At 44.2% G+C, this 71,917-nt stretch overlaps 8 pseudogenes across 1 annotated transcript; all 8 read left to right on the top strand.

Moving 5' to 3' along the window:
• The first annotated feature begins 3,718 nt into the window (after positions 1-3,718).
• LOC138833473 (pre-mRNA-processing factor 17 pseudogene) lies at positions 3,719-5,362 on the top strand (annotated as a pseudogene).
• Positions 5,363-6,265: 903 nt separating this feature from the next.
• LOC138833472 (zinc finger matrin-type protein 2 pseudogene) lies at positions 6,266-8,108 on the top strand (annotated as a pseudogene).
• A 13,304-nt stretch (positions 8,109-21,412) lies between these two features.
• On the top strand, positions 21,413-23,150 carry LOC138833471 (pre-mRNA-splicing factor SLU7 pseudogene; annotated as a pseudogene). The gene has a single exon (XR_011373932.1). The product of XR_011373932.1 is annotated as a pre-mRNA-splicing factor SLU7 pseudogene (transcript).
• Positions 23,151-23,185: 35 nt separating this feature from the next.
• Positions 23,186-24,487, top strand: LOC138833470 (WD40 repeat-containing protein SMU1 pseudogene; annotated as a pseudogene).
• Positions 24,488-25,522: 1,035 nt separating this feature from the next.
• Positions 25,523-27,890, top strand: LOC138833469 (zinc finger matrin-type protein 2 pseudogene; annotated as a pseudogene).
• Positions 27,891-29,006: 1,116 nt separating this feature from the next.
• Positions 29,007-30,661, top strand: LOC138833478 (protein Red pseudogene; annotated as a pseudogene).
• Positions 30,662-34,032: 3,371 nt separating this feature from the next.
• LOC138833468 (transcription initiation factor TFIID subunit 7-like) lies at positions 34,033-35,613 on the top strand (annotated as a pseudogene).
• A 1,229-nt stretch (positions 35,614-36,842) lies between these two features.
• On the top strand, positions 36,843-37,051 carry LOC138833477 (mediator of RNA polymerase II transcription subunit 21 pseudogene; annotated as a pseudogene).
• The last annotated feature ends 34,866 nt before the right edge of the window (positions 37,052-71,917 follow it).

The raw sequence follows: 71,917 nt of genomic DNA, 5'->3' as shown, positions 1-71,917 counted from the left end.
CTGAGATCTCAACTACCCTGTTAGTGGATGCGGTGAGCAAGGATCGGAACGGGAGGATGGAGCTTGGAGGAAGTCCAGGCGTCTCCCCTAATTCCCTCCCATCTTTCTCTTCTACCCAGTCAGTACCTCGGTGGGGTTGGGGTAGCTAATTTGCAAATGTGATTCAACTAAGTGTCATCTTTGCAAAATCATGGTTGAGACATTATAGTCACACAGGGAGCAGCAACTCAATGCTGCTAATGAAGTTAGGAAGATCTCTGTCCTCGAGTAGATTCTAATTGATTCTGGAGAGATGATTTAAAAGTCATCTGAAAATTTGTAGGCAAATAGCTTTTATCTGGGTAGATGCCAGAGAGGAAGGAGATTGATGGTTAGATGCAAAGAGATCTCTCAAGAGACATGTGGGTGGAGCTATTTAAGGAGTCACAAAAAGTCATCTGTGTGTGAGAACTCAGACATCCAAGAACAACAGACTCTTGTCCATCTACAGTCCAAATTTTCAGATACATAATGCTTCAAATGGCCCATTCATGGTGACTCAAACGCAGGCCACACAGACCCAGGAGCATGAACTTTCTCACTCAGACCTGTCCATCTATTTGGCCTTGAAAGCAGCAAGACTTGTATTTCAATAATGAACTTTATGATCATTCTTCAAGAGAATTGACAAGCTGCCTGGGGATTGAAGGGTTAAAGTCTTGAGGCAGTGACCACTTGTTGCTTGTTTAAGATCAGCAAATTCTGTCTAGCAGAGCAATGCATGGCGGTAATCCAAATACCTGGTTGGTTGTGTGCCTTTATAAGCCCTGCAAATCTTTAGCTCGGTGCTCTCCTATAAGCCCTGCAAATCTTTAGCTCTGGGCTCTCCTAGGCTCTGCTGTGTCGGAGTGTAGGATGAGGCCCGAGCTGCAGCCCATCTAAATAAAACCTTAAAACAGCTATAAAGTCTGACTCTCGGTGGTCTTCTTGGTGGGGGTCCTGCGACCTGAGAACAGGGATAAGTTGAATAGCAGATCCCTTTTTCACCCTGGAAGAACTATTTACAATTAGAAATTATTTGTGCCGAGTCCTGCCTTACTACTCTTTCTGATAACCCAGAAGATACTCTTTAGTTGAAATTAACTGTCTCAGACTAAGAAATCCATTTGATTTGTGACTCAAATGGTATGTGATCAAGGGAGCTACTGGTCCTACCAGATTACCAGAAATAGGTCAACAAGCTGGCTAGATGTTATAGTTCTCTTTAAAACAGTACCAAGAACCCAACCCTGGAAACAGTCCTGTGATATTGGCACAGTCCTTCAGAAAAAGACACGTGGCCCCCAATAGTCTAAGAAGTGCAGAGTAGCAATGACCCGAGGTTCTAGTTCCTTGAAGGAGAGGAATGTCTCTACCAGGATCTGAACTCACAGTGGGAATCAGAGGCAAAGGAAGAAGAGAGTACATTGGCAGAAATCTCTTTGCTATTCAGGTTGCCACTATATCATGGGAATAGGTCAGAAAACACACACAGGAAGCACTTGGTGATGGGTTCCTCATTTTGGACAACTGGGTAGATGATCCTCATTATCTGCTCAGTCAACTTTAGCATAGTCAGGAGCTCAATCCTGTGGCATATGCTATTAGGTTATCCCCACAGGCACCTAACCCAGACAGAACTTCAGGCAGAAGATAAAGGGAAAGGTAGCATCGGTTGAAAATGAGTATCAATTATCACAAGATAAAATTTCAACAGCAGATGTGGTCCATTCATCACAGTCAACTCTGGCAAATTTTTCATTTCCCTATTTCCATGTTCTAGACTCAAGAATTTGACAGGTCATTCCAATCTCAAACCAGAGTGATCTGGTGGTGTCAAATTTCAACTCCATCGATCTTCATGGCCACTTTTCAAAAAAAAAAAAAAAATTAAATGTCAGCTTCCTTGGTCTGTTAGGGTACAAATTGTAATATTGCAATATGTAAGAATGATTTTTTAAAAGTGAAGCACAGTTTTTGACTTGATGCTTAATCAAGTTTATATTCGAAGTGGAGACATTGAGCCCACCATAATGCTTTAGCAATGGCATTCTGATTGCTTTAGATTTTGTTTTGCTGTGTGTGCATGGGGTGCTGCTAAAGGCATGCTTTATACAACACTACTGATATTCCACCTTTTCATGAAGAGTTTTACTCTGCTCTCATCAATACAAATTTGAGATAAAACCATCACTAAGCAAGACTTGACTTTGCAGTGTTTCCTGAAGGAGCATGGAAGACTGTCATATTATAAACCTAGTAGATTCAATGAACCAAGGAGTAGTGAGTAGTCAGTAACATTCTTGCATCTTTGAATCCTTATCCATTTTAGATCATTTTTAGGCACTCAAGCTGGAGTTTCTTCAGATATCAACTTCTGTCAAAGGCAGTTATTTTCCTTAGTATGAGGTTCTATCTAGGAACTAGGAATAAATTTGAGACTGAAACACTTTAGCCGAGTTGAAGCGAATATTCCCTTCTCTTAAAAAGACTGAGTCACCCTCAACTTCCACTTCCACACCGGAACCTTAAAGAACTGGCCAGGTGCAGGCAACCCGGACACAAAGGAGACCGGTACTTCGGGTGTGTCACTTCCGCTTCCGGTTTCACCAGTATTTCCTTTGGTCGAGACCAAAGCGTTTCCAGTGAGGAGTTTGTGGCATCGGAAGAAGGTTCGACGAGATTCGAGATCCCGCCAGGATGATCGAGCTTGTTTGCAACGACCGTCTGGGGAAGAAAGTCCCCGTTAAGTGCAACACCGATGACACCATCGGGGACCTTAAGAAGTTAATCGCTGCCCAAACTGGCACCCGTTGGAACAAAATTGTCCTTAAAAAATGGTACACGATTTTCAAGGACCATGTGTCTCTGGGGGATTATGAAATCCATGATGGAATGAACCTGGAACTTTACTACCAGTAGAAAAGTCCTCCTCCTGTCCTCTCCTCATCCTCCAACCTCACCTCTCCCATTGCTATGGATGTTTTTAAAAATTCTCATTAATAAAGACTTAGATGCTAAAAAAAAAAAAAAACAAAAAACAAAAAAAACACTGAGTCAGCATCAAATAGTGTGCCAGAAAGTTTTGGTGGCCACACCAATGTTTACTCTTCCAGAATTAGTTTATCATAGGATGTCACAGAAACGAGGGTGAAGTACTTTTCCTGGCCTCTCTAGTAAGTTGATTCTGTAAGTGGGAAAAGGCCCCTCCCAGACCTAAGCTGGGTCTTTGATGAGTTTACCTCTGGGGCAGGTGGGGCAGATGGGGCCCCTCCCACTTCCTCCCCAGCACTGAATAAATACGAGTCTTCTGGAGGACTGGAGCCATTCTCCTTTTCCCTTCGTGGGAAGGTGGCCTTGTCAGCTCCGCTGGAAATAAACCTCCTTCCGGGGATGCGGTCCGAGTGGTCTTCTGGGGTAAGTTCCTTCCGGCCATCCACACGAGACTCGGCACTTTATAAGACCAAAATTTGAGACACAGCCTTAAGTTATATGCTTTGGTTTCTCTTGGATTTGTAGGTTCTAATGACCTGGTACTGGAAGAGGGTCTAGACTTCCTTCTCTTGCTTTTAATTCATGGCTACAAGTTAGACTGAAAATTGCTCATGCTTGGAGCATTAGAACCAAGGAAATAAGGTTCTCGGTTGAGCTACTGCTTGTTGCCTTTGTTTGAAGCATCATCTTGGACTTCTGTGTGAAGATGGCATCCAGCAGTGGGACAAAAAACTTGGACTTTCCAGCCAAGCCCTGGCTGGCATTGGCGGTGGTCTTAGCTCCCAAGGTGGCAGTCAAGGAAGATTTGGAGACTGGAGTTTACCTTGACCCTGCTGTGAAAGAAGTTCGGTACAATCCTACCTATGAGACTATGTTTGCTCCCGAATTTGGACCAGAGAATCCCTTTAGAACACAGCAAATGGCTGCCCCTAGAAATATGCTATCTGGATATGCTGAGCCAGCTCACATCAATCATTTCATGTTCGAACAGCAAAGAAGAACTTTTGCTACATATGGTTATGCATTAGACCCTTCACTGGCTAATCACCAAGTGTCTGCTAAGTATATTGGCTCTGTAGAGAAGGCTGAAAAAAATCAAGGTTTAACCGTATTTGAAACTGGCCAGAAGAAAACAGCAAAGAGGAAAAGGTTCAAAGAAAATGATGCATCTAATATTGATGGTTTCTCGGGACCATGGGCAAAATACGTGGATGAAAAAGATGTAGCTAAACCTTCAGACGAACAGCAACAAGAATTGGATGAAATCACAGCAAAGAGGCAGAAAAAAGGCAAGCAGGAAGAGGAGAAACCTGGGGAAGAGAAAACAATCCTCCATGTTAAAAATATGTACGACTATCAAGGGAGGTCCTACCTTCACATACCTCAAGATGTTGGTGTTAATCTGAGGTCATCTGTACTGCCTGAAAAGTGTTACCTTCCCAAAAAACAAATTCATGTGTGGTCTGCACACACAAAGGGAGTCAGTGCAGTCAGATTGTTTCCTCTCTCTGGCCATTTATTGCTGTCTTGTTCCATGGATTGTAAAATTAAGCTCTGGGAAGTTTATGGAGACGAGCGTTGTCTGCGAACAGCTATTGGTCACAGCAAAGCTGTGAGAGACATCTGCTTCAACACTGCAGGAACACAGTTTCTTAGTGCAGCCTATGACAGATATCTTAAACTCTGGGACACGGAGACAGGACAATGTCTATCAAGGTTTACAAACCAGAAAGTGCCCTACTGTGTCAAATTCAATCCTGATGAAGATAAGCAAAATCTCTTTGTGGCTGGGATGTCTGATAAAAAGATTGTACAGTGGGACATTCGAAGTGGACAAATTGTCCAAGAATATGACCGGCACTTGGGAGATGTCAATGCTATTGTCTTTGTGGATGAGAGTAGGAGATTTGTGAGCACATCTGATGATAAGAGCCTTAGGGTTTGGGAGTGGGGTATCCCTGTAGATTTCAAGTACATAGCAGAGCCCAGCATGCATTCCATGCCTGCAGTAACTTTGTCTCCAAATGGAAAATGGTTAGCATGCCAGTCAATGGACAACCAAATCTTAATTTTTGGAGCACAGAACAGATTCAGGTTAAATAAGAAAAAAGTTTTTAAGGGCCACATGGTTGCAGGCTATGCTTGTCAGATAGACTTTTCACCAGACATGAGCTATGTAATTTCAGGAGATGGAAATGGAAAGTTAAACATCTGGGACTGGAAGACTACAAAACTGTACAGTCGGTTTAAAGCCCATGATGAGGTGTGCATCGGTGCAGTGTGGCTTCCTCATGAAACTTCCAAAGTTATCACATGTGGGTGGGATGGTCTCATCAAATTGTGGGATTAATGGGAATAGCCCTTCAATTACCTAGGATCGTTGTTGATACAAAGTCATGTTTAACTATATTATTAAATGTTAGATGACAACTTGATGTATCATGTATCCCTTGTATGGCCTTATGTAATAGAACCATTGTTCAAATAAAGTTTGTAAATTTGCTCATAGCATTTCATTGTAACTTCATTTTGTTCTTTATAGGTGTTATTTAAACAAAGAATGACCATTGACATTCTTGTTGCTGGGCAGTTTGTATTTATCCCCATATGACATTATTGAAATGATCACTTTGGTGTCAGGAAAGAATCTCTTACTGGTTTGGAACCCAGAGAAAACAATGTAATGAACGACTATATACAATATACTATGATATCATATACTTGCCAGTTCAACTAAAAGGGTGACAAAGAACAGAGATACTGTGATTTAATGTATACTCATGTAACCGCTTGTGTGGAAACCCCCTGAACTTGTGAACTTGTTTGTTTGATACTATAAAGCTGTGCTAATTTTGTGCTCGGGGCCTCTTAGTGTCACCAGTTACTGAGTGCGTGGAGGACCAAGCTCGAGCTTGCAATAAACGACTCTTTGCTGCTTACATTGATCGTGGTCTCTGGTGGTCTGTGTGAGGACATCCAAAAACTGGGCACTTCAAAGAATAAAATGTCTCCCAATTACTGTTCCCAGTATATTCAGAGGAATGAATTCTAATCTTTGGCTTCATGATTTCCACTTTTTTTTTTAACATGTTCTATATTTTTAGTTGTAAGTCAGTAAACTTGATTGTAACATCCTTGTAATTACTAAAGAATGTAAAATAAAAGTCCAAACATCTTCTCCTTGACATACTTCCTCATCAGTGTACACAGGAAGCAAAAGAATTACATTATTTCGGAAGCTGGAATCACAAGAATGAGCCATGAGTCTGAATTGGTGTTCACACGAAAGACCTGGCCACACCCTCAGAAATCACTGTTGATGTTTCATACCTACACAGCTGTTACTACAGAAATCTCCTCTCAGAAGTCAGGGCATAAAAGTGTCTTTAAAAGCACACGGATTTTGCTTGTGGATCCAAAAAACAACTTAGGATTATAAAAAAAAAATGAAACCTTTTTCCAAGTATTTGGGGGGAAAGGAAGATACCTAGAGTTCCCCAGTCTGAGAAGCAGTGACTGTATTAAAAAAATTAGTAATGACAATATAGTTTAAAAAGTGTTAGATTATGAAATCTCAACAGCCTCTGGAGTATAGTCGCTAATAGCACTTTAGTCTGATAAGCTATTTCTCCTGCTTTATAAATCTATGTTAGTTGTTTAAATGGCTTGAAGTATTTCAGAAGGACACGGACAAAAATTGGCTGATAGCTATTCCTAGTGCTGTCTTAAGAGAGCAACATCCTGTTGAGTGTTGGTAACTTAGGATCATCACCGCTGAGGCTTGTGCTGCTATCCTGGTAGCACAAGCTCCTTGCCCTTAGAGAACTTCTGTTTTTACATTGAAGGCAGCTGGCAGCCAGGCGCTGGTGGCTCAGGCCCTGTGATCCTAGCTCCTCAGGAGGCTGAGATCTGAGGATTGTGGTTCAAAGCCAGCCCAGGCAGAAAGTCCTTCAGACCCTTGTCTGCAATAAACCACTCAGAACACCGGAAGTGGCATTGTGGCTCCAGTAGTAGAGCACTGGCCTGGAGCTGAAGAGATGAGACACAGCCCCCAGGCCCAGAGTTCAAGCCCCACAACTGACCAAAGGAAAAAAGGAAAAAAAGAAACCCGGCAAATAGGACCAGGCTTGCTGTCACATAGGAATGAATTTCAAAGAAAATAGGAAAAGAATAAAAGTGCAGATGTATTTTTTGAATCATAGGCACACAATTATACTGCCTAGCTGCTGCCATTTCTGCATCTTCTGGGAAGGGCAGAATATAAGAGAAAGGAATTCAGACATTTTGGTCCAAAGCACTGGTTTTATTATTCAAATGTAGAATGCTTTTAATCCCATCACATTTCAATAGTTGCTCAGTACCAGTATTGTATATATTACAAATCATAATTTCTAAGTCTGGATTTTTTGTGTGTTTGACTGTTTCTAAGCTAGATTACCTGTCTATAAAAATTCTGTTTTTGAAAAGATCCTATTTTTAAAGCAATATATATATGTATATATATGTATGTATGTATATATATATATATATATATATATATGTATATATCTTGTATTTTCTCTGAAAGTGGGACAAAGGAATACAAGGAACTTACTGAGACTCACAGGAGAGAGTGAAAAGGATGGAAAACCAGGGCAGCCAGTCAAGAGGGAGTTTCAGTAACACAGAGACTATAAAGTGGGCTCATCTTCCCAAGATTGGATTGCAAATGTCATGACCAAGACAACCCCACCATCTGAGATGGGAGGATATTACTGCAATGTCTGACTGTGTGAGAGACTCCATCAACTTCCTGGATCATATGAATGGAAAGAATCAACGGAACCTGGGCTGACTATGCATGTGGAACGTTCTATCCTGGATCAGGTGAAGAAAGGCTTTGAGGTTGGTCAATAAGATGGAAGACCAGCTGAAGGATTATGATTTTGAGCAAAGGATGAAGAAACTCAGGAAGAAAAGGCTAAAGCATACAAGAAAGAAAAGGAGAAGAACAGGAGAGTGGAGGAGGACTTGACATTTGAGGAGGAGGAGATGGCGGCTGTGATGGGCTTCTTGGCTGTGGTTCCACCAAGAAGAGTTTCCGAGCCTTTCTGTGATGGGCCTAATTTTGGCCTATGTTGGCCTTACTTTGTGGTGTGCGTATTTGTTAGGGGGGTGGAGTCATTCCTCTTGGATACTGGAGAAAGACCTTCAGAGGGTTAATGGCCAGACTAGAGGGTGGGCATTTGTGGCTCAGAGGATGTTCAGATTCATATGACATTACCTAATCATATTTCACCTTTTCATGCCTTTGGATCATGAGTTTTACTCTGTTCTCATCAGTACAAATCCAATTAGAGACAAAACCATCAGTAGGCAAGACTTGACTTTCTAATTTTTTCTACAAAGTTTTCTGTTTATAATATGAACAAGAGTCATATTATTTCTGTTTATGACTCTTGGTCATATTATAAACCTAGAAGATTAAATGAACCAAGGACAAATTCACCGTTGTGAGTCAGTAACATTCTTGTATCTTTGCATCCTTATCAATTTTAAGATCATTTTTAGAAACTCTAAAGCCCGAGTTTCATCAGAAGTCAGTCTCTACCTTTGGATATCAACTTCTGTCAATACCAGTTATTTTCCTCTGTATCAGTCTCAAATTGATTCCTAGTTCTAGATAGTCCCTCATACTTATTAGCTGAGTTGAAGTGAGTATTCCCTTCTCTAAAAAGGACTCCAATTTAGTGTGAAATAATGTGCCAGGAAGTTCTGGTGGCTGCATCAATGTTTACTGTTCCAGAATCAGTTTATCCTAGGATGGCACAGAAAGTGTTAAGGACTTCTCTGGGCCGCTCTTCTAAGTAGCTATTGTAAGTCAGCAAAAGGCTGATGACAGTACCTGTGGGGCATGTGAAGCACCTCCTACTTCATTGTATAACAGTCCCCTTGAAAGAAGAGACTGGGAACATTTTCCTTTTCTCTTTGTGGCAACTTGGCCTTGTCATCTTTGAGTAGAGAGGTTTATTGCCAGCAATCTACATGACTTTGCTCATGTGGTCTTCTGGGGTAATTCACTTTCAATAGCTAATGAGTGTCACACTATTTAAAAGACACATTACCCATCAGGGTCAAGCTTTCAAGTCTGGCTTCCCTTTGAATTATGATCCATTGGTTAGACAACCTAACAAGTATTTTGAAATTGCCTGTCCATGACGGCCATTTTGGCTTTATTAAGGCACATCAACTCCATAGTAAGACTGGTATTATAATGGAGATATGCCATTTCCTCCCCAGGGCTGCTCCCAGCAGGGCCTTGGCCTTGTAACCTTTTCTCATAGCATGTTCTACATGCAATATCTGAGGATATAACTGTTGGCCACTAAGATACAAGATATTGTAGCAGGTTATTGGTAGCCATGGCTCCATCTTCCGTCTCCTCGCTTTCCTGCTCATCCTTTTGCCCATTTTTAGGAATGCAAAGTGTAGGCCATAGTGTATTGTTTTTCTAAGACATTTCAGGAGCCAAATGTTGACCACAAGAGCTAAACTCTGAGCATACTCCCACAAGTATATGCCAGCATGAGTTAAACAGGTGCTCAATTCAGCTCCTGGGATATGCCAATAGCTGCACCTCAACCTTCATAGGAAGACATGCGACATGCTTTAGCTTTCCCCAAAAGGAGGACCTCTAGACATTAGTCCCCTCAAAAAGCCTACTTTCCCCATACACTCATCTCTCACATACACTGTCCATACAGCAGGACTTCTAGACGTGAGTCTAGCAACAAGGTGATTAACAAAACACATCTTCAGGAGGTCAATGAGAAAACGTGAACAAGCCTGGAGAAGTTTATTAAGTCATTGTGTGGGCCTTATTCTCACTGCAAAGCAATGAGCAAAAGCCTATATGCCCGTAATGGACTTGAGGACGTGACCCCAGGCTAGGAGGATGGGTAGGCCCTGCAGGATGGCTGGTCCATGTCTGCATCACTGAGATGGTATTTCTGTGTAGATTCTCAGGTGGCTCCCTCCAGTAGAAATACCTGAAAAGCCATGTAGAATATCCCTGGCCTTGGGTGGATAAAGGGATCCATTATTCATGGCTTCTATCTCCCTCAATCCATCAAGTTTGTCCCTAGATGCTAACTGCCCCCCTATTTCCCATTCATTTGGCACAAAAGCTCCGTGGATTGTCCAGAGTATTGTAGGTCTCCAGAAAATCCCTAATGTTGGGTGATAATGGATACAACCAACACGGAGATGAGAGGCCACAGCAGCTCTAGGTATGAAGCACCAGCAACACAGAGGGAAAGGAGCACAGCTCAGAAAGAAGCCCAGATTCATAATATGGTACACAAATTGTACACCAAGTCAGCTTTCAGGTATTACAATGGCCATTTCCTATAGAGGCCAGCAGGTTTTAAGAGGAATCCAACGTGACCAATAGTGACTCAGTGACAAAGGAGAAATGGAAATGGGATTCCTATCTTCAAAATGTACCTGGGTAAGCCCATAAGCTTTTAGCTAGACAATGAATGGCACAGTGACTTGGGTGGGGGAATAAAACTATCATAGATGAGGTCAAATCTACGTTAAAAGGTATAAAATGGAAGTGTTAAAACTTCAGAGACAAGCTATAAAACATCTGAAAGATTCGCTAGTTTTATATGCACAGAACTTCACGCTTTATAAGGTGATGTCATTACTAACATGGAATACCAGTGTGGCTTGTGAGCCTTAGCATGTTCCTCTAGTCAGCACCACATGGCCTCCGGGGGAAAAGTTGATGACATTCGTTTTATTCTCTTCTGCAGAAATTTTTTTGCCAGGGCTAAGAGCCAAACCCTTCTCACTGGACGCTACCTCCTTGCCAATGTTGGCTCTGTTTTGTGTGGTCCATCTTGCTTTGAATTAGATTAGTTTGACCCAGTGCTAGTCAGCCTTGATGATTCTACTCCTGTTCACAATATGGCCACTAGATTGATCTCGGATGCCTTTTCAAGTTCAGTTAATCTTGACATCATATGACTTCCTGTTTGAGAAACCACTTAGCTCTGGTTCATTAGGGTTTCTAACTCTTCACTCAAGAAATTGTACCATGTGACTTTGTTTCTTTTGTATGTTCTTCCCCGTAAGGTATATCCCCTGTTGTCCCTGTACTTGATTTCAGTACCCTACACTTTGTATGTACATTCATCTAGTTTGGGGGAGAGGGAGGGGAATAATAAAATGCTGAAATAAGGACAGGATGGCCCATGGCAACAATGATACTCACAGGACACTGTGTTGAAAATGAGGAGGAGCAATGGAGATGGGGGAGGGAAGGAATTAGAAAAAAAAAAGGCAGGGGTAACAATGCTTGACAAGAAATGTCCTCATTACTCGTGTAACTAATCTCTCTGTACAGCATCTTTACAATAAAATTTAAAAAATAAAAATTGATGCTTCCATAAATCATTGTTTCCAAGTTACCCAAGAAGGTTCTTAAGAATAGTGGGCTTAGCATTATTTTAGATGCAGCAAAATAAGTGTCCAGAGGGGATATATTTCCCCAAACCAGATTCTCTATAAAAATGGCAATGTTAGGCTATAAAAAGATGGACTGTACAAAGAGTATCCATGCAGGAAATGGCATTGAGATCATTGACCTCTCCCTATAATTCCTGGAAGACTTGGATCAACTTTGTCTCATCTTAGACCTCCAAGAGCTGGAGTTGACGCAGGCTGAAACACACAATACCGCAGTCCAATAGGGGAACCTATGAACAGATCCACGAATACTTTTTAATAGGATTAGAAAGGTGACAGGATGATGTTCTCAGGACTTAACTCATTTCTGAATCTTAAGTCCCATTTTCATAGTGAAAAGTTGAATGTTTTATTCTTCTCTTCCTTCTGACCTAACTTCTTAGGCATAGTTCTTCCAAGAAACACTGACCCATTAGGGCATTACCTTCAAATGTTTGGAAAAAACAAATCAAACCATTGTTATAGGGCCCCATATTCAGATTTGATAAAAAGGGAGTTTAATAAAGTAATTTTAGTTACTAGGTTTCTACATGTGAAGACTAAAGACAGGTACCCAGTAAGACACTGATTGGTAGAGTTTGCATCATTCCTTCAGAATGATTTGACCTCAATTCTGATTTTTCAGCCCTTCAGTTTAACATTCACCTCAGCTTCAAACTAGCTAGGCTTCATTTAGAGTTTCCAGGAATGGAGGAAAATGTTCTAGAATATTCAGACTAGGATGAGTTAAAGGTTCATGGGCCTCCCCTATTTGAAGGAGTAGTAGTATTCCATCCATATCTTCTCAGACCCCTGTCATTTCAACATGACTTTAATAAAAGATTAATATACATCACCATGTTCCCTTATCCTGAAAATCAGTGCAAAACCAACCCATGAAAACTTCCAACTAAATTTCAGTAAAGTTCTTTGTCCACATAGCTACCCGTTTCTCTTAACTTTCTCTGGCCTCTCAAAAAAATGTTTCCCCATGTGGTTGTATTCTTTAATTTTCTTCTGTGGAATTAGTTTAAGCTTTTATCTTAGCTCATATATAGAAAAATTCAGTCCAGGCAGTATAGTTAGCTAAGTGTCCAGAGATGCCTAGATACCAATCTAAGGAAGCAACTATGTTTATTCAAGGGACTCCCAAGTCCATTGGGAGCTAACATCAGCCCTACATATGAACCAGTACATGAAGTCCTGGATAGGAAGAAACCAGCTCAAATCACTTAACTATTTAGCTATGGATATCAAAGGAGAATTCTAGGTGGTATGGTCAACATTTGTCCATCTGAGCTATGTGTCTGCTCATTAATAGCTCAGTTCAGCCTGGGCCATAGAATCAATCAAGTTAGCATTCTGCCTTCGGGAGAAATGTCCTATTTATAGGTGCCTAAAGAGCAATAGTGAAGTTGCCTTGTTCCCAGGCATGCTGGGACACTTGCTCCTCCTTTCTGGCTGACCTCATGAATGACAAACTCATGACATCATTCTTCCATCCACCCAACCCAATCCCGGGAGTAGTAACATTCATAAAGCCCCTGTGGGAATCAGATTAATATATTTTAATATAAATGCTACTTTCAAGTGAGCTCGGGCCAAAGAAATCAGCAACAGCCAAATCTTTTCCTGGGAATTCTACTTACAGGATTTCCATGCTGGGCTATTACTCTAAGTTCACATAAAATGACCAAGCCATAAAGAACTTAAGTACAAACCTACATACATAGAATTTACAAGCTGAGTATCTGGAGAAGTTAAACTGTTTAAGACTGACTCAGGACATCTGACCTAAAGATTTTCAGGCCTTAATTGATATGGGAGTAGAGCATGGAGAGCCACAACACATAGAAAGGAATAAGCCACCAATAGATAACATGGAGGGCTAAACAAAGCTACACAATGAAGGATGTGGCTGAAGCCTAGAGAGACACAGGCACAGGAGCTGACAAAGATTACCTGATACCTTGTGGTATCTTAGCCTGGTAATGGAGTCTATCTGCTACCCAACAGCAAGCATAAGCTTTCTCGAGCAGACCCCAGACCTGTAAAAGTATTCTACCCCAATCACCTTTGCTCATTCTGAGAGCCATTCCATTCCCAAGACAGCATTGCAGCCAGACATCGCCTTTTTTTTAATGGGTTTAATAATCCCAATCCTAGTGTAATAGGCATATTGATGTCATCTTGTTGCTATCAAGGGCATGCACATCCCCAGCACCACCTAAAAACATTCTTCTGTGCTGTAAGTCTAATAGATGATGGCATGGGTTTGCCAGTAAAGCTAGTCTTGCATCAAAATACACACTTCATAGATTTGCCTTCATTTTCAACCCCATTTCCATCTGAGAGAGGCTAAAAATGAACCATAGCAGGGTCTTATGCACCACAACCTCAACAAGCAATTACATAATTTATACCATTGAAGCTCAAAAGGGCATGTCAAGTTCCAAGTCAGATGACCTTTATATACCCTTTCTTTAAGCATAGCTTGGTAGTACCTCTTTTCTTTTTTTTGGGGGGGGGTCCGGTCGTGGGGCCTGAACTGTGGGCCTGGGTGCTGTCCCTCAGCTCTTCAGCTCAAGGTTAGCGCTCTACCACTTGAGCCACAGCGCTACTTCCGGCTTTTCTGCTTATATGGTGTGGAGGAATTGAACCCAGGGCCTCATGCATGCAAGGAAAGCACTCTACCACTGATCCACCTTCCCAGCCCCGGTAGTACCTCTTATTTTGCATAAACTAGCCCTTACCCACAGAACTTAAAACCGTTCCTTGCAGCCACACTAGTGAGAGGCTGGTCATTGCTCTTGACCACATGCCCAGGAGATTATGCCTATCCATTGATAGGCCATGAGATTATTCCTATCCATCTTTAGGTCATTTTGATCAATTCTGAAAAGTTGTTCAGGGGACACTGCCATTGTTTGTGTGCCTAGAATGAGTGTTGACACTCTTCAAACAAACTTTTCTATGAAACAAATTCCAAGATTTTAAGACCCTCTTTAAACTTTAGAAGATTCCCGAACAACTTGATTGGTTGCTACCCAGTAATAGCCACAATTCTTTACTTGATAATGCTGCTCTTGCAGTAGTCTATATAGAAAAAAGGTGGCATTTTCTTCATCAGAATCCTGCAATCTGCTGTGTATCTTACTCTCCAAGGCAGCCTCATGGCAGCTCCCATACGTTTCTGGAAAGGGATGAGGGAGGAGGGAAGGCTTCTTCACAATTTTCTGACCTTATGTGTACAAGTTATAAGCTCTTCCAGTTCCCATGACTGTTAGCTTGTTCATGTATTTGTTAATCTCTTGGGGGGAACTACATGCTATGAAAGAATTACCTACCAGGACTCCCAAATCTCCATTTGGCTAAAGAGGACTGGGGTGATTCCTCATTGTTTGGCCACCATCTGGGTTCTTCCTTGAATAATTTGATCGCTTATTAGCCTTGTACAATCATAGAATGAGTATAAAATTTACATACAAAGCAAGGATTCTTCCTCACAGTCACATATTTCCTTCCTTTGTAAATAGTGATTGATACTCCATTGAGTGTAGGTACTACATCTTGTTTATATGTTCATCCACTAACAGCATCTTTACATTTTTAAGAGTTTGTTTGGAGGTTCTAACAGGGGAGCACAGCTACTCGTATCCCTTCACCAAAGACCAGTCCTCTTATCAGGGATGGTCACCCTCCTTGCCAGAGCATGCAGCTTCGGAAAGGACACACAAGGGAGGGCGAGGTAGGAAGGGACACCACCTAGCCAGCCAGACCAGCTGAGTCAACTCTGGCAACCAATGGGGTGACAGCTGTCACAGCCAGACCGTCCTCACATCTGCATCTTTCTATCTTTAAAGGCTGTCAAGTTAACCTATAGAAAATAACCCTTCAAATCTTCAAATCTGTCTCTCCTTTAGTTTCCTATTTTTTTCCTAATACTTTTTTTTTGTGGGGGGTGGGGATGTTTCACCTAGTCTGAGAGAATTTCTCAAAGAAAGGGGTACTTTCTGGACTTATTTTAGATCAGTAGGATAAGTATACAAGTAGACACAGACGTAGTTTGTGACTCTAAGTAGCAATGGGTCAAATTCACAAATGTTAACTTGGCTATAATAATTTTTAGCCTATGTGCACCAGCTTTTGAGTTTATGTATATTCTAAGACACCCTAGAACTCCACAAACCCACAAGACCTGCTTGCCATCTGCTGGCCGTGACATGGGTAGGCCTTACTAGCCACCTACAACAGGCTATGGTACTATTCATTATCCATGTAAATTCATGGACAGCAGTAATTATGCTCCATGCTTGTCGAAGATGCCTGGAGTCCTGAGTTACCACACCTCAATCTCTTTGAGGACATGAGATTTAACAACAAAGTGTTGTGGGGGTAGATTCCTCTGAATCCATCTATGATAAGTTGGCTGAGATAACAGTAACTTGTGAACTACTAATATCAATTATAATGACTAGTATACAAAAACTTTTGCCAAGACAGGCTTCACAGTAAGAAACAGATCTCCAATTCCTCTAAGATTCTGTTCTAGGGCTCTCTGAGGTAAGAAAAATAAAATCGAATAGAAAAGATGAGTCACAAATTATTTAAGTAAACATTTAGAGTCACACTTAAAACCAGTCTGCATTCATCAAGTTAAGCCCAAGTTTTATTGCAACAAACACGTCACAAGTACTGGCAAGAGACTACTAGAACTCATCCATAGCACTGAATACAGCAATCATTTATCAATGACTGGTTTGCACAATGATGCCTGTATGTGTAAGGCATGGAAAATGCAGGAAGTGTTCAAAGTTAAATCAAGTCATCTTCACGCTGGTCCAGTAAGGATAACAAGACTGCTGCTCCTATTCTGGTGGCAGCTAATCATTGATAACATCCATTCCAGATTGACATTCTCATTTTCCCCTAGTTAATGCTGCATGCAACCACAACATCCATTCTCTCCTTGCATATGTACAAAACTAGTCCAGATTTCCTGCAGTAATCCCAAACCAGGAAACTGATATCGGGCAGACATTTGACCCACTGACCAAGCATACTGGGTAGTAGGCCAGAAACTTCACATGGAGAAGCTTATATAGGTTCACACAATTACATGTGATTTCAAACTTGTTTCACCAGTGTTGACATACATACATAGCTTAGCCCATTCCAATAATTATATAATTTCTTATCTGTAAGGCTTCTCTGGTTGATATCTCCTAGACTGATGAATTAAAACAGATGCATGAAAGGATCTGTCATGTCCAACGATATTCCCACACCCTCTGGCAGGGAACTATGCCCATTTCCTTGGCTGACCAGAAAAATACGAGGAAAACAGATCTGTAGAATCTGAACTACCACCATTGTCAAGAGGATCTCAAGCTAGTAATCCCCTTGATAGAATGAGAGGGACAAGAAGGTGCGTAGCAAGAAACAAGGGCCCTTCTAGAAGCTCTAACATTTATCTAGAAGAACTCTGTGGTCATTTCCTAGTCCCCAAGTACCTAATCAGGATGAATGTATACCCTGAGAACTTAAAGGGCAGCCCTGACCCAATGAACAAAAGTGATCAGGATAGGAATACCAAGAGGAATCCCCTTAGCATTTTTTCTTCCCAGAGCCAAGAATAAGGCCAATGATATTCACAAAAGAAAATGGCATGGTGCCCATCCTCTGAATTACTAGAATGCCTCCTTCAAAAGTGAGATGAAATCTCTTCACCATATTGTACTATCACAAACTTAAGCCAACTGAAATTCATAGCTTCTGGGCCAGCTATGATGTCTTTACTCACCATCTGAATTGGGTACTTTGAATCTATTGCCTAGGAGAATACACTCCTCGGTCCTTATCAGGGAGATTGTAATCCTTTAACCTTGGAGTCATTTCACCACCTTCAAGTTCTACAAGATTATGATGGCAGAGCCGGTAAAGCTAAGAAGACTTATGGCCTTAGGATTTGAACAACTATCACTGAAGGAAGAAGACTGAGTCTAAGCAATATGCCTTGATAAAGGACATTCTTACATCCTTTGGTTTACAAATGTGTCAAGTTCTAGAAAACTTACTTCCTTAGATAATTGGTCTTCGATTTCCCTTGTGGCCACATGGGATTTGCTTTTGCTTATATTTGACACCTGTATTAGGTATAAGTTTCCTTTGTTGGTTTTCTTTGCTGTTGCTACTTTTGTTAGGATAAATTCTATACAACTGCTGTGCTTTGGAGGCTCTATAAGCTTTGTGTTAGCTGCATTCAGAACTGCTGGTCTTTGAGACAAGAGTCCACCAGCAGTCCACCTACTCTCCAATAAAGACTTGCAATTTGGTCTTTTAAGTGCTAGCTTCTGTTTCTCACGATCGAGTTCCTGTACAGCAATGGCCTACCCCATTATCAATAGCAAAAATATTCAACCTGCTGGTGGCTTCAAAACCACAGGCATGTGAACAAGTGGTAACCTTTTATTGAAGTTGGCCACATTGCATTTATTGCAGCCATAGATTTGTGGCATGGAAAGGACTCCGACTAGTTCTTACACCTGGCACTTACACCTTGTACCTCCTATGCTTTGGCAAGTCTCTGGATTAGAGCAGGAGGTAATATACTTGCAAATGCTACTCCCCAGCTAAGTAGCAGAGCTTTCTAGTTTTGCACAAAGCCTAGTACACACGTGTTCTACGGCAGATCCAAGATCAGTATAACCCCTCTCCTATCAACAAAGGCCCGAAAACTCCCACATCCCAGTGACAAGGGTGCCTATGGTAGACCCAAGCCATAGCATTCTATAGAGAACAGAATGGCTCTGGCAGCATAGAACCAGGAAGTCAGTTAAAGTAGCAGCTCATACAGGCATCCAAGATGCCCAGAAATCTATTTCAAGAGGATCCCATTTCTCTCAGGTACGGAAGAGAAAAATATGTTAAAATGTTTTTTAAAAATGCTGCTTAATCTAAGAACTTTCTCCATATACTGGTCAGTTCCAGGAGAATGCTGGATTCAAAGTGGTTTGAATTATTTTATATAGGGAAAGGATTTGTAGAATGCAAGTAGTGAAGAAAAGGAGGATGCATCAGAGACTAGAATGGTCAGAAGCTACAGAACCAAAAGAATCAACTAACAGTCCACTTGTAGGAGGAATGTAATGTCTGAGTTGCTGAGTTGCTATTCAGTGGCATCAAGTTAGAAAAACCCCAAGCTAGCAGCCTTGCAGAAGGCTGCGGATAACCTTGAGGCTTTTTACCAGCTGCACTGAGTTGCTGCATTAGTCAGGAGCTTATAATAAATAAAAGCTCTGTAATAGTGTCAATAGCATTGACAGTTATTAATCATACTGACCAAGATTATGTTTTGCCTATGATCCTGTGACTCAAGGCTATGTTTTGCTTCTGTTAACCTTGCTTGCCTCAGTAACAGGGCCTTAAGACCACCAATTAAAGACCACCACAGAGTGGTCCCACGGTGGACAGCCTATTGACAATTATGACGTATGATATTTACCATAAAGAACAAATGAATTTAAAGGTCAGATAACTACAACCAAGTAAAATGTGCCAAACCTGCCTTGCCTGGCTTGTCTATGAAACTATGCAACTTACCCCTTAAAAGCCCCAGGTTGAGGATTGCTTGGGGTCACAGTCACAGCTCCCGAGTTTGTGCTGCATGCCTGGCAGGTCAGCTAGCCACTTGCCCAATAAATTCATCTTTTTACATGAGGCTGTCTCTGCGTGGTGGAGTCCAGTGGGATGTAATATCCCCACCGGGAGAAATGTGGAATCCCCTCCCCCTGACCCCATAACAGGAAGATGCCCCTGGACGGATAAGCAGGCCTGAAGAGACACTGATACCCATCCCATCCAGGTGCAAGATGCCACGTCAAGTTCAAGTACCCAAATAGCTTCCAACATTGCACTTTCCTAGCCAGACCCACTGCACAGTAGCTTTCAAGGGAGCCAGCAATGTAGCCCACAGGCTCTGCCCCTGTTGTAGCACAGAGCAGTGTGAAGACTGAACACAGGAAGGTCAGGATGGCCAGCTTTCTTGGAATACCCGACTTCTGACTAATGGGGACCTTTAGACAGGGAAAATAAACCTGCAGAGGATAGCTGCCCCAACTAGGGATCCAGCTGGCATGAAAGAAATTCACCAAGTGCAGGATCTGTATCCAGCTTCAGCCTGTGCCCCGCTGTAGCAGCCACAGCTCTGGACTGAGCCTGAACTGGACCCATTAACCCTTCTGCTCTAATGAGGTCAAACAAGTTCCATGGATATTCATGGTCACTTTTCCAAAAATACTTCTTTAATGTCACAGTCAGCTTCCTAGGTCTGTTAGGTTACAAATTGTAATAATGTGGTATGTAAGAATGTAAAAAAGGAAAGCATGGTTGATCTGATGCTTAATCAGGTTTATGTTCAAAGTGGAGACATAGTAGGCCCAACCCTAATGCTTTAGCTTTGGCATTCTGATTGATTTAAATTCTATTTTTCTCTGTATGCATGGGGTACTGCTCAAGGCATGCTTTCTTTATACAATACTTTCTCCTGTTGGCTTTTCCTTCAGATTGGTTTGAGTTACTGTTAATAGATGGCTCAGAGGATGTACAGATTCACAGCACATCACTTATTGATATTCCACCTTTTTGTGCCTTTGGATCATGAAGAGTTTTACTCTGCTTTCATCAATATATATCTAATTAGAATCAAAACCATCACTAGGCAAGACTTGACTTTCCAGTGTTTCCTGCAGGAGCACTGAAGACTTTGAATCTACTAGGTTTATAATATGACAATGAGCCAAGGATAAACTCACCTTTGTGAGCACAGTCAGTAACATTCTTGTGTCTTTGCATTCTTATCATTTTTAGAAACTAGTCTAAAGTCTGAGTTTTATCAGCAGTCTCTACCTTTGGAGGTCAACTTCTGTCAATACCAGTTATTTAATTGTATCAGTCTCAAATTGATACCTAGTTCTAGTTAGATTTTCATACTCAACATAATTGAAGAGAATATTCCCTTCTCTAAGAAGAACTCTGGCTTAGTGTCAAATTGTGTGCCCGAAAGTTCTGGTGGCTGCACCAATGTTTACTCTTCCAGAATCAGTTTATCCTAGGATGGGACAGAAAGTGTGAATAACTTCTCCTGGCCTCTCTTGCAAGAAGTTTTCTAAGTCAGCAAAAGGCCCCTCCCAGACCTAAGCTGGGCCCTTGATGACTTTATCTCTGGGGCAGGTGGGGCAGGTGGGGCAGGTGGGGCAGGTGGGGCAGGTGGGGCAGGTGGGGCAGGTCCCACCTCCTGCCCAGCACTGTATAAATAGGAGTCAAAGGCAAGCTGGAGCCATTCTCCTTTTCCCTTCGTGGACTTGTGGCCTTGTCAGCTCTGCTGGAGATAAACCTCTCTCCAGGGACACTGTCTGCGTGGTCTTCTGGGGGTAAGTTCCTTCCGGCCATCAACACAATACTGGGCACTTTCTAAGAGGACAATCGGTGACTTGCACTCGGCAGCAGCTAAAAAGGAAGCCAGGCCTGTTTGGGAAGGATACCTCGATGTCCATGGAAATCGAGTCTTCCGATGTGATCCGTCTGATCCTGCAGTACCTGAAGGAGAGCTGTTTACATCGGGCCTTGGCTACCTTATAAGAGGAGGCTGCCGTCTCTCTGAATACAGTGGACAGCATCAAGAGTTTCGTGGCTGACATTCATAGTGGCCGTTGGGTTTACTGGTCTGTCAGCGAGCGGTTGCGTGGGGAGCTCCTGATTGGGGTCTGTTTAAGTCAAGCAGGCCTCAAACTCATTATGTAGCCCCAGACAAGCCTAAAACTCCCCATTCTGTTCCAGCCTCCTGAGGACCAGGATTGTGTGTACCACCTACCTGACACATTCTATTGTTTTAATACTGAAGCCAGTTTACCATGTCTTCGGCAGCTGTGGATACAGTTAATGCCACGCCCCTGTCGGGGTCCAAAGAACTGAGTTTAGAGGAACCAAAGAAGATGACCCGAGAGGACTGGAGGAAGAAGAAGGAGCTAGAAGAACAGCGGAAGCTGGGTAATGCTCCTGCAGAAGTGGATGAAGAAGGAAAAGATATCAATCCACACATCCCTCAGTATATTTCTTCAGTACCATGGTACATCGATCCATCGAAAAGACCCACCTTAAAGCACCAGAGGCCACAACCTGAGAAACAGAAGCAGTTCAGTTCATCTGGAGAATGGTACAAGAGAGGTGTAAAAGAGAATTCCATAACCACCAAGTACCGCAAAGGCGCCTGTGAGAACTGCGGGGCCATGACGCACAAGAAGAAGGACTGTTTTGAGAGACCCAGACGAGTTGGGGCCAAGTTTACTGGGACTAACATAGCGCCAGATGAGCACGTCCAGCCTCAGCTCACGTTTGACTATGACGGGAAGAGAGATCGCTGGAATGGCTACAATCCAGAGGAACACATGAAAATTGTGGAAGAGTATGCCAAAGTTGACCTGGCAAAACGAATGCTGAAAGCCCAGAAATTACAAGAATTAGCCTCAGGAAAATTAGTGGAACAGGCTAATTCTCCAAAACATCAGTGGGGAGAAGAGGAACCAAATTCTCAGACGGAAAAAGATCACAACAGTGAAGATGAGGATGAAGATAAATATGCAGATGATATTGACATGCCCGGACAGAATTTTGACTCTAAGAGGCGAATTACAGTCCGGAATCTAAGGATTCGAGAAGATATTGCAAAATATTTGAGAAATTTAGATCCAAATTCTGCCTACTATGATCCCAAAACTAGAGCGATGAGAGAAAATCCCTACGCCAATGCAGGGAAGAATCCAGATGAAGTGAATTATGCAGGCGATAACTTCGTCAGATACACAGGAGATACCATTTCCATGGCTCAGACACAGTTGTTTGCCTGGGAGGCGTATGACAAGGGCTCGGAGGTGCACCTGCAGGCAGATCCCACGAAGCTGGAGCTGTTGTATAAATCCTTCAAAGTCAAGAAGGAAGACTTCAAAGAACAGCAGAAAGAAAGCAGCCTGGAAAAGTATGGCGGCCAAGAACATCTGGATGCTCCTCCCTCTGAGTTGCTCTTAGCCCAGACGGAAGACTATGTGGAGTACTCACGGCATGGGGCGGTCATCAAGGGGCAGGAGCGGGCCGTGGCCTGCTCCAAGTATGAAGAGGACGTGAAGATCCACAACCACACGCACATCTGGGGATCTTACTGGAAAGAAGGCCGATGGGGATACAAATGCTGTCACTCGTTCTTCAAGTATTCCTACTGCACTGGAGAAGCTGGGAAGGAGACTGCTAATGCCCAGGGGTGCGTGATAAGTGATGAGACTGGCGAAGAGTCGGTGAAGAAACCACAGACACTCGTGAAGATGCACCACGAAAAACTAAAGAAAAAGAAGCACCGGAAGAGCAGCTCTGACAGTGATGACGAAGAGAAGAAACAGGAGAAACTGAAGAAGGCACTGAACGCCGAGGAGGCCCGCCTGCTCCATGTCAAGGAGATCTTACAAATTGACGAGAGAAAGCGGCCATACAACAGTGTATATGAAACTCGAGAGCCCACGGAGGAGGAAATGGAGGCCTACAGAGTGAAACGTCAGAGGCCAGATGACCCCATGGCCTGTTTCCTGGGCCAGCAATAACTAGCCGGGGGAGGTAGTCCAGGGTTCAGTCCAGCATGCACCGCAACCTCATAGATAGAAAAACCGTGACCTGTCCCTTGGTGCCTGACTTCAATAAAGCTTTCAGAAGTCTCAAAAAAAAAAAAAAAGACCCAGCCGGAGCGGTACATTCATCTGGAGAACCTCTTGGCCAGGCCTTACTTTGATCCTGGTGAGGCATACCCAGAAGGAAGCAGCAAAGAGAAAAGAAGAGCAGCCATTGCCCAAGCCTTAGCTGGCGAAGTCAGTGTGGAGCCTCCATCTCGTCTCTTGGCATTGCTGGGCCAAGCTCTGAAGTGGCAGCAGCACCAAGGGTTGCTCCCGCCTGGTCCCACCATAGATCTGTTTCGAGGTAAAGCAGCTGTCAAAGATGTGGAGGAAGAAAAGTTTCCTACACAGCTGAGCAGGCATATTAAGTTTGGTCAGAAGTCACACGTGGAATGTGCTAGATTTTCTCCAGATGGTCAGTATCTGGTCACTGGGTCTGTTGATGGATTTATTGAAGTATGGAACTTTATGACTGGAAAAATCAGGAAGGATCTTAAGTACCAGGCACAGGATAACTTCATGATGATGGACCATGCTGTCCTCTGCATGTGTTTTAGCAGAGATACAGAAATGTTAGCAACTGAGGCCCAAGATGGAAAGATCAATTGTGGAAGATTCAGAGTGGACAGTGTTTAAGGAGGTTTGAAAGGGCACATAGTAAAGGTGTCACTGTCTGAGCTTTTCCAAACACAGCAGTCAGATCCTTAGTGTCTCTTTGGACTAATCAGAATTCATGGCTTAAAATCTGGGAAAACCCTAAAGGAATTTTGTGGTCATTCCTCCTTCGTTAATGAAGCAACATTTACACAAGATGGACATTATATTATCAGTGCTTCCTCTGATGGCACTGTAAAGATCTGGAATATGAAGAAAATTGAATGCTCAAATACCTTGAAATACTTGGGCAGGACTTCGGGGACAGACATTACTGTCAACAATGTGATCCTGCTTCCTAAAAACCCAGAACACTTTGTGGTATGCAACCGATCAAACACTGTGGTCATCATGAACATGCAAGGCCAGATTGTCAGAAGCTTCAGCTCTGGTAAGAGAGAAGGTGGTGACTTTGCTGTGCTCTCTCTCCTCCTGGTGAATGGATCTATTGTGTGGGGGAAGACTTTGTGCTCTACTGCTTTAACACAGTCACTGGCAAACTGGAGAGAACTTTGACAGTTCACGAGAAGGATGTGATTGGGATTGCACATCATCCTCATCAGAATTTGATTGTTACCTACAGTGAAGATGGACTTCTAAAGCTCTGGAAATCCTAATTCACATTTTAAAAATCTAGTTTGAAGCATGTACTTAAATGAAGACATACTCATGTGTTTGTTTTTTCAGATCAGCTTTCTAAGGAAAAAAATTATCCCATTTCCCCAAGGATAATTATAGTCTTAAAAAGTTTCTCTTTTAAAAATGTATTTTTAAGATTTTAGTTTTTCTGCTTATAACCATGGTAGACATATTACTGACATTTCTAGAAAAAAGATGTTCTTTGATTATCTGAAATCCTTATTGCAGTTTACTTCCCATCATAAAACTTGTGAATAACCCTGTATTCAGTAGCTGTTTTTTTAAAGATGTTAATACACTACACATTTCTGGATGCTTTGTAAATAAATGTTCACCCCCCCCAAAAAAAAAAGATGAAAATTTGAGACACGAACCTTCAAGCTATATGCTTCGATTTCTCTCTTGGAAGATTTGTAGGTACTGATGACCCAGTACTTGGAGAAGGTCTAGACTTCTGTTGCTTTTCGTTCATGGTTACAAGTCAAACTAAAAATTGCTCATGCTTGGAATATTAGAACCAAGGAAATAAGGTTCCCTGTTGAGATACTACATATTGCCTGTGTTTAAAGCATCATCTTGGACTTCTGTGTGAAGATGGTGTCCGGCAGTGGATAAAAAACTTGGACTTTCTGACCAGGCCCTGGCTGGCAGTGGACTTAACTCTGGAGGTGGCAGTTAAAGATTTGGAGACTGGAGTTCACCTTGTGAAAGGTCATCACTTGCACTTGGAATGGTCTCAAATTGTGGGATTAATGGGAATAGCCTTTCAGTTACCTAGGATCGTGGTTGATATGAAGTCATGTTTAACTGTATTTACTGTTAGTTGACAACTTGATGTACCATGTTTCCCTTGTATGGTCTTACGTAATCAAATCATTGTTCAAATAAAGTTTGTAAGTTTGCCTCATAGCATTTCATTGGTAACTTCATTTTGTTCTTTATAGGTGTTAAAGAATGATCATTGACTTTCTACTTGACATTCTTGTTGCTGGGCAGTTTATATTTATCCCCATATGACGTTATTGAAACTGGGCAGTTTGTATTTATCCCCATATGACATTATTGAAACGATCTCTTTGGTGTCAAGAAAGAATTTCTTACTGGGTTTGGAGCCCAGAGAAAACAAAGTAATGAATAAGAAAGATACCATATACTTGCCAGTTCAACTAAAAGGGTGACAAAGAACAAGGATACTGTGATTTAATGTATACTCAAAGAATAAAATGTCTCCCAATTACTGTGCCCAGCACTTTCAGAGGAATGCATTCTAATCTTTGCTTCATGAATTCCACTTTTTTTTAATGTTCTATATTTTTAGTTGTAAGCAGTAAACTTGATTGTAACATCCTTGTAATTACTAAACAATGTAAAATAAAAGTCCAAACATCTTCTCCTTGACATACTTCCTCATCAGTATAGACAGAAAAGAATTACAAAAGAATTACATTATTTCTGAAGCTGGAATCAAGAATGAGCCATGGGTCTGAATTGATGTTCACACAAAGGACCTGGCCACACCCGCAGAAATCACTGTTGATATTTCATACATACACAGATGTTACTACTGAAATCTCCTTAGAAGTCAGGGCATAAAAGTGTCTTTAAAAGATTTTGCTTGTGGATCCAAAAAAAACACAACTTAGGATTATAAAAAAAAAAATGAAACCTTTCCAAATATTTAGGGGGAAAAATGGACACTACAGGAAGATACCTAGAGTTCCCCAGTCTGAGAAGCAGTGACTGTATTAAAATATTAGTAATGACAATATAGTTTAAAAAGTGTTCGATTATGAAATCTCAACAGCCTCTGGAGTATAGTCGCTAATAGCACTTTAGTCTGATAAGCTATTTCTCCTGCTTTATAAATCTATGTTAGTTGTTTAAATGGCTTGAAGTATTTCAGAAGGACACTGACAAAAATTGGCTGATAGCTATTCCTAGTGCTGTCTTAAGAGAGCAACATCCTGTTGAGTGTTGGTAACTTAGGATCATCACCCCTGAGGCTTGTGCTGCTATCCTGGTAGCACAGGCTCCTTGCCCTTAGAGAACTTCTGTTTTTAAATTGAAGGCAGCTGGCAGCCAGGCGCTGGTGGCTGAGGCCCTGTGATCCTAGCTCCTCAGGAGGCTGAGATCTGAGGATTGTGGTTCAAAGCCAGCCCAGGCAGGAAAGTCCTTCAGACCCTTGTCTGCAATAAACCACTCAGAACACCGGAAGTGGCATTGTGGCTCCAGTAGTAGAGCACTGGCCTGGAGCTGAAGAGATGAGACACAGCCCCCAGGCCCAGAGTTCAAGCCCCACAACTGACCAAAGGGAAAAAAAGATACCCAAGCAAATAGGACCAGGCTTGCTGTCACATAAGAATCAATTTCAAAGAATAGGAAAAGAAAAAAAGTTCAGATGTTTTTTTAATCATAGGCACACAATTATACTGCCTAGCTGCTGCCATTTCTGTATCTTCTGGGAAGGGCAGAATATAAGAGAAAGGAATTCAGACATTTTAGTCCAAAGAACTGGTTTTAATAATTGTTTAAATGTGATGGGATTAAAAGCATTCTACATTTAAACTATTGCTCAGCACCAGTATTGTATATATTACAAATCATAATTTCTAAGTCTGGATTTTTTGTGTGTTTGACTGTTTCTAAGCTAAATTACCTGTCTATAAAATTTTTCTGTTCTTGAAAAGATCCTTATTTTTAAATAAAGCATTTTTCTATATTAAAAAATGTGTACTTTCTTTGAAAGTGGGATAAAGAGGAATACAAGAAACTAAGACTCACAGGAGAGAGTGAAAAGGATGGAAAACCAGGGCAGCCAATCAAGAGGGAGTTTCAGTAACAGAGACTATAAAGTGGGCTCGTCTTCCCAAGATTGGATTGCAAATGTCATGACCAAGACAACCCCACCATCTGAGATGGGAGGATATTACTGCAATGTCTGTGACTGTGGTGAGAGACTCCATCAACTTCCTGGATCATATGAATGGAAAGAATCAACGGAACCTGGGCATGACGATGCATGTGGAACGTTCTATCCCGGATCAGGTGAAGAAAGGCTTTGAGGTTGGTCAATAAGATGGAAGACCAGCTGAAGGATTATGATTTTGAGCAAAGGATGAAGAAACTCAGGAAGAAAAGGCTAAAGCATACAAGAAAGAAACAAAAGGAGAAGAACAGGAGAGTGGAGGAGGACTGACATTTGAGGAGGAGGAGATGGCGGCTGTGATGGGCTTCTTGGCTGTGATTCCACCAAGAAGAGTTACTGAGCCTTTCTGTGATGGGCCTAATTTTGGCCTATGTTGGCCTTTGTGGGTGTGTGTATTTGTTAGGGGGGTGGAGTCATTCCTTTTGGATACTGGAGAAAGACCTTCAGAGTGTTAATGGCCAGACTAGAGGGTGGGCATTTGTGGCTCAGAGGATGTTCAGATTCATATGACATTACCTACTCATATTCCACCTTTTCATGCCTTTGGATCATGAGTTTTACTCTGTTCTCATCAGTACAAATCCAATTAGAGACAAAGCCATCACTAGGCAAGATTTGACTTTCCAGTATTTCCTGCAGCAGCACTGAATACTTTTCACATTATAAAGCTAGTAGATTCAATGAGCCAAGGATAAACACCTTTGAGCAGAGTCAATAACATTCTTGCATCTTTGCATTCTTATCATTTTTACAAACTAGTCTAAAGTCTGAGTTTTATCAGCAGTCTCTACCTTTGGATGTCAACTTCTGTCAATGCCAGTTACTTAAGTGTATCAGTCTCAAATTTATACCTAGTTCTAGTTAGATTCTCATACTCAACATAATTGAAGCGAATATTCCCTTCTCTAAAAAGGACTCTGGCTTAATGTTCAATTGTGTGCCTGAAAGTTTTGGTGGCTGTATCAGTGTTTACTCTTCCAGAATCAGTTTATCCTAGGATGGGACAGAAAGAGTGTGAAGGACTTCTCCTGGCCTCTCTTGCAAGTAGCTTTCTAAGTCAACAAAAGGCCCCTCCCAGACCTAAACAGGGCCCTTGATGACTTTATGTCTGGGGCAGGTGGGGCAGGTGGGGCCCTCCCACTTCCTGCCTCATCACTATATAAATAAGAGTCTTCAAAGACACACCAAGGCATTTTCCTTTTCCCTTGGAGTAGAAAGGTCTATTACCAGCAGAGCTGACAAGGCCAAGTTCCCACAATCTACGTGACTTTGTCTGCGTGGCCCTTTGAGGTAAGATCCTTTCAGCTATAAACCCAAGACTAGGCACTTTAAAGATGACCAATGATACATGGAAATTTGAGACACTACCATAAGCTATGTTCTTTGGTTTCTTGTAACCATTAACTGAAAGCAGTAGAAGTCTAGACCTTCGCAAAGTATTGGTTCATTAGTACCGAAAAAGCGTCCAAGTCAGATTGAAAATTGCTCATACTTGGACCATTAGAACAAAGGAAAAAAGTTCCCTAATAAGCTCTTAATTGTCTTTTGTTTCAAAGCATCATCTTGGAGATTTGGTGCTTGCTTCTGTGGAAAGACTGCGGACAAAATGCCGGAGTGGGACAGTGAACCGTTCTCCAACCCTTTGGCTCCAGATGGCCATGATGTGGATGATCCTTTCCAATCAAAACTCACCAATGAAGATTTCAGGAAACTTTTCATGACCCCAAGGGCTGCACCTACCTCTGCACTACCTTCTAAGTCATGTCACCATGAGATGTCAAGAGAGTGCAATGAGGATGAAGATCCAGCTGCCCGAAGGAGAAAAAAGAAAAGTTATTATGCTAAGTTACGCCAACAAGAAATTGAGAGAGAGAGCGAGCTAGCAGAGAAGTACCGGGACCGTGCCAAGGAACGAAGAGATGGTGTGAACAAAGATTATGAGGAAACCAAGCCGATTAGCACTGCAGCCAACTATAGGGCTGTGGGCCCCACAGCAGAGGTGGACAAATCAGCTGCAGAGAAGAGAAGACAGGTGATCCAGGAGTCCAAATTTTTGGGTGGTGACATGGAGCACACCCACTTGGTGAAAGGCCTGGATTTTGCTCTTCTTCAAAAGGTACGAGCTGAGATTGCCAGCAAAGAGGAAGAGGAATTGATGGAGAAACCTCAAAAGGAAACCAAGAAAGATGAGGATCCTGAGAACAAAATTGAATTTAAAACTCGTCTTGGCCACAATGTTTATCATACGCTTTTTAAGAGCAAAGCTGATGAGCGGAATGAGCTGTTCTTGCCAGGGCGCATGGCCTATCTGGTGGACCTGGAGGATGAGTATGGGGACACAGATATTCCCAACACACTTATCCGTAGCAAGGCTGATTGCCCAACCATGGAGGCCCAGACCACGCTGACAACAAATGACACTGTCATCAGCAAACTCACTCAGATCCTTTCATACCTGAGGCTGGGTACCCGAAACAAGAAGCTCAAGAAGAAGGATAAAGGGAAGATGGAAGAGAAGAAGCCTCCTGAGGCTGACATGAACATTTTTGAGGACATTGGGGACTATGTTTTCTCCACAACCAAGACACCTCGGGACAAGCAGCAAGAGAGATATGGTGAACGAGAGCCAGACAGAGACCTGGACCAGGATTGGGAGAGAGAACGAGATCAGGAGAGGGAGCAAGAAAAGAGGCACAGCTATTTTGAGAAGCCAAAAGCGGATGTTGAGCCCATGGAAGTTGACAAAGGACCTGGGTCTGCCCAAGACTTGATCAAGTCAATCAATGAAAAGTTTGCAGGGTCTGCCAGTTGGGAAGGCATTGAGTCATTGAAGAAGCCAGAAGACAAAAAGCAGCTGGGTGATTTCTTTGGCATGTCTAACAGTTATGCAGAGTGCTATCCTGCCACGATGGATGACGTGGCAGTGGATAGTGACGAGGAGGTGGATTATAGCAAAATGGACCGGGGTAACAAGAAGGGCCCCTTAGGCCGCTGGGACTTTGATACCCAGGAGGAATACAGCACGTATATGAGCAATAAGGAAGCTTTGCCCAAGGCTGCATTCCAGTATGGTATTAAGATGTCTGAAGGACGGAAAACCAGGTGACTTAAAGAAACCAATGGCAAAGCAGAGCTTGATCGGCAGTGGAAGAAGATCAGTGTAATAATTGAGAAGAGGAAGAAGATGGAGGCTGAAGGGGTTCAAGCAAAAAGACTAAAATACTAATCTTTACTTCCAACTGAAAAAATCTCCACATGGGTATCCTCTCTACTTTCTATAATTCCTAGAAAGGTTGTAAGGTGGTATTTGTTGTTTTGTTTGCAAATGTGTATAAAGTTTTATTGCGTAAACACCTGATTGCATTAAAATTGGTAACCAGTTTTTTAAAAAAGCATCATCTTGGAGTTTTGTGTGAAGATGGCATCTATTAGCGGGGCAACAAACTTGGACTTTCACCGAAAGTGGGAAAAAGATGAATACAAGAAACTTGCTGTAAAGAGACTCCCTGGAGAGAGAAAAGGGTGGAAAACCAGTGCAGCCAGTCAAGCCAGAGCTTCATTTGTTAAGGAAATAATTGACAAGTACCCAGCTGTTGTAAAGATGGACTCTGGAGATGAGTGAAACTTGACCAGACTCATTTAGAGACTAATTCCCACACCAGGAAAAAGAATTCTAGTTTTAAATGGCAGCTACAAAGGCAATGACCCCACTCTGGAATCCATCAATGAAAAGACTTTCTTAGCTACTGTGACCATCGAAACGGGGCCTGGAAAAGGACAGAGTTGAAGGAATTCAATATGAAGACACATCTAAACTTGCCTGATTGAAAATGTGTCACCAGTACATTAAAATAACTCTAAAGCATCCAGTTGCTGTTTGTCAAAGCATTGTAAGACTCTACTGTGTTAGGGTATTTCTTTTGTGTAAAACAAATGATTTTATTTAAATATTGTATAATTGTGTAAATGTTTAGAATATGTCTCCTGAAGTACCAAAACTGTGTGCTTTAAGATCTGTGCATAAGAGGGTATGTGTGTTGTGCACCTGTGTGTATATATGTAAACATGTTGGAGATTAAAAAAACTGTCAGCATGATATAAAAAATGGATGAGATTAAGTTTAAACTCTAAGGAAGGTCAACAAGTTAGGGTGTGTTACCAAACTCTGAAAGGATTATTGTTTTAGAGAGGACCTTTAGTTAAAAGGTTTTCTAAGTCAGGCCTGTGGCTCAGGTCTGTAATCCTAGCTACTCAGGTGGCTGAGATATGAGGAGCTCAGTTCAAAGCCAGCCCGGGCAGGAAACTCCGTGAGATTCTTATCTCCAATAAAACATCAGAAAGCTGGAAGTGGCACTGTGGCTTAAGTGGTAGAGCACTCGCCTTGAGCTGAAGAGCTGAGGGCCAGTGCCCAAGTGAAAAACCTAAGCAATTCCATTTTACTTAAGACCCCATCTCGGTTCTGTGACTTAACTCATGGCCCACTTTAGCCCTAATGCTAGGGGTTTATGACAAAGCCATGCACAGTTCTTGGAGCCATAGATGGTGTTTGCTTAAGGCAGATGTTAGCCCCCAAGTGGTGTTGCCCCCCCCAGTGACCTAGGGCTAAGAGTTTCAGTTCCAAGGAAAGCCACATAATTTTCTGACCAACTGGTTCTTCAGAGCCCAGGGCGAGACATGCCATACATTCTGTTGGTCCAGGTGTGAATCATAACTGTTTTTGGTCAAGCTATGGACCAAGGATATTTTTCTGTAAAGGTCAAACAATCATATTTGCCCAGCTTAGCTTGCTTTAAATGTTAACCAATCATGTAATTTCTTATGTAAAAGTTCCTTAAAATTGTTTGTTCAATACTATAAAAAACTGTGCTGATTCTATGCTCAGGGCCTCTTAGCGTCACTGGTTGCCGAGTGCGCGGAGGACCAAGCTCGAGCTTGCAATAAACCACTCTTTGCTGTTTGCATTGATCGTGGTCTCTGGTGGTCTATGAGGGGGCATCCGAAAACAGGGTACTTCACAAGCTCAGAGTTCAAGCCCCAAGACCTACAAAAAAAGGTTTTCTACGGGTTCTTGACTTTTGCAAAGTTAATGCTTAAGGCTATTGGCACTGTAATCAAGTTATCTGGCTTAGCAGATACTTTTCCTGCACTGCTAAAACTGGGGCCTAAGTGTCAAATTTAAGTGTGAAGGTTTGTTGAGCACTGCCAAAGAAATGGCCCATTCTGGCTGTCCCAAGTGCTTGGTTTCTCAGAGATCAAAAAAGGACAGAACAAACTAAGAATGGTCTAACTTTGGGAGGGGTGTTCTGGCAAAAGGTGAGCTCAGCCAGTCCATGCACAGTGACAGGCCCTGGGGTGAGTCCATGCATGGTGGAAGAGGGTAAACTGGTACAAAGGCAGTTCATCTAACCTTAAGGTGTCCAATATATATGCCCATCTTCATCCTGTGTCTGTTCCTTGCAGATGGACGCTGGAAACCTTTATGTTAAAGTGGGTGATTGGTATTTCTAAACCTGCCCCTTGGAATGTACTTAACCCCCCTTTTAAAACTTTTCCAATTTAAGGAGGTTTATCTGCGATGTAATTTGGTTTCAATGCTATTTTACAATTGGATGCATTTTTAAAAAGGCATAAAGATGCTAAGCTTGGATTCTTGGTAGAGTGCTAGTGCTTGCGTTAGAAAACCTTTAAACTCATGACAATTTTTTAAGAGGAAAAGCTCAGACTGCCAACCAATTGGTTAGTTTTAAACTGGGAAAAGGTAATGGGAGTTACCCAGTGTTTCAGGGTCATTTAAATGCAAATTAAAGTGGCTTTGGGGGGGAAGGATTAAAAGCAGCGACCCCTGTATAAAAATTTGTGAAGTGGTTGGCTTCCTAGACAAAGTAAAATTGTCCTTAAATGTTTCAAAAGGAGGAAAAATTAGGACTACCAAAATAGTTGTGTAATTGCTATTTCAGTTTGCCCTTTCAAGGTTTTTTGCAACTGGTGGTATTGTCCCCCTGGTCCCTCAGCTCCACCCAGCCCTAGGATTCCCGCCAAACAGCTGTCCACTCCCTCTCTACATCCAGACCCACTTGGGCACACACCTACCTCAGTACCTGCCTGGAGACCCACCTGCCACTTGGATAGGGATGAATACCCAGTGCTCCCTCTCCCGGGAAATATGGCCCCTCTAATACAGCCTTATGATCTTTCTCCTGTTCCTGCTTGCCTCCACATGGTCCCTGGGATGGTTGTGAACGATTATCACTAACGTTTCCAGCAGGCCCACAGAGAAGAAGATTCTTACAAGTTTGTCAGATGTAACTTTGGTCCTCAATAAATTCCAGGTTAAGACCATGCTTGGGAGACAATTTTTCTAACTACCCCCTTGTTGCTTTTAATTGGAGTATAGTGGCCTTTTGTAAAGACTCATTGATCTAAGACTTGGAATTCATTAAAAATTAAGACAAACTGGATGCTTAGCCGCTATTCTACTTTGCTCCTGTTCTACTTGGAGTTCTTTGTAATTGAAGGTAACAGTTCATAGCACATTAGTCTTTTTAACTGTTGCAATAGCTGCAACTTTTTGCGCAATAAAGGTTAGAGTCACAGAAGATGAGTAAAATCAAAGATGATGCTCCTCATGAATGAGAAAGCCAGCTTATTTTACGCTTACCTCCAGAATATGCTGCTAATGTGAGGAGGACAGTACTATCTGGCCATGTCCACCTGAAGGACAGATTGAGTGTTGAGTTATATCCTGATGGACGTCATGAACTCAGAGTGAACCGGGTCCCTTTGACAGCAAAACTGGCTAGATCTGCCTTGTGGTATGGAAAGGTTGAAGACCATTGACAAACCTTTTGTAAGATACCTGCTATCTGTCAGATGCTTATATGCACATTTGATGGTGATCTATGGAGTTTTCAGTTGCTACTGCCGATTCCAAAGCAGGCAAGAAAAAAAAAAAGTTTGTCTGGAACCATGAAATTTCTGCCTATAAAAATGTTAGAAAAGAGAAGGTTCTGGAATGTAAGGTATATTCAGTAGGTTTTATTAGGTAGCCCATAAAGATCACACCATGTGCTATTCAGGCAAGGAAAGTTTATTTACCGAATTGCTGCCCTGCCGAGAATGGTCCAGAAGCAGGTGGAAGAAGGGGAGACGCACCCCCAGGTCAGGACAGGAAGGCAGAGGTGTGGCCACACTGGATCTGGGCCTGGGACCTTCCCCAGGTCTGATGGGAGGCGTGACAGGGAGTGGCCAAGGATGTGACCTTGGAGGAGGGAGCAAGTGACTGCTTCCAGGTGAGCCAGTTATCTAGGTAACCATACTGGGCGTAAACTTAGCCTAGAGGTAGGGAGGCATCTAGCACAGGTGTCTGCATGGCCCAGGGCAGACTTTACTTGGAAGACAGCAAGATAATGTATTGGCTTCTTTTTCCACATCTGGAGATTCAAGTGATTGCTTCGTGTATGTTGGGGAAAATAGAGAACAGAAAAGGAATAGGCCAGACTCAATGGCCAACAAGGCAAGGACTGTTTATTAAGGAGCAGTAAGGGGCATAGACCTTTCCGTGGGTTTGGAGGTTCGAGGAGTGAATTTGGGGATCAGGCTTGTGAGACAGGGTCTTGCTGGCCACTTTACCAGCAATAAACCTTTGTTCTTTGCACCTGGATGTCTATGTGGTTTTCTGGAAAAGTCGAACATACTCTAACAAAAGCTGATTCCCATCAGTACAGATGCAGAAGCTGTCAGTACTTGGTGGAAGATCAAACAAGACACAGAAAATCAAGGCCTTGGGATCTCCTCTCCAGAAATGTCTGGCCACTGGCAGGGCCTTCACTCAGAATATGATGTGCTTTTCGAGATATTCTATGACCTTAGCCACAGCAGTGAAGATGCAGACAAGACACAGCATCAAGATGAAGATGTAAACATCATGGACACAGGAAGACCTAGAGAGACAGCTACAGGATAAGCTAAATGAATCAGATGAAATGAAGGAACCAATCAACTGGTTATTGGAATTCAGAAATATGAAAGGCAAGCTCCAAGAGACTCAGGACAGCAAAACAAGAGGATCTCACCAAAGTGAGATCCTGAACAAGTTTCAGGCTGTACCGGATAAACTTAAAAGATGGAGAAAAGGAATAGTTCAGTTCTTTGCAACAAGAGCTAGAATCACTTCTATAGAAGTGAGAATGTTGCTACTTAATTTCAGGCTGGTTACCATAAACACTAAGTTTCCTCACTTGGACTGAGTATTAAGACATTGCAATAGTTCTCTAATGCTCAAAGTTTTGTTGAACCATCAATTTCAGAACCACATACTGGGTTATACATTCATTTGGCCTGTCAGAGTGCATAGGGAGAGTAATGCTTGTTTTAGTTGGAAGGTCCCTGGCCATGCAGGCTCTGGCCTCCCTACCCCCTGTGTAAGTCTCCACCCAGTACCTAAATTACCTAGGTAACTGGCATACTTGGAGACTACCTTCCTAGCCCCTCCTCCAAGGTCACAAGCTGGGCTGTCCCCAGTCAGGCCTCCCATCTGAACTAGGGAGGGTCCTGGGCCCTGAGGTCATCCGCTTCCGGTGGTGCCACACCTGGCCCCCTTCTCTACTTAAACACAGGCAGAACCTCAGATTGCCAATTCAGCCCGTGTAAACCCTTCCTGCCTGGATACTGTGTGGTGCTTTCTTCGCTGCCGGATTAATTTACCCAACAAGTATCATAGAAAATTAGTGAAATCAAAGTGACAAGGTTAGTCAAATTATAAGATTGGTGAAAGTTATAAGATGAGTGAAATAAACAGCTCAGCCTTCATCAGAGCCTCATTAAAAAAACTTTGCTGTTTCTCTGCTTTCCAGAAGCTTCTATTTTAAGGAAAAAAGTTTTTGGAGACAATATAGCTAGTTTTAAATTGTCTTTTGTCATAAATGCTATTTGCAATTCAAAGCTAATTCTCCTATGTAGAGATGTGAATAATTTTTAATAAAAGCAAATATTTTCACTTTAAAAAAAGCAGTTGGAGATGAAGTGAGGAAGTCAATTGATTTGACTTATGTAAACAGCAGTGGAGAAGGTAGTGGGGAAACTGAGTCACAGCCATCCCAGTGCCTGACCAGGTGCTGGGGGGGGTGCGGGGAGGGAGAAAGGGCTGTTGTTTCCCAGACATCCTGAAGCCTAGTCAGGAGGTGGGGGATTAATCCACCCCGCTCCAAGGTTTAAAGGTGAGATAGGTCATCCTCAGTCCTGGCTCTACCCAGGGGAATATGTGGATACAGTGTGTTTAGGTCCAGGGTAGTTCTGTTCCTTGTGCTGTGTTTATGTAGAATGCTTTGCTGAGGCTTGGTCTCCACCCAACAGGTGAGCTTTGTCTTTAAAAGGTGGGTGCATCTCCAGCTCCTGTGGTGTGTGGGAACATGGAAGACCATCTCACACAGCTCCAAGACGCGGTGAACGTGCTTGCAGATCATTTTTGTAATGCCATTGGCGTGTTGCAACAGTGTAGTCCGCCTGCTTCATTTAATAACATCCAATCCACAATGAACAAGGACCAACCAGCTAACCCCACAGAAGAATATGCTCAGCTTTTTACTACACTGATTACCCAGACAGCAAAAGACATTGATGTTTTGATAGATTCCTTACCCAGTGAAGAGTCCACAGCTGCATTACAGGATGGTATCTTATGTAAGCTAGAGGAAGAGAACGAAGAAGCTGCTACCTGTCTGGAAGGTGTTGTTTATCGAGGTGACTTGCTTCTACAAAGGATCCAGAGTGCACCTTATGACACCAATCAGTCCGAGCTGAAGAGAAAAATTGACCTCACATACAGTCTTTCCCTCCCAACTACTAGGCTCCGTCACACCCTGGACTGAGAAAAGGACTGGTCCCTGCTATTAGCATTCTGCAGCAGACATACCAACACAGCAGCACCAACTTCTCCCGTGTACTGCCATTGAGCTATGTGTGATTCTCTTCATTGTTGATAAAGAAGCTTATAAAAGCCATCTTCACGTCATTGTTTTTTTCTCCCCCTCTTGAAGATATCAAGGCAGATGTGTATTTGTGTTCATAACAGAATTAAAGTTTTTTTTTTTTAAAAAAGCTTGGTGTGAGTTCTGTTCGGGGCTGCAGATCTGTATAACTGACCACTTGCATTCTGCTAGCACTCCAAGACTTAAAAATTTGACCTGGGCTGGGAAAGTGGCTCAGGGATAGAGCGCTTGTCTTGCATGCATGAGGCCCTGGGTTTGATTCCTCAGCACCACATAAGAAAAAAAAGCTGAAGTGGTGCTGTGGCTCAAGTGGTAGAGCACTAGCCTTGAGCTGAAGAGCTGAGGGACAGTGCCCAGGCCCAGAGTTCAGGCCCCACAAAAAAAATTTTTTTGACCTCTCATAGTGTGGTCTCTTTTCTTGTGGCTGTTTTTATATCTGATTTAAGGTATAATTTACTGAACAAGTAGTAAGTGACTACCTAGTATTTTCAACTTGCTTCTAAAGTAGGATTTGCGGGTCTTAGTGTAAGAATTGTGCCTACCTTTGGTCCTTAGCTCCACCCAGAATTGAGCTCCTCTCTGCCTTTGAGTTCTCATCATAACTGCCCCTCCCTCTTTGCCCAGACCCACCTGAACTCCCATCTACCTCAGTTCCTATCCCCCAGACCCTGCTGCTACCTAGATATTGGAGGCTGTCATGTGCTCTCTCCAGGGCAAATATGGCTCCTCTAATAAGCCTTGTAATAATCTTTCTCCTGTGCCTGCCCCTGAAGGATCCTTTCATTGATCCTTTCATTTAGACTAACCCCTAGGATGGGTGCTCTCTTCAGACAAACATCAGGCTGAACTAGAGAATCCCCCAGCTGGTGTTCCATGGAGAAAATGATCTGCACACCCCCTAGTGACAGAATTACACTGAGGACAGCCACTTTTCCAGTAGCTCACTCCCAAATGCCAACCACTGTCTCTTATTCCAACACGGAAGTCTCTTCTACATTCTCTCCATTTGTATTCTGGCTCAATTCCCCAGCAGCTGTCTGGGGATGTGAAGAAATTCATTTTGGTTTGGAGATAGAACTTGCCGTATTTTACTCATCCTCCCTTCCCCCCCAAACATAAGTCCATCTCTGCCACTGATGGGGCGAGCAGAGGTGAAGACCTAGCCCCCTGTGGGGCTCACCAGTGTTGAGCTGACTACGAACACTCTTCAGGGCATCCTTCCAGTCCAGTCCCCTTATTTCCTTCCCAGAACCAGGCTAACCTCATTTAGTGTTATATTAGTATTCTGCAGCCTTTTATCAGCAGACAAGCATTTGGGCATCTTTCACCATCAGACACAGCATACCTGCAAACTTTCCTTTTACATTAGAGTAGGCATCCATACTTTCCGTAGCCCCAAGTTTCCCTATTCTATGCAATTCGAACCTTTAAACACAGGTAGGAATCAATCTTGACACCCGCCTTCCCCCCGACCACATCCCAACCAGGTTCTATCATTGACCTTGAAAACTTAATCTCACTGAAGTTTATAGGGCACATCAGTCATCTACTATCTTGAACCTGTAGGATCACGATACTTAATACACACAAAAGGTGTGTCTCTTGTGGTAGAGCACGGGGCACCCCCTTTGTGAGTTCAGAATTCCTGAGAAGGGATCTCAAGGGTTGGTACTATGGGTTGAGTGTATCCTCTTCAAGTTTGAGCTGAAAATGCAATCACCAATGCAACAAGAGGTGCATGCAGCCCTAACAGCTCTTCAAACAGACCAATGCATTCGTCACATTAGCACACTCCTGATGAGTGGATGTATTTCCACGTCTCACCTTTTGCCTAGGAATGCACGGGCCTCAGCACAGGCCAGTGCTCTGGTACTTGCCTTTTGTTCTTTGAGTTATGCAGCATATATATTATTGTAGTAGCACAAAATGGACAAAGACAGTTGGATTTTCAAGCTGAGCCACCTTAAGTATGTCCAAGTCCAGGGCAGATTCAATTTGAGGGAGCTTGTAGGAAAGCCATCCGAAGCATGCCCAGATACAATCAAAGGATTTATTCCTCACGAAGAATCTTGCAAGCCATGTTTAAATGATATAGCTAGTTGCTGTTACTTTCTAGTTCTGACAGCCACTTTTCTATTCTTGCAGGTTGAAATAGTTTTCCCTTTGTCAGACCAACTAGTAGAGAGAAATTGTTGGCTAGATAGAAAATTCTGAATAAAAGCTAAAATAAGGCTCATACCATCAAGGACAGATGTCTGGCCAGTAATGGAGTATAGCAATGTTCATATGGGGGTAGGGAACAGGAGCTTGAGCCATTCTCTATCCAAACCCAGCTCTCTGAGCATCTTAGATCTAGAGAAGTTCAAAGAGGATTCCCAAATTTCTTTGAAAGAGGCCTCCAAACCTTTCTACTAAAATGCATCTTACTGATCTAAAATTCTCCCACTAGGGAACTTCCCTCACTTGTACTAGGAGATCCATTTATCACCCTACAAACAAAGCTAATGTTCCAACTGGAGAGTCACAGAGCCTTGTATAGTTATAGTTGAAGACTTTTCCCCAGACTTTCAGCCCCCTTCCCATCTGTCCACTTCTGATCTGCTTTTGCATTGATAGAATTTTGTCTTGCATCTGCTTCAGAGGTAGCATCTCTTCATAGGGAAGTGATTGCCTTGGCTAAGCAAGTTCATGTTGTCCCTTTAATCCCCTGTACTCAGATGGCTATATTGCCTGATGCTTTTCCACTGGTGCTCAAGAATTTTAATAGCAGTTGGAGCTGGATTCTTGCGATGATACTGATCTCCATTTTGTGAGCTTAGCATCTTCCTTCATTGGTCTTACAACTCCATTAACACTTGCAGTGTCCATTAAATAATGTCCATTAGTCCTTTGATAAAGTCCAGGCAGATTCTACCCACATTGACCTTTGAGGAGGAATTCTGGCACCATTTCCAAGGGGCTGCCTGAGCTCACGTATACATGCAAACACTGCTAGTGAGCTCATGTTTACATGTAAATATGACAAATCTGCCCACTTAGGCAATTACTGAAACTTGTGTGTTTGTCCTTTATACCATCTGATGGGAGAATTTATTCCACCTTTAATGAAGGTCATTTTCGTATTTTCATTTCTAGATGGTTATGTGAACAAGGTATAGACAAGATGGATGGAATGCAGCCAATCTTTTCAATTATCAAAGCAATACAGAACAGGAAAATTCCCAGCCTTGACTTGGAGAAGGGAAAAGACATCAAAGTCATTGTCAGTAGTCACAAAATGTTTTGTGTGCTCTTCAGATCAGTTTAGCACAGATAATGAGGCCTAACAGGAGTAGAACTTCCTCTTATGCAGGTATATAAGGAGTCTCAGGTGATGGAAATGATTGAGGCTAAAGCCCACAACCAAAGTGAGGTGTTTCCATAAGGTTACCACTTCCTGAGAAAGTTCATGCTACAATAAACTTCAATACAGAAGTGTTCCCCATGCAAGATCCTAGGGAGGTGGGTTTATAGACTATATGCATAAGCAAGTTGAAACATGGGCCTATAGTGTCTCCACCTCAATTTCTTCACACAAAAGCTTACGTGAAATGTTGAACTACACATACTCTTTGGTAGTAACTTGAGTTCATAAGCAAAAGAAAATCAAGGACCTGAAGACATGCATCATTTCTCCAACATTTTAAACCCGGAATGTGACCCAAAGCGAGCCTCAAGAGACCAGCTTACCTATGGAGGGCAAAAATCATCCCTTGAGTTTTAAAGGTTTTAGAAGCTGAGAAATACCAGAGCCTGGGTGGGTGGTACCCTTTGCCATGACTCTCTACACAGAACCCGTTGTGTTTGGTTTGGCTACTGGCTTAGGCTGCCTTGACACAGTATCCCTATAAATGGGAGTTTTCCATTGTTAGCAGTAAGCACAAGTTGTCCTTATCACCGTCTGAGACTTTTAGTCTCAAGTCTTCCTATTGCCTTATTTCTAAGCCACAAGAAAAGCGCGTGGCATTTCAGTGAGGATGTCTTTTGAGCAGCTGTTGGCCTGGCTTTTTTTATTTTTGGCTCTTGGGTGAGTTTTCAGGTAGCTCACTCTCCAAGTTCTAGAGAGTAATGGTGAAAAGGCATTTTTTGTCAGAAGAGGAAAGGGGTTCCCCCTCACCCCCGTGAGAAACCCTTCTGAGCACTGAGGTGGAAACCCAGGACCAAGAGTCATCTGCTCAAGAGTCAAATGCTTGCTCACAAGCCAGTTTCTATCCACTCCTGAATTTGACAGGTTGGGGAAATCTTAAGATCCTCCCAGCATCTTCCTTCTCTCCCTGCCTCAAAAAAAAAATCCTGTATTCTCAGGTTGAGTTGAAGACAGGAGTCAGGCCACACTTCATTCTCTTTAAAAACACAGTAATAACAGCACAAAAGTTTACCTATAAAGAAGCGATGTCATCTCCCCAGAGGACTGAGGGCTACATGCGACCAGGTCAAGGAAATATGCAACTTCCTGCAGACTTGAAGCATTTTGAACTCAGCCAGGAAAGGAGCATTTATTCCTGAAAACTTCCTAGTCACTGAAGAGGCATGCCCTCCTTAGCCAGTCTAACCCGATTTCTTGTAAAACTGGGGGAAAAAACCACTTGAGATTAGGCTAACAATACAAGGCAACAGCGGCTCTCAGGAGAAAATCAAACAATCTCTGCTTTCTACATGCAAAGGCAGAAGTGTGGAAGATCAACAGACACCAGTTATAGTACTGATAGTTCAGGCAAAAGGGAGAAAGGCTCAGTCCTACAAAAGTCTTTAGAAAATCCTAAAGGGCTCTGCAAATCCCAGGCCAGCTGTGAGCAATGGCCACAGACAAATTAAAGCCAAGTGGATACAATGCATCCTCAAGCTGGCTGGCTACCTACCCCTAGGGCAATGTTTGGCCGTGTTTTCTAGGTTTATCTAGGAGGCTGGTAGATATTGGTCTTGCCAATTCTCATGGTGATCCTGTGTCTTTCCTCTACTCAATACACACATTTATAGCTTATGTATGGGGGGGGGGTGTCTAAAACTAGCTCCGAGTTTTTCAAATGTAAATCACTAGAGGCTGTGTGTAGACAAGCTTTATCAATTTCTCTTGAAGCATTCCTACTAGTCACCGATCCTACTCATTGCCTGTAGTGCTGGGAAGCTGTGGTCCTGTGGTTCATTTGGTATTGCCGGCTTTTATCACTAGGTTATCTTCACTTCCCCGAGATTTGACCTTTGTTTCCAGGGTGGGTAGGGGATCAACACTCCATTTTGAGGATCTAAGCCAGTAAGTTTGTTAGCTTTCCTGCTTTATGGACAGCACCTTAGTGCTGGGAAGAACTTTAAGCTCTGTTCCATGCCAAGAGCAGGAAGCAAGAGTCTAGTTTCACTTGATTCCAACAGATCAACAGAAGTCTGCTCCCTGGCTGCCCTCAGCCAACAGCTTTGGACATGCCCCTCTGCCACATTTCTATCTGGCTATAGGAAATGCCAGCACTGGACCTAGCTGATCCTGGGTTGAAGGAATCCTCCCTCTGAACGTGCCAGTGTTAACAGGGCAATCAGGCACTACCCAGTCATCCCAGAACTAAATTTCAACTCCTATCCTTTAGTGATTAGAACTCCCAATAACTCATTTCAGAGGAGCCATCCCAACACGGGAGCACAGAATAAAAGACTCCAGGACTTCAGCATCACCACACAGCAAAGGATTTGAAAGACAGTGACAGAAATCTCAAACTTTTTGAGCTCATGCTAGTGCAACTCAGCAGCTGTAGACCCTTTTTAGGACCTTAACAACTGATACTGTGAACTTCAGACTTCACATGGCATAGAACCCAGTGGCACCTGGTTCCACACATGTAGGTCCCAGGGAGGGGGGTGGGGAGAAGGGGGGAGCTTTCCCATTCAGCTAATAAACAGTGTCAGCTGACCCGCTTCTCCTCAGACACGAGAGGTTCATCTGAGTTCTGGAGTGAATGTTTGGATTTCACGGGCGCCTTCCTGCCCTGCATTATTGGACTGACAGCCTCATGTAGGAGCTGAGCTTAAGGCTGCAGCGAATTTGCACCTGTGGACATAGCTACCATCACTCTTCGACTGACAAGTCCTTAGAGGCAGCTGGAGCCCCTTTTGGCATGATGGGCTCAGATTCTAACCCTGAAGATTTCTTTACATTACTTTTTGGGGCCCTAAAAAGAATATCTTCTCATCCGTTGTTTTAGAATATTCAAAGTAACCGCTCAGGACACAGGCTTCTGCAATTCAGATGTGAACTCTACCTGAACAGGTAAGCTAGGAAGATACACAAGTGCGGAACCACCTGTGATTTACAAAGGCGGGCACACTACATGGAGGTAAAACACACTTCCCATGATCTACTTGTCACCACTAGAAGCTCAAGTGATGAATATGACAGAACCTGAGTTCAGAAGAGACTCAACAGCCAGCCACTCGGGTTCACTGAACACTTCAGTGATGAGCAGTGCTGTATAGCCAGCCTAAGGCTAAACCCTGTGTCCAAGCATCATTAGCTCACAGACGCTCTGTGTTTGTGATAGAGGCCAACCCCAGCTGAGCTCAAGCCCATACCCCCAGCCACCATCACTTTCTACCAGGTGGTTGTTGTTTGGTGTCATGAGACATGCCCACCTCCCTTTAGGCTGAAATAAAATCTCTAGAGAATCCTTTCTTGAAGGTTAAAGAGATCTCACTAGGCTGAGAACTGCTTCATCTGGGCACACTCCACACCTTTATTATCTGTCCCCAAAGCTCAGAGCTTCTTGCTCCTGAGGGGTTAACTCCATTTTTGGGGCAGTGACCATTTGTTGCTTGTTTAAACTATTCAAAAGTTAAAGTAAACCTCAGAAGCAAATCCTGGGAGCAAACCTAGACCACCAATTAGCAGAGCAACACGTGGTGGTGGTAATCCAAACATCTGGTTGTTTTCCTTTATAAGCCCTGCAAATCTTTAGCTCTGGGCTCTCCTCCTAGGCTCCACTGTGTCGGAGTGTAGGATGAGGCCCGAGCTGCAGCCTTGCTGTTGCATTTCGGGACGTCTGACTCGGTGGTCTTCTTGGTGAGGGTCCTGAGACTTGGGTACTACACTCTTCCCTGTTTAGGTGGAGCCACCCACAGGCTTCCTCTCAGGCCAACCACTCCACGTGGGTTGTCCATGTAAGGAGGAAATCGACCCTTAATTAAAAACAAAGAGGCCATAAAGGGAGACCTTAAAATGTATTTCACATGGACTTCGGCCCTAGCTCATACCCTGCCTAAATTAGAATGGCGCCTGCCATGTGATGTGCATCCCACCCCGTGATCGGTTGCCTCCTGCTTCAAGGGTGTAGACCTCAGTGTGTACATTGCGTATCCTCCTATAGCCGTCTCTAACAACCCCCAGCATCAAGGATGCAGGGACATATGACATGTTTCTGGAACGTACAAGCCCCACCAGTAATATCCACCTGCTTTGTGTGGGGAACTGCCAAATTCGCGCACCAATTCAAACCAAAATAAGTCAGTTCAAACAGTTACTAGGAGACTACCATTTGTGTGCTGCAATCCCATTGGTCACTTGTGTGTGGCCAGGCTGGACCACATGATTTTGGCCCTTCAAAACCCCAGCTTGAGGACTGTTCAGGGTTGCAGTTTCAGCTCGAGTCTGTGCTGTGTCCCTGGCCGGTCAGCTAGCCACATCCCCAGTAAATTCATCTTTTCACAAGAGGCTGTCTCTCAAGGGTGGATTCTTCTCTGAAACAGTCAACCCTAGTGCACCTTGATCTGGGCATACTAAACCTTCATTTACTTTTCTAGAGCACTCTGCAGTCTGTTTGAATCTAGGCTCTTCCAGACTAGTCAGCTTTTGATCCCCTTCTGTAGTACCTGGGTTTGTCTCTACCTGAACTTCAAGGGGAGCTTCTAGACATTTCTAGAGAACCCCTCCTCTTCCAGCTTGAGAAAAGCTCAATAACCACAGGTGAGGCTTAATCACAATACTGAAAATACATTAGTTGAAGCTGTGCGACGGTATGAACTCCTAGGCTCCTCTCCCTTGTGTAGGAAAACAGCAAAGAGCTTCCCAAAGCTATCTAGCCTCGATTCTAAGTTCCAGAGAGTCCAGTCTTTGAGGATTTGAGTAACACGCACAGGAGAAGAGTGCATAGAGGCTAAGTACCATCTGCTGCCCCAATTCTACACAGCAACTTATTCTCTTCCGCAGGAGAGACAAACACGTAGGTTGCTACCATTTCCTTTTCAGAGACTTTGCCAGATTGAGTTCACATTCCTGATTAGCTTTTGCAATAGCACACCTGCTCCCTTTTTTTTGGCAGGGGGAGGGGGCAGTTTATTCCTGGAGACAAGTGAGACAAGAGGCTTAGAAGACCTTGAGATAAAGCAAGAAGCACCACCATTACGAGGAGCTAGTCTTAGAACACAGAAGCGCTGTTCTCAACACAGGCAGTGACCAGCGAGAGAGCAGGTCTGCATAGGAAGTTTATTTGTGAAGACTCAAGAACTTTCAGCCTACCAGTAGTAGCTAGAAGACAAGTTGTCAGACCCATGGGCCAATTCTGGTTCATTGGTAAGCCTTCCTCAGACAGAAGTCATTCCTGGAGTTTTTTTTCCCCGAAAGACTAAAGCTTTGCCTCTACTATGAAGAGAGTGGTAGTCACTTTTTCTAAGAAAAACCAATGCCAAGATACTTTTTGAGTAACCAAGCAAGCAGACAAAGAGGACAGGACTCCAACAGGTGATGGTAAAGGCCCCTGCCTTTTGATAGTCAGTGAGACTTACTAGCCACACATATTAGGCAAGCAGAAGAATGCGCTTCTCAGCATGTAGATTCTCAAGGAAGTTTACAGAAAAAAGGATCGCTAGCTTTTAACCGCTACTCCCCCCTTTCCCTTCCCATTCTTTTCTCCCTCTACCACATTTTGTAGAACCTTTGCACCCACCACCCTTCCCAGCTTCACCCCTTCCTCCTCCCTCCTTTCCCAAGGCCACAAACCCCCCTCCCTCCCTTCCCGTTCTTTTCTCTCTCTTCCCCATTTTGTAGAACCTTTGCACCCACCACCCTCCCAGCTTCACCCATTCCTCCTCCCTCCTTCCCCAAGGCCACAAACAGCCTCCAGACTTCAAGCAGTAAAGTGCTCCTTGACTCACCACCCAAGTTTTATAGACTGGAGTTTAGGACCCGCCCTCCTGCCCCAAAGCACCCTGGGTGACTTCTCATTGGCTCTCTCCCTCTCCTAATCAAGCGCTAACTCCTGTCCTCCCTAGGCTTATTTCCTGGTCTGTCAACCCAGGGCAAAAGGAGTGAAGCTATTTAATCCCAGGTGTTTCTAGCTTGCCCCTCTCTTCCACAGCCAAAAAAACAACCCCCAAACATGGCTTCTCACTGCTCACAGTGGCATAATTGTTAAACAAGGGTCAGCCTCTTTATGGAAAGACTTTATCTCTGCATTCACTTGTTTATCTTGTAGTTAGGAATCACCGGAGGTGCATGTAACCCCTCTTTCCAGTCAACCAGCTTCTTCCCTGGAAATGATGACTAAAATCTTCAGGGAGGACCCGAGTCTGTTGTTTCAGTAAATATCTTTGACACTTGTGGCTTTGGGGAGGTTGATGTAATGCGAACGTGTTGAGTTTCAAAAATTTTCATCTATAAAATTGCTTTAGTTGGGCTGGGAAAGTGGCTCAAGGGTAGAGTGCTTGCCTTTGCATGCATGAGGTTCTGGGTTCGATTCCTCAGCACCACATAAGCAGAAAAAGCCAGAAGTAGTGCTGTGGCTCAAGTGGAAGAGCACTAGCCTTGAGTTGAAGAGCTGAGGAGCAGTGCCCAGGCCCAGAATTCAGGCCTCACAATCAATGAGAAGTCATCCTGGGTGCTTTGGGGCAGGAGGGTGGGTCCTAACCTCCAGTCTATAAAACCTGGGTGGTGAGGCAAGGAGCACTTTACTGTTTGAAGTCTGGAGGCCTTTTGTGGCCTTGGGGAAGGAGGGAGGAGGAATGGGTAAAGCTGGGAGGGTGGTGGGTGCAAAGGTTTTACAAAATGTGGTAGAAAGAGGGAGAAAAGATGGGAAGGAAGAGGGGGGTAGTGGTTAAAAGCTAGCACTCCTTTTCTCTGTAAACTGTCTTGAAAACCTACACTCTGAGAAGCATATGCCTTCTGCTTGCCTAGTGTATGTGTAGCTAGTACGTCTCAGCTGGCCAGTTGGCTGGCTCTCAAAAGGCAGGGGCCTTTACCATCACCTGTTGGAGTCCTGTCCTCCTCTCCTTTTTCTGCTTGCTTGGTTACTCAAAAAAAGTATCTCTGTGGCTGACTTCTTGTCTTCACTCCCCATGTCTCCCCAAGCAAAAATGCCATAGGAGAAATAACTGACCATGATTTGAGACTCGGTCTCTGTAGAAACCTCTGATTTCTCAGTGTGGTTGCTCTTGCTCAACCAACAGGTGTGAAGCATGTTCTAAACAGCAATGATTGGCCACGGGACTGTCTGTCAACACCCTGAGAAATTGTTGTCAGCTTTGCTTCACGAACCTTCTTTTGACATCTATTTGCCTGGCAGATAGTTGCTGCTACATTTGTCCACGACCCTATCTTGTAAGTTCCCAGAAGAATGGAAGGTTAACTTCATCTGGAGTTCAGAATGTGGTAATGTGTTATAAGTTTATTGAATCCATGGATGCTTTGGTGAGAGGAGGAAGACAAAGAGGAGGAGGAGATAGCGTCTTCTTTAGGGCTTTATCTTTATCAGTTGGGTCTGTTGTGGATATGGGAGTAAATTCTGGAATTCCTTGGGCCCTAAAAATGCTTCCAACTCCATAAATCTGGCCTGCAAGATTGGGAAGAGCAAAGATTATCCAAGTGATGAGGAAAAAGAGGTTTGGGGCAAGAACCATGGCCTCTTCTTGCCTGAATGTGTGAGTGGAGTCCTACCTGGCACTGTTACTTTTGCACTCGAGTCTTTGGGAAGCTGGAATAGTACGGTGTCTAAACATGAAGTTTCTTTGTTCACTCCAGGTCTTGTGGCCTGCTGGCCGCATGACCTTATGTGACCTTGTTGTATGAGTAATGCAGTCTCTCTAGGTTTCAGATGCTCTACAGGTCAGTGGGGGATAATTAGTGATGAAAAATGACCTTGCCTACCACAATTATTACTATACACTTTAGATGGGTTAACATGTAGAAAATGGAACAGTGACTGGCACATAGTATTATCTTATTGTTGACTTATATAGCTTAATAAGGTTTTAGTTAACTGTGAGTGGAAAAGTAAATCAAACACAGATGTAAACCAGGGCCTTGGGCGGGGGTGGGGGGTGGGGAGGGTGGGGGAGGGTGTCAGGGGAGAATCACGTGGGGAATTGCTGGAAATTAACAGGGAACTGCTAACGGCTGTTTACTTTTTAAAGCCCCCACCCCCTGTCCCCCCCACCCCCCACCTGGCCATTTCTAGCCAACATTAGATCAGGTTCCTATTAGGGGGAGAACACTGAAGACAAGAGGGCCTTGTGTGGTTCAGGATGTAGAAGGTGACTGATGTTTGTTTTCTTGTGGCTGGAAAAGATGACTTCTCATTCCTTTGCCAAAGAAGAAATAACACAGCTTATGAAATGATTAATTTTGACTGTGATGCATAATGACTTTTCATTAAGGCTGCCACGGCGTGATAACAGTAAGACAAAACTATCTTCCTGGTCTCTCACTAGGATAAGGTTTCTCAAAGCCGGGAGGGTAGTAAAGGCTGCCCCCTCCTTCCCCAAGGAGAAGGGGAGTGAGCTAGGGGAAACACATGAGAATCCATGGGGGACAGAAGTGATAACTATCAGCCTCAGGCCAGCAGGCGGGGTCTGCTCCCCTAGCACAATTCCCTAGGAAACATTTCTCACCATGTCGGGGCTTTGATAGTGGAGGCTAACTAGGCCCTCATGGTGTGGGGTAGGGATGGGCATGAGGAGGGACAATGGAAGCCGAGACAGAGCCAGGGGAGACTATTGTGAAGACACTGCACTCTGGCAGCTGGGAGGCACAGGTTCTTCTCCACCTGTCCCCAGTTCCATGTTTACGTGGGGTCGTTAGAGTGTTCCTCCACACCCGAGCTGTGACTTAACCTGAGAATGTCAGACACTGGACAGACTTGTGGATCTGGTGGGTTCTGAGACTTTGCATGCCTAGTGGGTTTCCAGGGTAGGGCCTGTGCTGCTGTTCTGGAGAACACACTTTGAAAAACCAAAGTGTCAATTCTCCTCAGGTGGAGAATCCTCGCAGAGAACTTTGCTAAGAAATGCAAATTCTTAGACTCAGAGCACCTGAGTCTGAGAATCAGAGACCTGGCTTTCATCTGCCCTTTTAGATGATGGTAGTGTTTGTTGAGACAGGGTCTTGGTATGTAGCCCAGACTTCCTTCCAACCCGCCATCCTCCTGCCTTAGCGTCTAGAGTGCTGGGCTGATGAGCATGTATCAGCACCCCATGTTGCAGGCTTGATTTTTTGCAAACCTCTGAAATAATACACTCCACACGAGCTCAACTAGCACAGACCCATTCACAAGCTTCCTGAAGTTGCCCTCCCAGTGGTCTCTGGGAAAAGCCTTTAACTCAGAGGCTGCTGCTCGGGCCTCTGTCAAGGGTTCAGCATCAAGTGAGCCGCTGGCTACCCATGCTGATGGCCCTGCTCTCTTTATGGATGGGAAAAATGTGAGGTTGGTGGGTAGAAAGTTGAGGCAGAGAAAGGGCATTTTCTGGCTTTGCCAGGAGCTTGGTTTAATCTTGGCAAACAGTCACAACCCATGCTGCTCACCAGAGCTGACCCTGCTCTGAGGCTGAGAATCAAGCCAAAGCTTACAAGGCCTAATTGGGGAGGGGGGAGGGCAGGTGAGGGAGGGGCGCTCGGAGGCTGAGTCAAGCCAAAGCTTACAAGGCCTGATTAGGGGGGGGAGGTGAGGGAGGGGCGTGACTTGTGCCTAGAGGACAGAGAGCAAGGACAAGGGAGCCCTTCTCGTAGAATTCACCAGCTCTCTCCTCATCCAGTTAATTAACTAGGAAAAGGAAATTAGACCCTAAAGCCTTACTCATTTCCGAGAGGACCTTTGATGTCTCTGAGCTGATGCCAGGGAGGTGGGCAGTGCCATCTCCCGTGGATGGCCGAGCAACATTCCACTAATCGTGGCTATTAAGCTGCTTTCTTGGGAGTTGTTTTTGATTCCTGCGGAATAGATTAAGAGTCTGTGTTGAATCCTCCCCTCCCCCTCACCCTGGGTCTCCTGCGGAGCATAATTATAGATGCATTGGAATAGGAATTCAGGTCAACAATTACTTTAATGAGATGTCTGAAGAGCATGGCCCAGCACGAGCAGAGATGAGTGAGGGGGATGGAGGTGGGGGGAGCCACAGAATCAGGCAAAGACAGGATTAGAGGGCAGAAGGAGGGTTTTTGTGAAGGAGGGAGGTGAATGAAAGAGGGAGAGCCCAGCGGCGTGGGGGGTAGGGAGGTGTGGGGGGGGGAGGAAGGGAGTGTGAAAGGAATGGAGAGCATGGAGAGCAAAAGACAGAGAAGTGGAAAGATAGAAGCGAGCTCTAGGCACGGGATTCCCCCAAGTGACAAGCGCATTTCCAAGATAAGCAGAGAACCGGTCCATAAATAAGGAGAACAGTGTTGGATGTTCATGGGAAAGTCCAGAGTCCTGGACGCTGGTGTTCCTGTTGCAAGTTTGCTGACTAAGGAGAGTTGACGAGAATGGGCTTTCCCATCCAACAGACCAGGAGTCCATGTTGATCCGTCATCCAACCTTTTGAGCCTGTGACTTGTAGTCCAAGTCACTTCCCCTCTGTGAGTGTTTCTTCCTATGCCAAATGATGGTGAATGGCACAAAGGCTTACACAACTGCTAAGAATGAGGGATTGTTGGTACCTGGTAGGTAGGTGCTCAGTAAATCATTCTTTAATGAGGACTGTGAGTGTAAGACAGGTCCACTTTGCCTAAAGTCTCCGGGCCAGCCAGTAGCAGAACTTTATAGCCAGGTTTGTCTGAAGGCCACTGCCACCAAGGCGCATGTACCTAATGGAGCCTTGGGCAAGAGATGAAGGAAGATGGGGTTCCTGGTGGCATTCCTTTATAAGTTGACGCTGGTTGAGGAAGGGCCGAACCCCTTCCACCAGCTGTGGCGGGACGGTCAGGTCCTGATGCACAGATCCGGAGGATCCTGCTCTTCTGATGTCCCATAGAGGTGCAGACCAGACTGTGGTACTGTACAATTAGCAACAGAAAACACAGACACTGTTTCTCAGGGTCATCTGACATGTACCTCCTCATACAAAGTCATCCAAATCGGGCATCCATGCTTTTTTTTTTTTTTTCTGAGTGTAGAGCAGCAGTTCTTTTCTAGTTTACATCTCCATGAGCATGAATAAGAAGAGCTGGTTATGATCTATGCACACAGTTATCAGCTGATGTTCTAAATCCTATGATCCTATGGAAATTACAGAAACACCTCGAGACCAGGCCTCTGCATAGGGACTCTCAGAGAGCCTATCGAGTACAGGATTGAATCCAATTTTTGTCATTTCCCCAGAACCCCTTCAGTGGAGACAGCTTTGCCTCTGCACCGGAGCTTACAGGGAAATGCCTGCTGTCCTCTATCCTGACTTGCTGTGGCTGGCTTCTCAGTTGCAGATAAAGCAGGTGCTTGCAGTTTTGCTGAGAGCAAAGCTGAGAAAACTGTCTGCTCATCCCCTGCCTAGGTCTACAAGCCATGCGCCACCCCCAGGGCCCTGTCCACTGCCCACTGCCCCTTCATAAGGTGCTGCTTCCAGAGAAGTTCCCCATGCTTGGAATTCCTTCATCCTACTCTGTAATGCAGCATCTTTGTTTTTTTTTTTTAAGTGAACATTCCCAGTAGTTACAGCCAAAGCCTTGACCCTTCTTTCAACAATGAAAAACTTCAGGCTAAACCCTGTGTACATTCACGAAGCCCAAGGCCTAGTTCTTGATAGCTAATTAATAGACTTTTGTTTTATATTTAGTGGTTGTTTTTGTTTTAGCAGTGTAGAGGATTGAACCCAGGGTTTCATGCATGCTAGCCAACTGCCCTACCACTGACCTCTGCCCCCAGCCTTGCTTCATAAACTTTGATAGATGAACAACTGAAAAAGGAAAGGGAGGCAGAAAGGCTACAGAAAAAGGTCAGTTCTCCTGGGGGACTCACATTGAAGATTTTAAAGATTATAGCAGTGTCTCCTGCATTTACCCCCAAATCCTTTATTCCCTTTGTAGATACAATGTATGATGGGACATGACTACCAAAATATAATATCCAGCCCCTGTGTGCCTTATGACTGAGCGCTTACTTGCATTATGTGAGCTGAAGTGGTATGCGTGAGTTGCTACTCATATCCTAAAAAGACATGGCTCTGCATTTTCCTGGAAGGACAGGAGCCAGCTCCTGTGGGTAAAGTTACCCACCCAGCACCATATCACTGAGAATTCTGGGTGAGAAAAAAACAAATGAATGTCTTGTCTGAGCCATGATTATTTACCCTCTCAGTTGAAAGAGCCAAACTTGTACCTTAATCCAAACCTGTAAGTCTGGTAGTGGAAGGAAAACAGAAGACCTCTGGATATACCAGGCCAAGGATTCCTCCTCCTATACCAGGCTGAAGACTCCTGAAAGGTACAGAGGGGCAGCTGGGAGTGGGGGTGAGTGGGCTGCATTGACTCGGAGCAATGTATGTGTGCATGTACTTGTATGTGTGTGTGTGTGTGCATGAGTGCATTGTGTGCTCCTGTTGATACACTGGTGTGGTTCTAGTTGTCTCTTCATTCAGCTCTCTCTGCCCGGTTTTAAATGGTGGCCAAAGGAAGAGATGGAGTGAAAGGACAGGGCCTGGGGTGGGAGGGAGAGGGCAGTTATACAAGCAGAGAAAAATCAGTGTGGAGCTGTGAGTTCCTGGCCTGAGACCTCAGGTACCTAGGCCACAGAGGCCAGCACGTGGCAGTAAATCCAAGACATAACTGAGGTAACACCTGGTGTGGCACAGCTGGGTAAGCAGGATCGGGGTTGAGCTCACTAGTCAGCACGGCTGTGTTATGTGGCACACGGCAGTGCACAGCGCTCTGTAGTGGACTCGCTGTATAAAGGAATGCTGAGAGGCTGTTGCACTCCCAGTGCTTTGGGAAGAAGGCCTCCCTGGTGCCAGTTGTGGCTGAATCAGATGCCAGCTCCTCTAAGCTTCCCTCTCTCAGGTAGTAATGATCAATCCTTGACAGTACACTATGTGACTGAATCTAGTGGGCTCTCTTTAGACTGAATCTAAAGGTAGAAGATTTTGCCTCATTCCCTCTGTGCAATCCTATAATTCCTGACACCTGGGAGTGCCATAAACCAGAGGGCAAAGGACAGAATGGTGTGTTGTCCAAGACATGACACAGAACAGGCAGTGACCACAATCTCCACTAGTCCATGGAGATCTCAGGAGGAAGACAGTTGGGCCTGAACTGATCTTGGTAGGCCCTATGCTGTTGAGAATGGCAGAATGTGTATTCTACCTCACTACCTCTAGGTCTCTAGGAGGAACAATTGTCAGTACACAGAGGGGCAGACAAAAATATGTTTGATGAAACTCTGCCTGACCTAGGTCACCCAAAGCTCACCTTATCCATATTTCTATTCTGAGTCTCTGCAGAGGAGAGGTTGCATCCTCTTCAATACCCCCACCCTAGCACACCCACCCAGAGATTCCTTTCTTTGGGGGAGGAAAGTCAAAAGGCCATATTTAAATCTAGGGAGAGGACCCAATGAGGGGAATCATCATCAGATGGCTTCTACTCCTATTTAATCATTTCATTACTAATTAATAGGATCATTACTGCATCTTGAAGGGAAAGAACTAAGATTAAAGGTTAATGCCGTGGCTCTGTGCCTCACACCTCAAATTGCGTTATAAAAATGTCCAGAGTATTTAATTGAGCCTATAAGTAACAATGTAATTACACTTAATAATATATATGCCACTGTATTTATTTGCTCCTCTCCGAGGTGCAGAGAGACCCACGTGGGCAGGTTAAGGAAGATCACGATGGATTCTAAAATTTCTTATTCTTCATTCTTACTTAGCCTCTGATAGCCTCCACAGCATGAATTACAGGTGACTATTCTCAATAGGGAGATGAGGAGAAAAAGACTCAGAGAAAGTAGCAGTTCTCGGTGTCTTCATCATGCCACAATCTTGCCAAGGGGCCCCGATTCTCCAAAACTATGATATTCTTTTGTGACCCTGTCCTTAGCAAGTACTGTTCTCCTGCTTGGAATTTCCTTCCTCCTTTAAAAAAAATAAAGTATGGTGCATGTGGTTCATTGGCTCTCCTCACTCATACTTAACTCTGGATATTTTTGAGGGTTAAACCTTAAAACTACTTTGTATAGACTCCCTTGCAGCTAGGAATCTGGATGCAAATTAAGTGCTTCCATTCCCAATGGATGTACTCCTGTAAGGTTGTAATGATAGTGGCATTTTCTTGACACAGTGGCAGTTAAGGAGCTTTGGATATTTTTGTATCAGCATCTGCATCCCAGGGATGGTGACACAGAGAGCTGAAGGAGCACAAAAGCTTTATGAGGCAGAACCACTCTACCAGCCTCACTTAACAGGAGGAAGAACTGTCTTGCTCAAGTCTATCAATTAAGGTTGTTTGATTATTTTTTGCTAAACCTAACCCCAATAGATGAAACTAGGCTAAAGTTGCCTCTTTTCTACCTATGGAGGCAGAGGCATACATCCCGAGAAATAGGCCTCTCTGCTTAGCATTTAATCTGTTACATGCTCAGAGGTGCTACTGCAGTTGCAGTTGCCCTCTGGTTGGCAGTGGCAACTCGTGGTGGCCCAAGTCTGTCCTTTCCCATGTAACATGTCAGTGGCCTTCCTAGGTGGGCAGGATGAACTGTCCTACCCTTTGGGACAGACCATGTAGCATAGGTTGTCTGAGAGAATGAGACAGAAGCAATGATGTGCTAGTGATACAACTCAGCTTGCCGAAGCTTTGTGTATTTCTACTTAATGCCTTTGCTGTCACCTAGAGAACAATCTCCCTATCTGCTAGCTCCAGGAAGACCATGAGAGACATGAGGAATAGGGTAGCATTGAGCCAGCTGGGCCTCATCAAGATGGCTTTCCAACTGACCCATAGCACGTGAACAAAGCAGCGGATGTTTCTTTGCATAGACAAATGTCATTGCTTATGTTTTTTAGGTTGTTTGTTTTATACTGTATTGAGGCAATGGATCATCAATGCATCAACTTCCTCAGTAAGAATGTTTCATAAAGATGACCTGTGGGTATCAAGCTCTTAAGTGTCCTATTTAGAAGATCATATAATAGGAAGTTAGGTAACTAGTTTTAAGATATTCTGTCTGTTGTCTGTGTGAGCTGGACAAGCCATTCATTTTCTGTGTCACTTCTCAGATGATAACTAGTGAAAAAAAATTGTTGGGGCTGGGAAGGTGGCTCAGTGGTAGAGTGCTTGCCTTGTATGCCTGAGGCCCTGGGTTTGATTCCTCAGCACCACATAAGCAGTAAAAGCAGGAAGTGGCACTGTGGCTCAAGAACACTAGCCTTGAGCTGAAGAGCAGAAAGGAAGCAGCATTGGTGATTACAATTCGTTCTTAGTCCTTTATAGTTTCTTAGGTTTAAATCCAGAATTCCTTCATGGGCAAGTCTTAGATGATTTGCATATCTTAATGATTTTAATGTATCATTTCGAGAGCTTTGATTTCTTCCATGACACGATCTGCTGTTTCTCCACATAGAATTCTAGAGCTCTGAGACAGGTGTGATTTCCTCACTCAAGCTAGAAGCCTCCCTCTCTGGGTAGTGGTTTTGGTAGAGATGCTTCTTTTTGTTCTAAACTTGGCAAGTTAGCCCATCTTCCCAGCCAGTCTCCCTGATCCACAGTCCCCAAGGCTTGTGAGAGGCTCAGCTTTGGCATTGCCACATTCCATTGTAATGAGCCCTTGCATATTTTGGCCAACAAATCCCCAATTTCACCCTTGAATTCCTTCACTGCTCTCAGGCGGGTGCCATCTGGTCCTAGTGATTTATCTACATTTAGTTTGTCAATTAGGTATAAAATCACTTGCACATCTACTGCCATTTGAGTTGGTATCTCTGCCCTGGTGGTCCCAAAGGGCAGTCTGGAAGTGGAGATTTTATAGAATCACATAGAATGGTAGAATCTCAGATCAGAGGGCCCTTGCTTTTTAGAGGGAAGTTTAGCATTCAGATATTTATTCAAAAAACAATGCTGAGCATATTACTGATTAGCTACTCTGTACTGAGCACCTACTGGTACCAGGCCAGTGCTGGGGTATAGCAGATGCAAGGTAGATCTAAAATCATCCCTGATTACTTTCTCAGTATCACACTCACACTAATGGTTGAGCTAGAAAAAGGACTGAAACCCTCTCTCCCCTGCTATTCTAACTCCCAGAATCATAAAGGTAGAGACAAAAGCAAGGAAATGATGGTGGGGGTAGAAGGGAAGTTATGAGGAATGAAAGAACTAGGGAATCTAGAGGGTGAGAAGAAGCAAGTGAAGATGGGAAGAACCATGTTGGATGAAGAGAAATTGGGAGTAGAGAAGGAATATGGCAATTCCTGATTGGGGTGAGGACAGAAGCCAAGAATAGGTGGCAGAATTCTCTGGCCCAATTATCCTCTCTGTACTTCTCAAACCCAACCTAGTGAGCAGGAATGGAGGTGAAGGCGAAGTGACCACTGCTGTACAAAAAGCTGGCTCTGCTGTGAGAGAGATTGTCAAGACAGACATCCATGCACCTGTCAGGTGATTCTCTCTACATCCCCGAGAATCTAGAAACTGCTACCCAGATGAAATGTAAAAAAAAAAAAACCTGGGACCTCTCTCTACAATGTGAAGAAAGAACTCAGCCTTGATTATGCAAGGCCTTGGAAGAATAGAGCCATGCACCTGTCAGGTGATTCTCTCTACATCCCCGAGAATCTAGAAACTGCTACCCAGATGAAATGTAAAAAAAAAAAAAAAACCCTGGGACCTCTCTCTACAATGTGAAGAAAGAACTCAGCCTTGATTATGCAAGGCCTTGGAAGAATAGAGCCAGGGTTCTGGGGTCAGAAAGGAGGTAGAAAAGGGAGGCCAAGGGAGAAAGATACAGGTCTCTCTATACAAAATTGTACAGATTGATGCTAGAATCATAAAGGAACATCTCACCTTACTTTCTGGACATCTGCTCTATTCCCCTAAGCCTTTCAGATAGCATTACAATGAACAGGAAAGGGATTTTACGCTCTGAAGCAGAGGTCTAGAAGTCCAGTCATAAGATGATAATGATTTAGTTCAAGGCAGAGGCCAGGATGACAACTGAAGTGGTAGTTTCTATTATTGTTTGGAATATTTACTACATACTGCTGGGGGAGGGGAGGGAGGCAGAGACGAGACTCCTTACAACAGGATGGGCTTGATTGTATGACTTGGGGGTGCTGGTCCCTGTGGAGAGGTGGAAGTCCCTACTCCATTGGATTCTGAGGCAGCTGCATGTATGCTCTAAGCCATTAAATGAGAGTCAGGATCTCCTGGCTAACTTCTAAGCATACGCTTTTAGAACCAGCTCTCCATTTTTTTTCCCTGAGTCTGTTACTCAGGATAATAGTACTCGTTCCCAGAGTAAAGACAATGTGAAATAGAGGCAGAAGTAGATAATGGAAATTGCAGCAAACACAGCGTGACATTTGTTCACAATTCCCCATGCGTTTCTACACAGGATTTGAAACATGGGTGAGAAATAAACTCTGTCATAAGCCATTTATATTTGGTGACCATTTGTTCCCTCAGCCTGAGCTAGCTTATACTAACAGATGATGTAGCTGTGAGAGATGGCAGTACTGGACATTCGTGGTATTGGTAGTAAGTCAAGAAAAAGGTCAACGACAATAAATCAGCTACATAAATAGTTCTGTTCCACAAAGAGAAAGAGGGGGGAGAGAGGGAGAGATAGACAGACAGGTGGGCAGGCAGGCAGGCAGATTCAGAGAAGAGAGGAGGGATTTGGGTGTCTAAAGGACTGAGGCTAAAAATTACATTGAGTGAATGAAATGTAGGTGGGCCTCACCTGTTAAAACGATGGGCTATGGCATCAAATCAAATACCTTGTGTTTGTTTCCTCTGGTCTGAAATGAGAATAAAGAGGCCCTTCATTATAGGGTTGTTGTTAGGACCCAATGCATCACCCGTCTATACCGAGTGACCTGTGTATGTGTTTCCAACTCATAGTATGTGCTCAGTATGCATTGGCCATCGCTATTCTGTCCAGAACTCCTGTTTTGCAGATCATAAAACTGAGCTCCCCAGAGGGAGTATTACTCGCTAGATGTCGCACAGCTGCTTGGTATGGCCAAGTTTCCATTGCAGCCAGCCAGAAAGTGGGTTGATTCTGAACAGCATGGGTGTGGACAGCCAATGACAAGCATTTAATTTGCACTTAAGCCAAAACAGTTGTTAGTAAATTAAACATTGATTGTAAAAAAAAAAAAGGCCTCCAATTAAGATTTAATAATTATATCACGGGCTCAATTGTCATGCAATTTATATACAATTACCCCAGAACAAACATTTAATTACTTTCCTCTTAATACATTGAACTAATATTGTTCCTCAAGCTGTCGGATAGGAATATAAAAACATTTAATTTACATGGAAACATGAAATCAGAATGAATGAGACAGAAACCACATTGTCTGTCTGTTGGTCTGACATCACTTGGGTTAATGAGAGGGAAGGAGATGAGGAGAAGGAAGGCCTTGTGTCTGCGATTATGAAAGGAGAGGTGTCTAGGAAGGATTGGAATGGCACTGCCCTGAAGTGAGTGATCCAGAGTCCTTGTAGGCATGGCGGAGGTATAGTGAGCCCTGCACCTGCATGTATCCTTCCTTTCCCCCAAATACTCGTTCCTATTACATCAGAAGTTGATGTCACAGATCCAATACAACATAAAAGTGACGCTCCCAAATACACACATGCTACACCCTACATTGCCTGGCACAGTCTGTTCCAAAAGAGTTCCATCTGCAATAGGAAGCCATTAGATTTTTTCCAGGCTGCATGATCTCTGGCTCGCACATTAGTCAAGCTGAGACTGAAGGGAGCCGGACAGTGAAGCAGAAGCACCTGTTAGGCTTTCCTTGGGGGCCCGTCTGAGTCTGAGATGCTCCAATCTGAAGGAGGGAGGAAAGACCTTGGAGGAGGAAGACCCTGAGAGCCTGGCATGGGAAGAGCACAGAAAGGGCAGGGGTGAGAGCTTCTGGGAGTGAAGGCTGTTGCCTGGGCTGGCTTCTGCGTTCTGGACTTGGAAAAACATCCATGTTCCTACCGTACCTAGCAAACATTCCTCCCATGGAGTTGTCCACTGAAACTGTCCCTTGTATATTCTAGGGGCTCCAAGCCCCAGGTTGTTCCGGAATCCACGGGATGCTTAAGGGTTTGGTTTGGGAAAGGAGCTACCAAATTTGTATAAAAGCCATTATTTCAGACTCATAGCTGATGAATCCTGATATAAAACATATTAATTAAACGTATCTGCTCAAGAAAAACTTGAGTTTGAGTAACATAAGGAGGGGGGGACTGAGAAGAGTGAGGTCTTAGATCTTTTTTCATTCCTCAAATCTGAAGCATGGGATTTGATTCGGCATTGGCTGGGTCAAATACAAGCTATGGCTTTTGTCAGGTGAATTCCTCTCTCGGAACCTGTGGCCTCTCTGTTAAACAGAAGCCATCCCAATACCAACGGTCTACCTGAAATGCTAGTCAGATGGCCATGGTTAGAAGCTGACAAATGATAAGAGAAATGTGCCTGGGGGTACTGTGGCCTTACCATTTTCTCCAGGATATGTACCGCTAGACAAACAAAAACAAAAGACCCTGGTTTTGAAGTGACTGGATTTCGTCTACCAAGAACAATTGCCTATGTGAATATGGGAGCCATCACTGCTCAATCTCTACTTCCCCAGCAGACTTGCTTTCAAGTCTCTTCCTGTGATCTGATCAGACTAAAAGAATTTTCCCAATCCTAAGTGCCCAAGATGTGTCAAGAGCTGAGGTGGCTATTTTAAGTATATTACTTCAGATTCAGACAATATATTTCTATTATGAAAATTTGCAGGATGTCTTTGAAATGGAGAGTATTGTTGAGTGTCCATTGCAGTGCAACTTGCCAGGTTATTGAATTCTGTTCTTTGCAATGTCTTTGAGCTACTTTACAACTCTGTACGTCCTTAAAAAAAATGATATTGCAAATGAAGTGTCTCTTCTGAAGATGGCAGTTGAATTTTACTCAGTGATTAGTGACCGCTTTTGCAGATACATGTGAATTTGTGCTCCTTATCCATTATATATTTTCTTTAAATTCTTTAAATTCTACCTTCATCATTCACTCCCATGTATCAAGTGAGTTTTCTCTCTGTCTTTTCTGAGTTCTTAGCTTGATCTCTTATCCCAAAGATTAGCAAGAGAAAACCAAAAGGAAGCTGATTAACGTGGAAACTTTATGCATGAAAGAGTAGACCCAGAGAAACAATCCATCATAAAGCCATGCTTTAGACTTGAGACATCAACACCATTAAGACTTGGACTTAAACATCATTGACCATTGAGCCAAAGAAGGGAGGCAAGGAGAGGGTTACAGGTATCAGAAAGAAACCCATAAACACAAATCTTTTTTTTTTTTTGGTTGGTCATGGGGCTTGAACTCTGGGCCTGGGCGCTGTCACTGAGCTCTTCAGCTCAAGGCAAGTGCTCTACCACTTGAGCCACAGTGCCACTTTTGGTTTTCTGGTGGTTAATTGGAGGTAAGAGTCTCATGGACTTTCCTGCCTGGGCTGGCTTTGAACTCAGCCTCCTGAGTAGCTAGGATTATAGGTGTGAGCTACCGGCACCTGCTAAAAATAAGTCTTGTTATGCATATTTCAGTTTTTGTTCTCTCCATTGATAAATTTCCTGGGGGAAACATCCTTTACCAATGAAGATTTTCTCCATTACCCTAGAGTTCTCTTCATAAAAGGACAACTCCCATTCTGATTTCTATTTCTCCTATATCTTCAGCTTCTCAAAATATGTAGCTCAAGTCATCCTTAGGCCATATTCTGGAGGCATATTCCATGATGTACATTCTGATCTCTTGCATTTCCAGACATAGTGCTAGACTCTGGGAAGTCAAAATGGGTTAAATCACAACAGGTACGTCATAAAAGAATTGCTTCTGTAGGGAGCAGGGGGAAATACTTCTTTAGAGTTCACTGGGAAGCATTTGACTCAGGGAGAGGTGGTATTTTGTGTTGTGGCTTGTGTGACTGCTGGTGTCAGCTGAGAGAATAATGTATGCAAGAGAGAACTCCAAGCAGAGGAAACAGAACAAATGGAGGATATAAGTTCTCCAACATGAAATAGGCTGTTCATGGGACTAGAGGCAGCTAGCCATGCCCACTGGATGGAGTTGGGGAGGCTGGGCATGGAGACTAGGCAGCAGAGGCTGACCCAGGTCAGACCAAACCATCTGCATGCTAGATGAAGGGACTCTGACTTCATTCCATGTATCAAGGGTTGGCCATTCTGTCTGTAAAGGACCAGACCAGATGATCAATTGAGACTTTGAAGTCTGCCACAGCCACTCACTGGGAAGCAGCCGTAGGTGTGAGTAAATGGCTGAGGCTGTTCCAATAAAACTTTATTTACAAACACAGCGCCCTTATTACCCTTGCAATAGTTAGCCTCACCCTACCATGAGCAGTGGATGGATGGAGAGAATGAGGAGAAAATTCATGTGGCCATAACATGCAGGACAGATTGAGACGGAGGCTTGGAGCCAGAGAAGACCTCCCAATTGTGAAAGAAAAGAAATGCAAAAACCATCTGGGGCCCAAAAGAGGATCCTGGCCCTTTAACAAATAAGGAGGGAGACAAAAGAGTTAGTTACAAGTAGATCCCGATCCCAGTCTGGATGAGAACTAAAACAGCAACTAGGTGATTTAATTTTAGCCAGTACCTGCTGGTTCTATAACAGATACCTAGATAAAGATATTCATCAGGAGTTGCAAAAACAACTCAGAAAAGTTACTTGCCAATTACCTATTACCACAAAGCACCAATTCATTTTTAGATGCAAATGCTACCTGGAGGTGAAGGGGAAAGGGACAGGGGCTGGCAGGCACAGGGAGAGGAGCTATTTTCCAAAACAGCTTTTTGCTAACTGGAAAGGAAATAGACACATCTGGAAATTTCAAAACTGTTTGCATAAGCCAGTGCAGTCTGCTCAGGCTCTGTTTCTCAAAACCCCAGGTGTTACATAAGATAATGTTACTAAAATGTTGGGGACTTAGGGAGAAAGACTGTATAAACATGTGGTTTTACTATAGCTCATAAAAGATGATTGTGTGGAAACTTCAGAAAAATGGAAACCCAGCACAGTATAAATGAATGGCTTCCTTTCTCATTTTATTGCCGTGTCTTGCTCAAGGCTTGGGGATGTGGTTAGAATGGGTATCTAGGGGCCAAGCCAAGGTACTAGGATTGAGCAATTTGCCTCCATTTGTCTACTGGGGTCTTTTGACTCTGACATGTTAAAAACAGAGAGGAATGTGATGCTAGTTGTAGGCATATATTTGCGGGTGCTCTGGGCCATGCTTGTGAAGAAAAATGAGTGACTGTTATGCAATCAGTAAAGGCTAGAAAGAGTCGGTTGTTTCGGGTTAGCTGGGACTGTGTTGAAATTCCAGAGGAAGTTGACCTCCAAGCATCGCTTCGCTATTTTCCATTTCCTCAAGTAAAAAATGAAATGTGAAATGGACCCATTTGTAGCTGCAACATCTTGTTTTTATTTGCCCACAAGGGGACAGAATGGCAGTGTCTTTGAAAAGCCAGCTGTGTGTACAGCTCCAGGGGCTGGAACACCAGCTCATGAAAAACCTCTGTGTGTTCAGAATGCTGGAAAATCCGGCAGGAAGAGCACATGGAGACAGGAGAGCGGGATACCTCTCATTTTGCAGACTCCTTCCTTAGAGTAGCCTCCCTGGTTGGTATCCAGTCCACTGGAGTTGGGAAACAAGAGTGGATACAGAGGAGGTGAATGTGCCTGGGGACCACGAAGCAATCTCTCCTGATGTCTGTTTCCTGCCAGGAAGCCAGCATGGATCATGGAAGCTTGAGAACCTGGTGGTCAGGATGCAAATGCTGCATCTGTCACTTGCTAGAGTCCAGGCCTCACGTGAGTTACTTCATCTCGTAGAAGCTCCTTTCTTCATTTGTAAAAAATAAAAGACACAAACAGGATGCAACTATCTCCAGACTTTGTAGAGACTTTGTCAGTCCCCCAAGCCCAGGTCTTGTCCATTCACTGCACCTCAGCCTGTAGCAAGGTCATTGCCAAGGACAGACAGGAAGTCCAAGTTCAACTCTGGTTTCCCTTATGGGATCCCAGAATGGCTTCTCTGTGGTATAAACTTGGGTGAGGGAGAAACTTGGGTGAGGCAGCCTGACAAATGACAGACAGGGAGGCCAGGGCACCCCACAGGAAAGAGAATCTTCTGGAGGTTCTGCTCCTCCCTGGTTGAGCCATCGTGAGCCAATCCCATCACCGAATTGAGCTTGAGTCTATGTCCTTGGGATCATGACTTGAGCTTGAGTCTATGTCCTTGCGATCATGACTTGAGCTTGAGTCTATGTCCTTGGGATCATGACTTGAGGTTGAGTCTATGTCCTTGGGATCATGGGGATAATGAGGAGGAGGTGGTGGCTGGGAAACAAATGGAATCCCATATGGAAGAACACACAGCAAAAAGTGCTGATCTGGATTGATGATGGTGATCAGCAGGTCTGGGTTCACAGGTTAATCTTCCCTTCCAACTCTTCATTTAGCAAAACCCAGCAGTGGGAGGCCTGTGAGGGGAAGAAAATGGTGCTGTGCTCCAGGAAATTGGGATTGGGATCTCATCATTATGTACCAAGGCCTACAGAGAGGCTTGGTCAATAAGGGAACATTATTGTCACAGCAGTCTTTAGAAGAGAAGGCAGCCAGGCGCCGGTGGCTCTCACCTGCACTCCTAGCTACTCGGGAGGCTGAGATCTGAGTATCACAGTTTGAAGCCAGCCTAGGAAGGAAAATCTATGAGACTCTTTTTTTTTTTTTTTCCTGGGGTCTGGTCGTGGGGCCTGAACTCTGGGCCTGGGCACTGTCCCTCAGCTCTTCAGCTCAAGGCTAGTGCTCTACCACTTGAGCCACAGCGCCACTTCCAGCTTTTTTCTTTTTGCTTATGTGGTGCTGAGGAATCGAACCCAGGGCCTCAGGCATGCAAGGCAAGTGCTCTACCACTGAGCCACCTTCCCAGCCTCTCTATGAGACTTACCTCCAATTAATCACACACACACACAAAGTCAAAAGTGGGGCTGTGGCTCAAATGGTAAGTTCCAGGTTTGAGCACAAAAAGCTCAGGGATAGCACCCAGGCCCTGAGTTCAAGCCCCAGGACTGGCACAAAAAAGAGAATGTATTCCACAGCTTGGTTAGGGGGCAGGCACCTGACATCCCCACAGGCGAGAAAGCAATACCCTTGACTTTTCCTCAGACCCATCCTCTGCCCACATCTCCCTTGCTCTGCCCTGTTCTGCTTTGGCCTGGAACTTCCAACTCTGCTCAGTTAAGACAACCACCAATGGGAGGCAGAGAACTAGAGTCTGTCATGGAGATCACTCCTTACTACATGCTATGGTTTAAACTTACAGAAGGCCATGGCTGCTTTGAGGGCCTTTTTCTGGAGCTGGACAAGGGTGAAAAGAAGGTGTGTCGCTAACAAGGGTTTAGGACAGAGAGTCTCCAAGCTGGCTTATACCCATCTCCTCTGCCATAGCAGCCTCTTGGCTGCCTCATACCCTGTGGGGCCCCTCAGTCACAGTGTGGCTTGTACTCTGAAGGACAGATAGCCCTCTGTGTGCAGGAATGTGCTGGGGGGGGGGGCGTCCAAGGTCTATTGAAGAAAGCGTCTATTTGAAAGAACAGCAGGTTGAGTCTCCAGGCTTTGGTTAGCCAAGTCATTTACAGCCAAAGGTCGAATATCATGTGGGTAGGAAGCAGATTCCTTGGGGTTAGGAGGATGCCTGTGGAGCAGGTAGAAGGTGCGGGCCTGACCATATCTAGAATGCACCCTTTTGTAGGTGCATAAACTAAACCTCAGCTTCCGTAGAGAAAGTTAGTCATTTTACTGGAGAAAGACTGGTTTCCCAGCTATCCCAGCTACAGCCATTTGGCTAGTCACGTACCGCACAGAATGTACACTTCCCTTCCTTCCACAGTACTGGGCACACTGCTAAGTACGTGTGCAAAGCTGTCTTCTGTGTGGCCTATCTGACTCAAGGAACAGGAACAGATCTGTCTCTCCTCACTGAAAAGTCCCCCACTGCTTGCCTGTTGTAAGGGAGCCTTAGTCTGAGGGAGACATGGCCTGTCCTCAGGGAGTCACACCACCACTACCCCCGCTCCCCCCACCCCCCGCCCCATCTGCTTGGGGGATGAACCTGCACTGCAGAAATTCTGATCTTGTGAATGGAGTCAACTACAGACAGGGCTAAGGAAGGGGTTCCTCCAGGCCTCAAGTGCGGACTGAAAGGTTCCTGGGAGCGGCTGAGGTCAACATGGCCTGTGCCAGGGACCTGGGCCTGTTCATGTACACAGCTCCCAGATGTACTGCTTGCAGGCTGATCATTTTTGCACGGTCAGTTTGCAAGATGGGCTTGCAGCGGTTCACCAGCCGTGTCTAATTCTGTAATCTATTTGTCCTGCTCTGTAGGGAGCCGAGGCGAGACTCCGCCCACTCCCTTGCAGCTTTGAGGTAACCACCCCAGACAGTGCTTGGCGGGACGCCTGGGCTGTGCGCGTGCGCGGGCCAGGTAGAGTCCCCAGCCAATCCCATGACACCTGGTGATGGTAAAAGGCAGGCGACCAACAATAGAAAGACCCGCGTTCCGATTCTCCTATATAAGCGGCTGTGTTTCGGGTGCACGCTCTCTCGCGCCCAAGCTCTCCTACAACTAAAAGGCTCTCCAATAAAGCGTGATCTGAGAAGACTCCTGGTGTGGTGGTTGTTTTTCCTCGCTGGTCGAGTAGATGGTCACTACACTGCTCAAGTTGTAAAAAAAAAACAAGCCAAGGGCTAAAGGTCAGGTGGTGGGGCCCAGCTGGCCAAGCAGTAAACGGGGTGGTGTGTGAGGGATTATGGCCCCTTCATGTGACAGGGTAAGTGGGGGTATCCTGCAGGTTGGGCACTTGGCCCCTCTTTTCTGCGGGCTGCTGGAAGTGTTGGTGGCTGGAGCAATCTGGCAGTAATTCTGTGGTTCTACAGTAGAATAAACAATGGGGAGGACAGACTACCTGAGATATTCAGTCTTGCTGCTGTGGGTCTCTACCACACAACCAGCAACCCAGGGGCATAAATCCATCCTTGCATTACATAGCTGTACCCTGCCTTTCCTTGGCATCTAGCCCCTTCCTCTGAGCAGGGTGGAGCAGAGGAGGACCCTAGGCTTGGGAGCAAGTAGGGACAGTGAAGGATGGGACGCTTGAGTTACAAAGTCAGCCTAGGTCTCCTGAGCAGGATCAAAAGCCATGAAAGGGTTGGGGCTGCATCTGTCATCACTGATTTGTAGACTAAGGATGAGCCACCGCCCTCCTTCAGCCAGACCTCCCTCATTCCATCCCAGGGACCCTGACCCTGCTCTGTACTGGAAATCATGGCCAGGCACTAGAGGAAGAGGGGGACTTGGGAAGCAGGCCACAGTGCATCTGCTTTTTATCTTTGTCCTTATTTCTACCATGCCTGATAAATATTTAGGGGATTCATGGGAGAGCCAGGAGGCCAGATGGACCCCAAGAGAAATTTCTTTTGACGGGGAGACTAGACTTTCTTGTCTGGAGGGGGAGGTGAGGGATTTGGGTCTAGAGAGGCCCAGAGCTGGACATCCCTTTTTGAAACCCCCTCCAACAGAAGGCATGATCCAGATGGGGTTTATTGCTTTGCCATGGCTCCTGTTCCCTCATGCTCCAGGATTTTTCTCTGATCCAGGGGGAAAGATGGCTCTCCACCTCCTTTCCGATGAATGAAATGCCAGCTACAGGAGCTGCTCCAGAGTAAAGTTCTTAGGAGGTGCAGGCATGCTTTTGTGGGGGAAAGTGAAGAGTAGATGGGTGTGAACCTTGGCAAATGATTTCTTGACTCTTCAGTTTGGGCAGTGGAGGCCATTTGTCTAGGAGTCTCTGAGAACATTCCCTAAGGGGTGGATGAGAGGAGGTGTGTTTTCTCTGTGCATGCCCACACCTGTAGGGGCTCTCCTCAGGCCCTGTTGCCCATCCTGCCTAGCGGTTCAGTTGTTCTATGTCTCCTGGAGAAATGTCTCTCCCTCTAGGGCAGAGGGTGTTAGCCCCCTGTGCCAGACTTTTGCATCTAGCAGTGGAGAAAGCAGCCCAATAGACTTTGGAGTGAGCTCCTTTATAATAGTTGAATAATAAACCTCCATGACGGGTGAGGCCAAGTGGGAAGAGAGGAGGAGGCTTTGGGTTCTAGTTTATGTTTGTGTTTGATCCTGGGCCAATACTTCCTGGTGCTATGTGTCCCTCGGTGATTTCTTTCAGTTTCCATATTGGGAACATGAACATAATCACTAAAAAGGATGAAATGACTGAGCTTGTACAAAAGTCCTATAACTATGCTGGCATGGAGAGCATTTTAGATCCCTTCTTCAGCGGATAGCATGGACCAGGGCCCTGGCCCATTGATCAGAATTAGGGACCCATCTCCCTCCTTCCAAGGTTCCTTAAAGCGACAGCAGCCACCATCCCCTGGTCCCTCAATCCGCACTGTGGCTGAGGCTCCAGGCTAAGCCTGCCTCTCACTGTTCCAGCCCATTGCAGGAGAGAGAGCAGGGCCAGAGGGCTCAGAGATGGTGAAGGTAGGAGGCGTATAAGAGAAAGGGTGGAGTTCCACGAGAAAGATGGAGTGTAGTGCCCGTGCTCTGTGACCTCAGAGGCCGCGGCCTTGCTGTGTGAAATGAATGACTCACTGGAGCGGAAATGCCAGAGGAACCCCGACCTCCCTGTGGTCTGAGGAGCTGATGTGGGGTAGGGACTGGATGACTGAGCCCTGAGAGATGAAATAAGCCCCCAGGAGTCTTGAGGTTGGGTCTCTGTCTCCTCCTCCCACATTACCACCATCTCTGTGCTTTCCTGGCACTCCCTACTCCTCAGCTCCCAGAGACTCACAGGCCATCCATCAAAGCCACATTTCTTCCCAGCCTGGACCACTGGGCTGGGGAGAGCAGGCTCGTCAGCCTGCGCCCAACAGGGATCATTAAAAAAAGAAGAGCTCCATTTCTTTTCATAGATTTCTAGGCTGGCACAACCCACAGCCCAGGCCTGGAGCAGGATCTGTGATCTGGTCCTTATTAAAGACTCATCAGGGTAGCTTGTGGCCAGACAGGAAATTGAAACTGACTGTCAGGGGAGGTCTATTACTTTGTCACTTGAGGACAGCTGCCATTTTTGCACGCAGGGCAGGGGCAGGGAGAGGGCAGGCAGGGACTAAGCCCCCTCCCTTTGCCCTGTCGGGGAGAGGCTGCCAGCTAGGTGGTAAGGCCGCCACACCCACCTCCCAGGGCAGGACTCGTGGGCAAATGAGCCAGCAGGGGTCTATCCTTGTCTGTTCTTGAAAAGAATCCATGTATGTGGTGGTAATAGAAACTCGTATGAAGAGAAGACCAAGCTCCAAGAAAACAGGACCTAATAGTTGAAATAGAAAATTGAATAAACACTATTACTCCATGGTGTTATTATATATAATATATATAAAACATACATGTCTAATCTATCATTATAACACTATTATACTATACACAATATGTTATATTCTATATAATATATACGATGTATTATATAAACCATATATACAATATAGAATGTGTAATGTAGATGCTATATATTATATAATACTATGTAGTGCATTATATAGTGTATATAATACACTACACAGTGTATTATGTATAGTGTTTTTATATATTATATAATATGCAATACATAATACACTATAAATATAATATATAGTAATGTATAATATATAACACTAGAATATATGTTGTGATATATAACATATAGAGTATATTATATGTAGCATATATAGTATATTAATAGCATTTATGTAATATATAATAGTGTATTCTATAATATATAATTATGTCCTGTATATTATTGTTATATAGTATGTTAGATATTATATATAATTATATATGACACTATTACTCCACTTCCTAAATTCCCTCAGAACTGTCACTCCTAATGTAGCGCCAACTTAAAGTGACAGCTTTTCTCATCATCGTCCAACCCCCAACACTACTGTTTCACATCCTGTTCCAGCCTTTTTAACAACCCTCTAAACAATAAAATAATAATCTGGGCCTGGTAAACTGGCTTGCCCTGTCTCTGCATCAAGAGCAGAAGATGGTGACTAAACCAGTCTCTCCCCAAAGAAATCACTTTTCCCCTGAGAGGCTGGAGATTTCGGGTGGAGTATCAACTCTTCTCTCCCTCTCCCTCCCTCCCTGAGATTCCATGGGAGAATTTTCTCTTTTTCTGGAGCCAATACTTGCTGTGTTCTTTTCAAGCAGCTGGAGTCCTTTCATCTTACAAGCTCTGTGAATCCAGTGATGAATTGAGCCCCCTGGGCTCATTGGCCGCTACAAAGTCAGCAGTCAAATTCACGGCCAATCCCTGGCTGATGAAGGGACCTTCGTGACCCAACGTGAGGTTCGTTCAGGACTTTATTTTAAAATCACTCCTATTTTGGTTTGCTACTTGGCCTTTTACATTTAAGATTTAAAATAAAACTAACTGGCCTTAAATCCTTTCAGACAATAAAAAAGTCAATACAGCTAATCAGAAGGCTAAGGTCTGAGGATTATGGTTCAAAGCCAGCACAGACAGGAAAGTCTGTGAGACTCTTATCTCCAATAACCACCAGAAAACCAGAAGTGGCTCTGTGGCTTAAGTGGTAGAGAACTGGCCTTAAGCTGAAGAGCTCAGGGACAGTGCCCAGGCCCAGAGTTCAAGCTCCATGACTAACAACAACAACAAAAAGCCAATACACATACACTGGCGTGTAAAGATGTGCACCTCTCAGTGTGGTCTTCTCCCCTTCCCATTTAACCACCCAGTCATCAGGCATTGCTTACATTGACAACTTGCTGCTCTGGTCATGACTCCCCATCCATCCATTGCATCCTGTAACTGCCAAGATGGTCTTCCCATTTGTAAATAGAGTGGAGTCATTTTCTGCTCACAGTGCCCCAGTGCTCTCTGTTATGGTTTGGATAGGAAGGCTCCCCCCCAAATCCTCATGTGCTGGAGGCTGCAGTCTCAGTACAGCAATATGCAGGAGTAGAGTTTTGGAGAAGCTGACTAGAGTGCAGACTCTGTTGCTGGATGCATCCATTGATGGATTCATAATTTGACAGAACGGTTGGGAGGTGGGGGAAATGAGGTCGGGCCTCATTTGGAGGAGTAGGTTATTGAGAACTTGGAAAGATAAATCTTGACCCTTTCCCCTTCTCTTTCTTCCTATCTTTTGTGTTGTTGTTGTCATCGTCATTGTAGGGTTTGAACTCTGGGCCTGGGCGCTGTCCCTCAGCTCTTCATCTCAAGGCAAGCACTCTACCACTTGAGCCACAGCGCCACTTCCGGTTTTCTGATGGTTTTCTTTCACTTTCTGTCTCTATCTCTCTTTGTCTCTGACTCTGTTTCTGTCTCTCTGTCTCTCTCTCTGTGTCTCTGTCTCTCTGTCTCTCTCCGTCTCTCCGTCTCTCTCTCTCTCTCTCTCTCTCTCTCTCTCTCTCTCTCTCTCTCTCTCTCTCTCTCTCTCTCTCTCTCTTTTTCCTATCTACCATGAAGTGAACAGCTCTGATCCATCACACCCTTTCTTCCAGGATGTTGTGCCTGGCCTCAGGCCCAAAGCAAACAGAGCAGGCTGATCAAGGACTGACACCTCTGAAACCATCAATGAAAGCAATCTCTCCTCTTTGAACCTGTGTCTATTTCTCTCCAGTGTTTGTCACAGGGGTGACACGCAGCTAACGCATCTCTCAGCATCATTTACTCTTCTCCTGTATAGCAGGTCACGCTCTCCCTCCACTACACCTGGTCTTGCCTGCCTGTGTGTCTGGCCTCGCTATTTCTTCCTCTACCAACTCCAAGACAGCCCATTTGACATGCCAGAAATCTTGAAAACCCCCTCCAATTCTATATCCTCATCCACCCACCAATCTTCTATTCCTTCCGTGAGGTTTACCTTAGAAACACCTCCTCTCTGAAGACTTCCCTGATGCTCCAAGCTTGTACTCCTCCAGCGGTGGAACTTAACAGATCTGGTTACATTACTATGCAA

The sequence above is a fragment of the Dipodomys merriami genome, unplaced genomic scaffold (genome assembly GCF_024711535.1).
Source record: "Dipodomys merriami isolate MVZ:Mamm:240054 unplaced genomic scaffold, mDipMer1.0.p SCAF_209, whole genome shotgun sequence".
Classification (NCBI taxonomy): domain Eukaryota; kingdom Metazoa; phylum Chordata; class Mammalia; order Rodentia; family Heteromyidae; genus Dipodomys; species Dipodomys merriami.
Note: the sequence above shows the minus strand (reverse complement) of the source record. Positions and strands in the feature narration are given on the sequence as shown.